Source organism: Jaculus jaculus, chromosome 1 (genome assembly GCF_020740685.1).
Source record: "Jaculus jaculus isolate mJacJac1 chromosome 1, mJacJac1.mat.Y.cur, whole genome shotgun sequence".
NCBI classification, from domain to species: Eukaryota; Metazoa; Chordata; class Mammalia; order Rodentia; family Dipodidae; genus Jaculus; species Jaculus jaculus.
In genome coordinates, this window is record NC_059102.1 from 73,391,895 (window position 1) to 73,463,983 (window position 72,089).

General features: G+C 37.6%; 1 pseudogene; it reads right to left on the minus strand.

Annotated features, from left to right (window-relative positions):
- Window positions 1-21,462: 21,462 nt before the first annotated feature.
- Window positions 21,463-56,070, minus strand: LOC101603858 (annotated as a pseudogene).
- Between the last annotated feature and the right edge of the window lie 16,019 nt (window positions 56,071-72,089).

Consider the following 72,089-nt stretch of genomic DNA (forward strand, 5'->3'; position numbering starts at 1 on the left):
AATAAAATTAATTTAGTGGCCAATAATCTTGAAACTTCAAAGCACATGTAAGGATCAAATGAAATGGAATAAAATCAGAACATATTTTAGACTTTTAAAGAAATTATCAACATCTATATTATGACAAAATAACTACAAACACCATAAACACCCTAAATTGAGGCTGAAACTTTAAGACAAAGACTTAAAATCTTCCTTGTTTATTAGGAAACAGCAATTCTGATTTTTTTTTATTTGAGATAAATATCACAGAGAGTGTCACCAGAGAATAATATGACACTTATTCAGAAGTTCTCAGTATTTTTCTTATCTTTGTTGCTTACAAAGGAAAATGAAGTAGGCTTAAACCAAATAAATCAGTGTCATTTCCTAAAAGTAGCAATGATACATTTTAAACAAGTTTATACAAGATTATATTAACTGATATAGTATGTGTACAACTGTCATATAAACCATATATATATATATACATATACATATATTTATAGTCAGAGTAATTAACATCTTCATTTATGTTTCACTCATAAAAGTATAGTGGAGAGACAATTACATAGAATAATAATTAATGTATCATTCAGTGAGCTGGAGAGCTGGCTTAACAGTTAAGTCATTTGCCTGCAAAACCTAATGACTAGTGTTCAATTACCTAGTACCCCATTTACCAGATGCACATAGTGATACATGTATCTGGAGTTTGTTTGCAGTGGCTAGAGGCTCTGGTGTGATCATTCTCTCTGTCTCTCTTGTCTCTATCTCTCCTTACCAATAAATAAATAAATATGCCATGCAGTTAGAAGGTGAAGAGGAGGTCTATATAAAAAATCTAATTTTGTGTAGATTTCTGGCAAAGGAAAATTTTGTCTAAATAAATGCAGTAGAGACTTCTATTGCTTACATTTATTTACTCCACTTTTCCTGTATATGCACAATGGTCACCTCTCTCTACCACTTTTGGAAATGGACAAATAAGTGTCTAAATAATTATGACCTATACAAATTCTGTCAGTAGAAGGGATGTCTGATGTACCTGGATTGAAGCTTTCATTGACAGTATATAGCCCTTCAGAATTGCCTTCCCCTGTATGAGGAGGCCTATGCTAATATAAGGGACCAAAAAAGTTCTGCCTTGGTAGTCATCTGGACCCACAGTAGATTTTACATAGCAGGAACTAAATCTGTTTGAAACTTCAGACATATTTTTCTCTCTTTAAAAAAAAATTCTTTATTTACATGCAGAGAGAGACAGAAAGAAGAGACTGACAGAGAGAAAGAGACAATGGGCACATCAGAGCCTTTAGCCTCTGCAAAAAAGACCCTCCAGATGCACGCACCACTTTGTGCATCTGTCTTTAGATGGGTACTGGGGAATTGAGCTTGGTCATTAGGCTTTGCACACAAGTACCTTAACTGCTGAGCTACCCTCCAGCCCATGGATATAATTTTCTTATTGGTTTTACTAGTAACATTAATCAACTTACCCTGACTGTTATAATAACAGAGTATTTTTGGGTCTATTCTGTTCTATAGATGATATAGTCACCATTCTGTAGATATAAATGCTGTTCATCAACTATGATTATTAAAATAATTTAATTCACTATTTCCCTTTGTTTCAGTCAGCTCCATGTTCCTGAGATGAACATGGAGGAAGGAATTTATTTCAAACTTACAGATCCAGGGGGAAGTTCCATCAGTGGCAGAAGAAGCTGAATCATGCATCCAGAGAAAAACCATCACCAGCCAGAAACCTCCAAAAGCATCAGAACAAAACTAGCAGCAAACAGCAGGGGTCCCGCTAGAGCTCATACTGCTCCATGTACCTCTGAGCTGGATGTCAGATCCATCATGTGACACCTCCTCCAGCCAGGCAGCTAGAGATCCAAGTTAAAAGCATTAAAACAATTTAAGCCAGGTGTGGTGGCGCATACCTTTAATCCTAGCTCTTGGGAGGCAGAGGTTCTCCATGAGTTCGAGGCCACCCTGAGAATGCAGAGTGAATTCCAGGTCAGTCAGAGCTAGAGTGAGACCATACCTTAATTAAACAAAAGAAAAAAAAAAGACAACTTATTCTATGAGGTACATAACTTTAAACTATCAAATCTTTAGACTGGAAAAATAGTGATTTTGGTATACAAAAATATATAACTGCAAGAAAGAAGTTATTTTCCCCTTCATTCATGAGTGTGCTTGCACGAACTTGTTCAGACACTACCAAATGTTTACAATTTTGAAAATTCATGTTATAGCATATATTAAATATATATATATATATATGTATATATATATATATATATATATATACACATACACATACATGTATATAGTATAATGCCTTTGGCTAATACAAATGTATTTTCTAAGGTAAGAATATAGAGATGACAATATTTAATATTCATTTACGATCCCATATTCTTATAAAAGAATTTGAGTACAAATGAATTATTCTCCAAATTTCCCCACTGATATTATTCCACAGCTAGCCTTGTAGCTCAAACACATCACTAAAATACTAGAATTAAGTCCAGTGGCACAATGACATTGGGTCTGTCTCTTTATGTGTTATTAAACAATGTATTATAGTCAGTGAAACAAGCATCCAGAAAGATATTTGCAATATCTCCATTATTTGGGGCATTGTTAAAATATTTTGTTACATTTCACTATCATTATTATTAGTAAGGTATTGACCATTCCAAATGAACTGTTTGGGGTGAGATAGCCCTGGAAAAGAGAACTTGATAGGGAATGAGAAAGAACTCAAAGGGGAATTTCTCTCATGAGAGAAGAACACTAGAGACTTATAAAATCAGAAGTAGTAATCTCTCATTTTAAGTTGTAGTGTTTCTTCAACTTAAATGATTTGACAGTATCTTAAAAGCTGGCCAGTAAACAGCAGTGATTTATAACAGAGAGGGCTCAATGGATAGAGTTCTAAGTTAAGCATTGGTTCTTTTCCATAAGGTGCAGGATCTTCTCTTACAAACAAAACCAATGTTACTAACCCCTGGTAAGTGATTTTGAATTTGAGTTTTGATTTTTATTCATGTTAAACATCAATTTAGTGGCTATCAAAATGAGCTACCTGGGCCAACAGCAGCAGCAGTATCTGGGAGCTTGTTACAACACAAAATTGGCCTTACCTCAAATATGGAATCAAAAGCTTGGGTGCAAGACAGTCTGTTACAACAGGCTGAGCTGGTTGTTGCAACACATGACAAAGTTTCAAAAATACTGGACAACTGTGTTTTTCTTAGCAGTATCTCCAAATAATCCTTATCCACTTATTGTAAGCTTACCACTTAAGGAAGAGTTATAAAGAAAGCACCGATAAGACTTTTTCTAATGTTGAGAATCTTTATTTTCTGAGTCTCATAAATCAATATCCAATACTAAATTTTAAGATAGTGCTGCTTTTTATGTTTAAGCAATAAATCTTGGGTATATGCAGTTTTTATTGAACATGCCAATGTAATCTTAAGGACAGCACTGAAATGGGGATGCTGTAATTAAGCTTTGATTGATTTCCTTTGGAAGAAAAAGGGAGCAAGAATGTGAGGAAGGAGGTTGCTGTTCAATGAACTGCTCTGTCATCTGCTGCGGTGATTCTTAATTGTGTCTCATTATGGCAAGATGATCATTACTCTACTTGTCTGTCTGATTTAGAGACCACTAAAAGTGTCTTGTAACATGAGGCCATCTCCCTTGCAACAGTCCTTTGGCTCTCACCCTCATTACTCAGAATCTGTCCAATTATTTGTCATTAAAGTAATAAAAAGGACTGCAGCAGAAAATGTGGGTGGTACTGCTGGATGTCTGCCCAAGGAAGAAGAAAATATGCAAACTGTTTTTAAGGCACTGGGAAGGTGACATCGTTAATTAAGTGTTAGGGAATATGCAAATCAGTCCCACTCTCAAGAGACTGTAATAAAACTGAGAAAACATTATTATCACTGAAAGTAAGAGAAGGCTGTGTTACCCATCAGGGAGATTGTCATTTTTAGTAGAAACTCAAGCAAAGACATGAGGGAGCTGGGAAAGAGATGAAGAAGGTGGAGGTGTTCAGGGTCATTGAATGTGTTCAGCCTGTTAAAAGTTCAGAATTAATGTGTCAACAAGGAGGACCAGTGGACTGCAACTCTTAATGAGGGATGTTTGTCTAGTCTCAGGATTCACACACCAAATTTCCTTTGCAAAAATGACTTAGAGCTCACCAGCAGGCAGTGTTTTTATAGGGTAAAGGAAGTGGAGAAAGAGTGAAGGAGAGGCTGGCAGCTGGCATAGTTGGCATCTTGGATGCTGTTTTAAAGATGGTAATGAAGCAAAACACTAAAAGGGATGTGGACACTTGCTTATGTGTTAAACATATTCTGAAGGCAATCATAGATGTCTAGCCTTTTGCTAAAACTGAAATCCATGTCTGAATACTTTTTCTCCCACTCCTCCTCCATTCTGTTAATCTGACCAACTCATTGATTATCTTTGGAAGTGAAAAGTAACTGTGTATTCCTCCTGAAAATTATCCCTGTTTCTTACTCCAGATACAAAATCTGAGGCAAAAAACAGCTCCAAGGCAAGCTCTCTCTCATTCTTCTTTCACCTATAGATTCAATACCTTTCTAGATGGAAATCTTGGAGCCATAGCTAACCCTATGGTTTCTTGGACACTCCTATTTGATCTCATAAAAATAACTTGCCAAATATCATCTTGCAACTGCTACTCAATAAACTATCCCAAAAGTTAGATCCACCAAATGATATTAAATCATTATTATCAAATTTCTACATGGCAACTACACTTACTCATGAACTATTGCATGGAGGTCAGGGTAGGAAACTATAATCAGGCAAGCTAGACTGTCTCATGTATTTGGTTGTCTGCCAATCCTAGTAACAATTCAGTTCTCCTATTTCACTTCATATATCTTATTAGACACTGGGTCCTGAATGTTGGTTCTCTATTGCATTATTCTCTCCTTGGACCTCTTCTTTATTATTTAATTATTAATTAATTAATTACATCAAGTTGGTCATTAATTATTAGAAGGAACATCTCAGGAGGAGTGAAGTCAAAGGTGAACTTAGACAAACTAGGCCATCAGTTCATCAGTTTTCATTGACTAAAATAGTCTGATCAACCCAGATTTAAAGGGAGCAGAAATAACCTTTAATTTTTTTTTTCTTATTTATTAATTAATTAATTAATTTATTTTTGGTTTTTCAAGGTTGGGTTTCACACTAGTCAAGGCTGACCTGGAATTCACCATGCAGCCTCAGGGTGGCCTCAAACTCATGGTTATCCTCCTACCTCTGCCTCCTGAGTGCTGGGATTAAAGGTGTACATCACTACACCTGGCTTTTTTTTTTTCAAATCTTAGTTTATATTATTTATTTATTTATTTATTGAGGTAAGGTTTCACTGTAGCACAGGCTGACCTGTAATTCACTATGTAGTCTCAGGGTGGCCTTAAACTCATAGTGATCCTCCTACCTCTGCCTCCTGAGTGCTTGGATTAAAGGCATGTACCAACATGCCCGGCTAATTTTAAAGAACTTTATGAAGACACTTAAAGCTATCTTTCAAGGCCACTCATTACCTTCCTTCCTCCTTTCTACCACAAGACCTACCATTATGGTAGGACTTGGCTGACTGAGTAACTGATGGCTGAAATCCAGCTCAAACTCCATTAAACAAGTTATTCAATCTAGACTTCAAGTTGCCATTGCATTCATGGCCTCATAGTGACTTCTCTTACCTGTAAAAGGGATAGAACATATTGGGCGGAAGAGGAGGGCAAATAAATAAATAAGCAAACATATCAAGTGGAGGAGGAACTAGTTGGAAGAAGAGAGAGTTTAATGAAAGGGGTATATGGTAGAGGGGATAAAATAATGTAACAGGAATATTACTATCAAAATACATTATTTACATTTATGAAATTTGTCAATAAAAATGTTTTAGGAGACTTTTGGCCAAGATGGCAACCACCTAGCTATGCCGCAGATCCCAGGGAAAGAAAGGCAACACATTAAGTGTTCACTGGGTCTTTTAGGGGAGAGCAATCTCCAATAGATAGCCAGTGGGAGGGCACAGAGAGAGAAAAAATGGGGAATCAATGATTCCCTCATGGGCGGGTCAAGATACAACATCACTTCATGATCAAAACATTGGAGAGAATTGGCATGGTTGGTTCATATTTTAACATAATAAAAGCAATATGCAAAGCTCCTAAGGCCCAAATAATACTTAATGGAGAGAGACTGGAGGAATTCCCATTAATATCAGGAACAAAACACAGTTGTCTACTCTCACCTCTGCTTTTCAATATAGTACTGGAAGTCCTAGCTCAAGAAATAAGACAGGAGAAGGAAATAAAAGGGATGCAATTTGGAAAGGAAGAAGTTAAGTGAGCTTGATTTGCTGATGTCATGATTGTATATGTAAGAGACCCAAGAGACTCCATCCCCAAACTCCTGAAGGTGAAACTCCTATAGCAAAGTAGCAGAATACAAAGTTAATGCACAAAAATCAGTACCCTTTCTATATGCAAATGACAAAGATACAGAGAAAGAAATATGGGACATGATCCCATTTTCAATAGCAACAAAAAAGATAAACTACCTTGGGATAATGTTAGCCAAGAAAGTGAAAGATCTATACAATGAAAACAAAAACACTCAAAAAAGACACTGAGGAGGACTTGAGAAAATGGAAAGACCTCCAATGCTCCTGGATAGGCATAATTAACATTATGAAGATGGCAATCCTACCAAAGGCAATAAATAAATTTAATGCAATTCCAGTTGAAATCCCTACAGTGTTCTTCACAGAAATAGAAAAAATGATCTCAAATTTCATATGGAAAGGCAGAAGGCCTCACATATCCCAATATATCCTCAGCAAAAGAAATACCTCTGGAGGCATCACCATACCTGATCTAAAGCTATATTACAAAGCCATAACAATAAAAAGAGCATGGTATTGGCATAAAAACAGGAGTATAGACCAATGGAATAGACTTAAGGACCCAGATTTTGGGTCAAGCAACTATAGCTACTTGATATTCCACAAAGGCCCAAACAATATAGGTTGGAAAAAAGACAGCATCTTCAACAAATGGTGCTGGACAAACTGAATAACCATGTACAGGAAACTGAAACTTGATCCACACATTTCAACATGCACTACACTGAAGTCCAAATGGATCAAAGACCTCAATATAAGACCATAAACTCGAATACTACTGGAAGAAAATTTAGGAAGTACTTTCCAAGATATAGGAATGGAAAAAGACTTCCTGAACAAAACCCCAGTAGCTCATGATCTTAAACAGTCACTCAACCAATGGGATCATATGAAGCTGAAGAGTTTCTTCACAGACAAGCATACAATAAGCAAAGCCAATAGATTACCCACAGAATGGGAGAAAAAAAATTGCTGCTTATCCAACTGACAGAGGCCTAATCTCTAGAATCTACAAAGAACTCAAAAATCTAAACAGTAAGAAGTCAAACACCCCACTCACAAAATGGGGCAAAGAGCTCAAGAGGCAGTTCACAGAGGAAGAAATACAAATGGCAAACACACTTGAAAATGTTCATCACCCCTAATCATCAGAGAAATGCAAATTAAAACAACTAAGAGATTCTACCTTAACCCTGTAAGGATAGCAAACATCAAAAAATCAAATGAAAACAAATGCTGGTGAGGATGTGGAGAAGTAGGAACACTCATCCACAGTTGGTGGGAATGTAAGATGGTACAACCACTTTGGAAAGCTATATGGAGACTCCTGAAAAAGCTGAGTATAGAGATACCAACAGACCCAGTTATTCCCTTACTGGGCATCTACCCTAAAATCTTCAATCCACAGGCCAGAGACATTTGCTCAACCATGTTTGTAGCAGCTCAATTCATAATAACTAAGAGCTGGAACCAACCCAGATGTCTACCACTACAAAAATGTATAAATAAGATGTGGTATATCTACACAATAGAGTTTTATACAGCAATAAGAAAAAATGACACAATGAAACTTCAGAAAAAAATGGTTGAACATGGAACAGATCATTCTCAGTGAACTTACCCAGTCACAGAACAAATAACTACCACATAGTCTCACTCATCTACAGCATCTAACCTGAGTCTACCCAAGATACCTTACGTACCCAGGAAGCTTCTCATGGACTAGACAATAGGATGGGTGGGGAGGGAGGGGAAGGAAAGGGGAGGTGAGAAACATAAATCTAGACTCAAACGGCTATGGTACCATGAAATTCTGTGTCCCAAAAAGGCATACCAAATGGCTGAACCTTCACCAGGCCCTTAGAGGGAACACCTGACCAACAAGACACTGGAGAGGGTATGATGAAGACTGACCTTAATCTTTTACAGCTTCCCTCCCCCGCTTTCCCTCTCTCTCTTCTCTCTATGTCTTGTATATTAGTTATCATTTTCTTCCTTTTCTTATTGAGCACTGACCTGTAACTCCCAGTACCAGCATGTGGCTATCATCCACAATGAGCTTTTGATCAGAGAGACCTACAAGGTTTCCTAAAAGAAAGACAGATTGCTGTCAGAGTACTTGATGACCCACCAAAGTTAGTGGTAAGACCCTACTGCTGAAGACACCATATGTGGTCGACACATAAAATGGAATGGCATGGCTTGAAGCTGGAAGAGAGTCAGTCCCCAGAGAGTAAGCGTGTCTAGTGCCAGAAGGTTCTACATGGGCAACTGGGGGAAAATGACCAAAATCTGTCCAAGCAACTCATGGTCTAATCTACTTAGCAGCAAATAACCTGTTCTGATGCCCACCCAAGTGCAATACTTGCACACAGCCATGGTGGGAAACCTTGCTCTTGATTTGGCTAACTGATCCCATCAGTGGAACGGGACCCATAGCTGGATCTGGAAAACAAGTCAGAACCATATCCAAACATAAGCCCACTCTCCATTATCAAGCTACCATCAATCATGTGCTACAAGAGGGCCTACACCTATTAAGTTCTCTACTAAAAAACTAAGGGTTATCTCATTTGTCCTGTTACTAACTTACTCTTCATTGGAGGATCTGCTTCTCTTTTTCAGATAGATATAGAACCTAAGGAGAGAGCCACCCATCATACCTCAAAAGGGCTCCAGCTGAAACTAAGAAAAATTGGTGAAACAAGCAAGGGCGCTGTTTTCCTGGTAAAAAGGGACCAGCTTAAGGGTGGAGGAGATCAACACAGAAAAAAATCAACTCTTACCAAATCAGAGATCCAGAGCTCCAGAGGCCCCCAACACCTTATTACTGAAGCAGACCAAAAATGAGCTCAACATGGCTCAGGAAATTTTGCGGAAGAGGGGGTGGAAAGAATGTCAGAGCCACATGTTGGAACATGATATGCAGAGACATTTATCCTGCCCATAACTGTGGACTAACTCCACAATGCATGACCTATATACCTTAACAAGGAGGGGTCAAAGGGAGGGGTAGGTCACAGATGAGCCTAATAATGGTACCAAACTGACTGTATTTGCTGAATATAAAAATAATTAATAAACAATGAAAAAAATTTAAAAATCATAAAAAAAACAAAAGAAGTAAAAAATAAAAAAAAATTTTAAAAACTTTTATTCAGTGGGTCTGGAGGGATGGCTTGGTGTTTAAGGTGTTTGCCTGCAAAGCCAAAGGACCCAGGTTCAATTCCCCAGGACCCACGTTAGCCAGATGCACAGGGGCTCATGTGTCTGGAGTTCGTTTGCAGTTACTGAAGGTCCTGGCACATCCATTCTCAGTCTCTCTCTCTCTCTCTCTCTCTCTGTCTCCCTCCATTTTTCTCTGTCAAATGTGTAAGTAAATAAATAAAAACTATTTTAAAACTTTTACTGAGAGATCCAGCATAATGGATGGCTTTTCACATTTATCCCTAATACCTGTGAGACTACTGTGGGATAAGATGAATGTGAGCTCTTATCTAGAAAGTATACTTTCACCTAATACTTCTAATGCCAATCCCTACCTTCATTTGGGAACTTGAGTACAGACCATGAAACATTGATTCAGAGAAACAGCTTTAGAATGTTGGAGTGGTGATGCGTACCTGTAACCCCAGGGAGACTATGCCACAAAATAAAACAACAAAACTAAAAGAGAAGCCAAAGAAGGAAGAAGAAATGAAAGAAATGGAAGAAAGAGGAAAATAAGGGGGATGTTCCCTACTAGGAAATACTTTAGCTATAAGGAATAAGAAAGAATGAGGCATTTTTTTTTGTGAAGACAAGAACTTCATATTGGAATGAAGATCATCATATATTATAATTTCTGTACTACATTTGCTGTGACCTTTCAACTATCAAATTGCAAGAAGCTAAAAATCAGTCCCAGTTCCTATATTGGTCCATATTTGTCTCCCTAATCTCTCCAGGTGGAAGATTATTACCTTCATATTCTAAATGAATGGAATGTGTGTTGAAATCACAAAGAAGCATATAGCATACAATTAACAGAAATAACTTACATTGTGTAAAATTTTGGCATTTTTCTGTGCTACAATTCACTGAACCAATCACTCTTATAACCAAATAATGTTCATTTAGGAAAATATCATGTGCTTATTGCTATCCTCATTGTCTCTCCTCAGTGCCTAATAGTGACAAGTGCATTCACAAAGTGGGACTGAATGCATCTAATTTCTCACAATAGTTTTTATAATAATTTTTCATGCAAAAAATATTTACTTACTGAGTAGCTTTCCTATGTTATTCTGTGGGAGAATGGGCATGGATGGATGATGAGAGAATTGATCTATTGTTGGCCTCATATTAACACAACATGATATATCATAGCTCCTGATATACCAAATACTGATTATTTTATTGTTAATAATAAGCTGCTAGTTTCAATTTTTTTTGGAAAACCTATGACAAACATGGTGCATGTATTTTTTAAAATTTAATCCTTACCTAAGACCTTCCAGGTAGGTGTCCCTGTATTATAGAAGAAGAATTTGAAGCTGGCGAGAGCACCTACCTTGTCCAATAAACACATAAACAGTGCTCAAATACAATTTCATCTCCAAATGCTATATTCTTACATAATTTTTCCATGAGTTATCTTCTGTCAAATGATACCAGCTGTCCTGGATATGCTTCAGCAGGTTTGAAAACACCATGACCTTAAGGCCAAAGGAGATACCAAGTAACAGTCAGTTATGCCACTCCATACTCATCATAGAAGACATGATGGTATCTGTAAACTCTCATCTAAATTTTACTGACATTCTGTGACTTGGATTTTCAAAACTCAAAAGTACAGAAGATTCTTCTGAGAAACAAATGTCTCAATATTCTTTTCTATGTTAGTAAAGATTGTTTAGACTGTTTAAGCCTCCTTCCACATGTTTCAGCCATGTGTAATATTCTAGAGTGAATACAACTAAAAAAATTATCAATTTTATGCTAATTTAACTAACTTTTAAGGCAACAGAAAATTTACATCATATGTCCGATCTACCAGATGGTCATGACATAAAAAACAGAAATTTTTGCTTTCCTAATTCTTTCTCTCTTGTCTAGTTTATAACTGCTTTCTACTTCCTTCTTTAAAACTTCTTCAAATCTTCTTCAACACTTTAGCTCTTCCCTTAGTTTGACTACCCAGATCAATAAAACAAAATTTCATGTGATAATGGAGTTGGTTAATACAGAACAACCTTGGTTTCTTAAGTCATGTAAGTTAATAACAATCTCAAGCCTTTCCAAAAGAGTATTTGTTGACATTTACCGATGGCATCTCTCTCTCTCTCTCTCTCTCTCTCTCTCTCTCTCTCTCTCACACACACACACACACACACACACACACACAGAGAGAGACTTTTATATAAGTAAAGCTAAATGCAATATATAAGATCAATATTACTATCCTCATTTTTACATAAGAGAGTGTTACAGTCAGGCTAGCATTGGTGGCAAAAGTCACCTGACCAAGAGCCACTTGTGGGGAGATAAAAGGGGGTTAGTTTGGCTTAAAGACTTGAAGGGAATATCCATGATGGCATGATCAGAGGGTGGACATCATCTCCTGGCCAACATCAGATGGACAACAGCAACATGACAGTGTGCCAAACATTGCCAAGAGGAATATGGCTATTATACCCATAATCCCCTTCACCAGCAATATACTACCTCCAGGAGGCTTAATTGTCAAATTGCCACCATCTGGGGACCTAAGCATTGAGAACACCTACATTTATGAGGGACACTGGGATCAAACCAGCACATTCCACTCTTGCCTCCATAAACTGAACTATCTATGATATAAAATACAATGACTTCAGTCTAACTTTAATTCCACAGAGATTTTAACAATCCCAATGATGTTCAAACATTCCCATAGTCCAAAGTCTTTTAACAAAATTGATATCCAAAAGAAGAATCCCCCACAAGAAAAAATGGCACAGAAAAAAATAAAAACATTCACACTGTAAAAGATGGCACTGGGAATAGCAAAGAAGTATTCAAACAATACAAGATTTAAACAGGGCAAACATCCAACTCTATAGCTCCAAGTCCAACAACTCTAGTCAGTGACAAGTCTCCAAGTCCAATAATTCTAACCAGTGACAAGTCACTGGAGTTCCAGTTCTGCCCCTCCAGCTAGGCTACTCACAGTCCCAGAAAACTTTCTCTAGTACCAGAAGCTCCTCTTAGCAGCCATCTCATAGTCCTGGTATCTCTATGGGGTCTCCACTGCAACCCATGGTTCATCATTATGGCTCCATCATGTCTCCACACAGGTAATTCAACAAGCCTCCTTCACACTGCCCGTGGCCATTTGCAAAATTAAAAATCATGTTGCAAATTCAATTACTCTCTCTTTCCTGTATTTGTTATACTCCATAATGCCTGGTAAGCTACCATCTTGTTAATCCATGGGGGAATGAAGCAGATTTTTAAGAACAGGACACTCCTTCAACATTCAGGCCCCTTCCAAAGAGTCTGCATTCTTCTTGTTGTCCCAATGCAGGTCAGCTAGCCTAATCTGAAATGCTGTAATATCTCATACAATTGCAGCTGAACATGCAGAAGTTTTAATCCAAAGATTTTATTTCTGTGCCACATCCCTCTGCTCACACCAGTCCATTTCTATGCAATGAAACCCTGCAAAAGTTCTCAGGACACAGGCATTACAACAAGCCTCTCAAACAAACAGATTCTAGCCCAGTCCTGGCAAAGGTCTTTCTCATGCTCATATGTCAAACCTCATAGTCCATAGTTCTCACTGCATTCAGGTCTTTCAACTCTAACCAGAATAGTCCATTAAGCTGTTCTTACAGCACTACAAGACATCTCTTAGGCCAAGATTTCAAATTCATTCACATTCCTTCTGCAAAGCAGTTCCAAAAGACCAAAAGCCAAAAATCAAGTTTCTAGTGGCAATGACTCCACTTCTCAGTACCAAGTTTACTGTTGCAGTCAGGTTCATATTGGTGGCAGAAAACACCCAACCAAGAGAAGCTTTTGGGAAGAAAAAGAGTTATTTTGGCTTATAGACTTTAGGGGAGGCTCCATGATGGCAAGGGAAAATGATGGCATGAGCAAAGGGTGGACATCACCTCCTAGTCAATATCAGATGGACAACAGCAACAGGAAAGCATGCCAAATACTGGCCAGAGGAAGCTAGCTATAACACCCATAAGCTCCTCCCCCAAAATATACTGCCTCCAGGAAGCTCAGTTATTAAATTGGTACCATCTGGGGACTTAAGCATTCAGAACACCTTAATTAATCCACAACAGATAGTATGAGTACTCTATAACTCAGTAGATCTGTGCATCTACATGCAGTTAAAAAGTTAAAGCACAAAGTTTCTACTTACATAAACTCCTGACTTGTCATAAAACTCCATGTTGGAACTCAAAAACTTTATTGACTCTTTGCATACTTGGTGTACTTAATTTAATTCTGCAGTAGAGCATTGCAATTAGGATACCACTTCAGCAACTCAAGGACAATCTTAAAGTGAGCTAGATAAACTTGGTGAAGACAAAGCCCATCATAAGAATGTGGAGGCCATGATTCCAAATGACTAGATCACTTTTTACATACCAAAATAAAGTGGAAAATGTAGCTCTAATATACAAGGGTGAGTAATGCAAGGTGAAAACATCACTCCTGAGAGTTCTTGGGAGGCCTGCTGACTGTCTTGGATAGCCTAAAGGTTGGGAGGTAGTAGCATTTATTTTCATCACCCACCAGCCAATTGGCTGATCTCGGTGGTACTAATGCCTCAGTCCTAAAACATGAGTAAGTACTAGGATTGAATATATTTCTCATATGCTTCTCCAGGAGTCCAGACACACCAGGGACAATACCAAAAAGAGATGAAGCATATAGCTAAAGATGAGATGCTACAAGAAAGAATTGTCCATAACTCTCAAGGCTGGAACTCAAAGACAGGTCTAGAGGAAGTGGGTTGGGGCCACAACATGTCTACAGAAAGGCAGAGTAGGCAGAGGCATGTCTCTGTCCCCCCTCCCTAACTTAACCCTCACATGACTATGACATCAGTGAAAAGTCAAGTGTTAATATGGCAAGTCCTAAATGTGGAAGCATTTGTCTTGTGTTGTTGCAGTATCTCAGTTACACCAATGAATACAGGTAGGAGAATAGGCAACTCACAACCTATGCAGTTTCTGGATTTGTCCTAACAGTGAGAAGTATTTAATACTCATTGTTAGTTTAGCTGTGCAGAAGCTTAGAAGCAAACTGAAAGGTAAAAAGTATTTTTCTAAGTCTCATAGGTAAATTGTAAATGTAATATAAGTTTGAATTACTTTAAATTTTTCATTTTTCTTCAAATTACCAAGATTTAAAGAATAATCATTATAATATTGAAATCAGGGCACCAAAGTAGTTTTACATGGTAAATGTTCTGAGACATCCAAGCATTTCCATAGTGAGTTTATAAATATATATCTGTAATAATATGAAAAACTCTTATTCATATTATTAGATTCTATAGTTATTTAACTAATTTATTTGAGATGTACATTACTCAGGAAAAAGTTCAAAATTACCCATTAAAGCCTTCCAACAGACATTTCCTAAGGAAATGATCATAAATTCAGACAAAGATTAAGTCACAACAAATAATGCATCGTTGTTTGTAATAGTATATAAAATGAACCAAATGTCCCACAATTGAAGGTTCATTAAATTATAGTACATTCACATAATGGACTATTCTGTGCTCATCATAATTCATGACTTCAAAAATATTTAATGTCCTTGGGAAGTGTTCATGCATAATATTAGGGAAAAGATACACATTTGGAAATGTTATACAGTATGTGACATAAAATATATTAGAATATTAACACTATATCAACATTGTAATAATATACCTGCTAGTAACTAGACTAAGGCTATTTTTTAATGTTATTGCTTGCCTACCTTCTTTCATTTTCCTTCCTTTTCTTCCTCCTCTTTCTTTTAATATATCTTTATTTCTTTCTCCTTTCTTCCTCCCTTCCTTCCTTCCTATATTAGGGTGCTCTTGAGGAACAAAACCTATAGAATGAACTGTATAAAAAAGAGAATTTAGGGCTGGAGAGATGGTTTAGTGGTTAAGCGCTTGCCTGTGAAGCCTAAGGACCCCGGTTCGAGGCTCGGTTCCCCAGGTCCCACGTTAGCCAGATGCACAAGGGGGCGCACGCGTCTGGAGTTCGTTTGCAGAGGCTGGAAGCCCTGGCGCGCCCATTCTCTCTCTCTCCCTCTATCTGTCTTTCTCTCTGTGTCTGTCGCTCTCAAATAAATAAATAAAAATTTTTTTTAAAAAAAGAGAATTTATTGTATTAACTTATGGCAGTTCAATAATAGCAATCTGCAGGCTTGAGAGATAAGAATTCCAGTTGCTGATCAGTCCACATGGCTGGATGCCTCATCAGTTCCTGACCCAGCACTGAAGGCCTGAAAGCTTCCTGGAGAGTATCTGGTGTTTAGGTCATTTTGGAAGGCTGAGGAAACTTGGTCCCAATGCTGACAAAGGGTAGCTGAGTAGGATAGATGCCTGTACAAGTGAAGGCACTTACCAGAAGCAGCACAGGCAGCTCGGTGTCAGTAAGGGGCTCTTTTCTTCCAGAGCTTTCTTACATACAGACCCCCCCCCTCTCCAGGACAGTTGCCCACTCTGGTTGAAGGACTCACTCTGGGGACAGGACTTCCTCCTTCAGTTAATCCTTCCTGGAAGCAGCCTCAGAGACCCAACCAAGAGGAATGTCTGTAGATTCCTAAATAGATCAAGTTGACAACAAAACTTAACCATCACACTTCTTTACTTTCATCTTTCTTTCTCTATCTCTTTCTTTCTTTCTTCCTTCTTTTCTTCCTTCCTTCCTTCCTTCCTTCCTTCCTTCCTTCCTTCCTCCCTCCCTCCCTCCCTCCCTTCCTTCCTTCCTTCCTTCCTTCCTTTCTTTCTGAATCTCATTTATCTCATGTTGTCCTCAAACTTGCTCTGTAGCCAAGAAAGACCTTAACTCCTGCTGCTCTTGCTCACCTTCAAGAATGCTTGGGTTCTAGCATGCGCCACCATACTTGAGCTCAGTTTTTGCTTTCTTTATTTCTGAAATTTGCTATTAAAAATATATTTCCTTTACAATTTTAAAATTACTTGTTTCTAGTCCCATTTTTCAAATATATTTTATATGTAATGAAGAGTTTATTTTGGATATAATCCAGTTGTTTTTGAAGAAATGCCCTGAGATACCTAGAGCCTTTGCTAACAAATTATACAAGTGGTGAATAAGGTTGTTGAGGCAGCATTTAATTAAAGTGCTCAAATATGAATGAAATCATGTTACTGTGCTCTGTGATTAACATCTTCATGGCATTATAATTGTCAATGTGGCCAGGTTGGCTCTCTAGAATGCAAGGAAAGTATTAATGAAGGAAGAAAGTAAGGGAGAGAAAAGGGGAAGGAGGGAGGGAAGGAAGGAGAGAGACAAGGGAAGGTGAGAGAGAAGGAGGGAGGGAAAGAGAGAGACAGAGAGGGAGAGATTTGATAGGCTTTTTTGAGGCTTCTCAGGGAACCAGTCAATGTATTCTATTCTCTTGGCACACAACAGTCACACTGACAATTATAGTGCTTTAATATTCTGGCCTTTTTTTTCTTCTCCTTCCCCAATATCCTGCTGACTCACTCTTATTTCCTCTTAAAGCAAAACAAACACTTGCACTGAAGTAGCTATACACTATGCACTGACAATACTGCCAGAAAATTCCTGTGGCAGAGTGCTGAAAACTGCAGACAAGACAGGAGTGCAGCTGTGGAGTTAGGCTGGACTGGAAGGTGCCATCAAAAGGTTAAAGCTTAATTCGAGAGGCAGTAGAGAAACTTTGCTTAATAGGAAGAAGGATGTGTGTGCAATCATAGAGCAAGAAAGGGGGCAGATTTGAGACAACTTTATTCATTACAGGGCTATGCCTTAAATTCTTCCTAGCACTGTTCTATACTTTGGATGACTTTTATAAATGATAAGAAGGAGTGGGTCAAGAGTATCCAGGAAAAGGGGAGGCAACCAAACTGTGTATGCACTTCAGACCTGCAAAGTAGTCACCATTATATTAGTTATCAGCATAACAGTACTTAGAATTAGATGCCCTAGATTAGGTGAGTCTCTTTGTGTCTGTGAGGGAGTGTACTGATTAGGTTACTTGAGGTGGAAAAACCTACTTTAACTGAAAGTGGCACCATTCCATGGGCTATATCTTGACAATTATTGGTCAAGACAAAGAAGTATTTTCTAAAATAATTTCAACTTCTTTCAATAATAAAACTCTTATTTACTAGGATGATATTAGCAAGACTTTTAAAAAAAATTCAAAACTTTTGTGTGACATGATCCTCTGAGGAGAAAACAATTGTTATTGTCTTTATTACAAATAGGCATGATGACTTACAGGAGACTTGAGATTGGGTCTGTTGATGTTTCCCCATGGGAATGGAGGTGTTCATCAAACCTTCAAGTGAGATCTTGGGAGAACTATCCTGTAGCTTTAGGGGAGACAGAATATGAACAGGTGGAAGATCAAGAAATTGAGAGCTGTTTATACAGCTACAGAGAGGTCATAAATTCTGCTGGGATGAGACCTCTCTATGCCATGACTGGTTTGGGGGTCGTCACACTCCTCCAAGTAACCTCTCACCCATGCTTCACAAGGAAGTTTAATAAACACATTGGTTGGCTGGGTGAAATTCTTGGTTTTGGCCTTTCATCTGTTTTGGATGCCTTGTCTAGGGATGCAAGTACTTGTCAGCTTCTCACCAGAAACGAGTTCATGCAACAAAAGCCAATGTAGAACAATAGCATCAACCCTGCTCTATATGAAGCAATCACCAAAATGCAGCCTTCCTATCCTGATTTCAGGTTGTTTTTGCTTTTTTGTTTTGTTTTGTTTTGTGTTTACTTTTTCAGCAATGCCCAGCAACCTACAGCAATACTTATGATAAGTAAGGAAATCTAATTATGTTCAAATAATCAGAATCTGTAGATTTTGATGAAAAGTAACAGGAAAAAAAAAAAAACTAATCTAATTTCCTAATGTGATACACAGACAAACTTCCTGTGTCAGAGACTCCCTGGTAATCCTGTTGAAAGGCTATGCCTCTTCAATTTGACATTAGTCGAAAGAAGAAGGAAATGATCCTCTGAAAAAAATACAGCCAGCAAGCTGAGCATAAAGCTACCTCCACCTTCACTTGTACATGCTGTTTCCTATTGAAACTGGTCTTGTTCTGATCAGAGATTTATGGGTTTACGAGTTACAGTGTGCAGAGAAAGCACAATAGCTGTTACTATGTGAAAAGCCAATATCCTAGACAAGGTTTAGAGTCACATGAAAAGAAAATTAAACTATGACCCAGAAGAACTTGAGTCCATTAAAAATTACACCAAGAAGTGGTGATCCTGTGATAACAATAATTGAGGACTTAGGTATCAAGAGCAAAGCCTGCCTGTGAAGGGTGGAATGCCCCATGCCACCTGTCAGAACGTATAGGAATCAACCCTATGATCCCTTCCAGATTGTTGCAAGGAAGAATTGATCCATTAGTGTTTAAACAGAAACAACTCTGACTCTGTTAGCATAGCTGACTTTTAAATTATATAAGTTAGGGGATGGTTAATCTTTTATGGGCTCCTTTAGCAGTACAAAGACAACTATAAATACCTTATCCAAATAAGTTTTTTCTTATTTAATAAATTAAACTGCATGTAAAAACCAATGAATAGAACCAAATTTATTAAAATATAACTACCACAGTATTGTATCATTGCTTTGACAGGCTGTCTTCACTTTACTCTTCATCACCTTGCTATTCATCCTCTGAATAAATAGAAACTGGAGGGAACATAAAAATAAACTTTATTTTTTTTCAAGTTGCACATTTTAATTTACAATTTTCACCAATAAAGAAGATTACAAAAAGGGAAGCTTGCTATACAAAATATGGACTTCTTTTCCATTCATAAAGAAAATCCATTGGTGTCTTACTTTGCCAGGTCAAAACTCAAATAGCTTGCTTTGGTAAAGTTATTCCAGACAGACTGCTCATCTAGACGGGGTCAATAAACTTATCAGCTCCCTAACTGTGTTTAAGAGACTCAATGAACATTTGCCTTGAACTAGAACGCTCTAAATAGTGGCACACCTTCAGGAAGTCCAGTGCTCTCCCAGGCAGCCAGGCGTGTGGAGCTCAGGAGAACCTCTAGTCCCTGTGGTACACTTCTCTTCCACACAGGATAAGGATAAGCTGCCACCTGTATGGTGAGGGCACATGCAGGGTAACAGGAAGAATGGCTTCTCGAATTTTACAAGCACATTTTATTTCATCCACAGGTCAACAAAACAGCATTACAGTTTAGAATCAGCCTCTCAACCTAACAGTTTATCATATAAATTAAATATGGAGAAGTACACGCAAACTTCATTAGAAACGAAGAGTTCATTTTCAAATGCCCATTCCATAGTATAACAAACATCACAGTTTTAATAAGTGAGGAAAGAAAAGTCATACTGTTAGGGCACGATTAAAGACCTGACCAAAATTTCAAAACCTTTAGTATATTCTAAGCATTGCAGCCACTTCCCACTGCTCCCAGCAGTCCACGTCCAGACCCAAGTAATTAACTTGATGAGGCACCATACGTAGCCTTCAGAAAACTTTATTTGGTGAAGAGGTGAGTTCTGATGGCAAAAGCCCACCTGTGAAAAGGGAGTTGTGGGCATTCAAGCTGGTCTGATTCACAAAGTGTATACATTCATGACTCAAAATAATAAAGAACTTCAGATATAAATTATTCTAAAGCCATTGCAACCCAAAATTATGTGTGACTCACTCAGATGTGCTTACATTAGCTTCAACAATGATCTATGCATTCAGAGGAGCTGTAATTACCTCACAATTAACAGAAGCACTAAACCAAAAAAGGACAGGGACAAAAAAGAAGAGGAGGAGGAAAAAGAGGGAAAAGGAAAACAGTCTGAAGCTCTACCCTCCAGTAACTCAAGGGTCATATATCCAGAATGAGGCTGAAATGCAGTGAAGCCCAGAGGCCTATTGCAGGGCACCTGTGTAGCCAGTGGGATCTGAAACCTTCTATCACACCACCCCACAAGGGCCCTGGGTGTGTAAAGCCAGTACACCTACAGAGGAAATCAAAGGACAACATTTAAATGTCACCTCCAGGAAGCAACTCCACTGTGATTTTGATCACTTAGCTTTGGGGGGTGGGGTAGCTGCCTAGCAACAACCCTTGAGCCTCACCACCACCAGGTCAGGTCCTCACTGACTCAGTGGTGTTTTCTCATGACAGCATCTGAAGAGGAAGCTAGTGCTTGCAAGTGCTGCCAGGCTGACACAGTCCCAGAGGCCAAGAAAGCTCTTCATCCACTGCTCAGTTCTTCTCCCTACTGTTACAGTTCTGCCGAGAAAGGAGGAAACGACTGAGTGAACAAGTTCTTTGTGACCCAGCTTTGGCAACAGTCAATAAATAAGTTTGTCAAAGGCAGAACTATTTTGTGGGGAGTTACTCTAGTTACACCTTTGGGGCTGGGAAAAGTTGGAGGGAGGCATGTGTGCAAGAAAGAGGCAAGATTCCTTTTGACAGGGTATGGTACCCCTACCTCAGTTGCTCAGCTCATCATTCGGACGAAAAGGGAGAAAAAGAAGACACCAGACCAAGAGTCAGTGTTACGATACTTGTTCTCCACAGCGGTAAGGACTCAATGAGAATCATGAAACTTGAGGAACACTTGTATTTCCCTCAACATTTAAAAAATGTTGTCTTGTTCGGAAAGACTACCTTCAGTGTGGGACAGGTCCAAAAGCAGCAGCAAGACCTCAGTCATTAAGTACACCCAGCACTGGGAGGAACGGACTGCGCAGAGCAGCTGGTGGGCAGGCCAGAGGCCGCTCCTCACTGGTCTCCGAGTAGGAAGCCCTGGCCCCAGTTGCGTCTCCCACCTCCACCATTCTGATCAGCAGCTCGCCTCATGCTAGCAGGGGGCGCACCGAACCCCGACACCCCTCCTCTTCTGCTGGGCAGCCAGCGGTACAAAAACTGAGGCATGGACAGAAAATTCCTTCCTCCCAATTCAACGGGGTATCTGAACATTAGGAAGAAATAAAGACGTCCAACAAGGTTTCCAATTAGCTCATTGATCACCGAGCCTCCGATGATATCGCTGAATCCAAGGATAACCCAGAGTAAATAGCAGGCCTTAAATCACGTTCCAAACCAGAACAATATGATCATGTCTCTGTTGAGCTGCGCCCAGACATGAAGCACTGACATAACCAGAGGGATCATCAGTAACTGCATATCCATTGCTAAGCCAGTGATGATGATGAAAATCCAGTTAAAAAGAAGCATGAATAAATAGTCGGCTAGCCTCCCATCAAAAGCTCCTGTTTCAAGTCGTGTAGAATACCGATATAAGAAGTATAAATTGACCAAATACAGAAATCCAGTTCCCGGACCCACAGGGAAATAAAAGGTGCCAGTGAATGGTCTCCACGTCTGCAAACAATAGAGGAAGGCTTCGGGCCGGAGGAAGAAGTAGGCTGGGTGATGAGACTGAGCTTGCGGACCAGAGGGACCGCGACAGTGGTGGCGAACCAGCAGCGCGTGATGGGCGAGATGCTCCTGAACCAGTCCCCAATGTACGCATCCTCGCCCGTCGGTGCCCGGCTGCACACGGCCGCCCACCTGCCCCTGACAACCCCCGCGCTCCTCGGCCCGCTAGCTCGCTCGCTCGGTCAGCTAGCGGACCGTGCACGGGCGGAAGCCCCTGGAGCTGCCGTGCACAAGGCGGAGACTAAAAATAAACTTTAAAAAAGTACTTTTATTTATTTATTTGAAAGCAGATATGTAGGTAGGTAGGTAGGTAGATAGATAATAGATAGGTGGTTAGATAGATAGATAGATAGATAGATAGATAGATAAATAGATAGATAGATAGATGGATGAAGAGAGACAGAGAGAGAGAGACAGAGAGAGAGAGAGAGAGAGAGAGAATGAGCAATAGCAAACTACTCCAGACACAAGCACCACTTTGCGCATCTGGCTTTACATAAGTACTGGGGAGTTGAAGCCCAGGCCATCAGGTTTTGTTAGCAAGTGCCTTAAGTGCTGAATCATCTCCCTAGTGTATTGATAATCAACTCTCAAAAAATATTCTAAAATTTGTTGCATTCTTGCTTTGAATATGCTATTGAGACATATTCTCTAAATTGATGCACTATATGATGTATAAATTATATTTCAGAGAAGTAAAATGGAAACTAACCCATAATATTGAAAATCAATACAGCATTCCCTCTGTGGAAAGGGCTTTGGTACAGTGAGCTGAGCTCTGTGACAGTGAGGCTTCTCTGAGACATGATGCTCTAGTTCTAAGTCAATATTTAAAAGCCATATGCTTATGTTGTAGGAATTAATCCATCTGTGTACATAAAAGCTTTGCACCTTACAGGGTATATATTTAAATTTTTTTGTTTATTTTTATTTATCTATTTGAGAGTGACAGAGAAAGAGGCAGAGAGAGAGAGAGAGAGAGAGAGAGAGAGAGAGAGAGAGAGAATGGGTGTGCCAGGGCCTCCAGGCACTGCAAACAAACTCCAGACGCATGCGCCCCCTTGTGCATCTGGCTAACATGGGTCCTGAGAAATCGAGCTTAGAACCAGGGTCCTTAGGCTTCACAGGCAAGCACTTAACTGCTAAGCCATCTCTCCAGCCCATACAGGATATATTTTTAAAATAATATATTTTGTCTGTAAAGAATCTAAATGGATGTGGTGTTCCCATCCTAATCTAAAGAATCTGTGTTTTACCATATACGGCAAATGGGAAATTAAAGTGACAGGATCAGGGTGATTAATGAGTTTATCAATTGCAAAGTACAACACTAATCCTGGATAATTCATGTGGCCTAGGTAATCATAAGATACTTACAAGAGAACATGGCAGAAATAATTTTGTAGGATGTGCCCTGATGTGATGACTGCACTATAAATTGCTGTTTCTGAAAGTAGAGGAAAGGATGCAAGTCCAGAAGTATGGCAGAGTACAGAAGCTGGAAGAAACAAGGAAACAGTAGTACCCAGAGCCAACATAATGGGCCCTAAGGAAACCTGTATTAAATATTTGACCTGTAAAAATCTAAGAAAATAAATTTGTGTAGCCTAAGCTACTAAGCTTGGTGTGATGTTTTATAGTAGCCATAGAAAATTAATACACAGGGAGGCCCTAATCTCTGAATAGGTAGAAAGGGAACTGGGAGTTGTATAAGTGCTAAAAGAAATGACAGGCTTTAGGCAACATGAAAAAGTTATTGAGCAGCATCATATCTCTTCAATAGCAGAATAAGTCTGAATATTGGCACAGACCCCACACTGATGATATGGTCTCAAATGTCCCATCTATGTCCCAAGACATCAGACCCAGTAAAGAGGAGAGGTCATGGTTAGTCTGTTCCCAGATGAAACAAATGCTGACAGGTGGCCAGGTTAATAAGGTGTTAAGAATAAATGGGTAAGGGTTGATGATGGCTCAGTGGTAGCGCACTTGCCTAAAAAAAGGGAATATCTGAAAAGTTGTAAAACTGACATATTATGATATATGATTTGGCTATATTCTCTGACTTTGCTCAAAATTTCAAAGCTCAAATACCTGATGTGACTTTTAAGCAGTAGGTACCACCTCCTTATTCACAACTATAAAAATGAAATCAAAGGAAAATTGGAGGGACAAGTTGTTGATATAAGCATACTAAAACATTTATAATATGTAGAAGTAGTGACTTGAGTACAAAATGAGGCTTAAAATATAATAAAAGAACATAGTTACAGCCATTTACTCTGCTTTCACAGTTCTTAGTATATTTACACTATTTTATGAAATCCTAATGTTTAAAAAGTAAATTCTGTACTGGCTCCTTTATATTAAAATAAAGAATATTGAAGGTACCCAACAGCCTAGAATTCCTTTCAGTCACTCTTGCAAAAGGGGACTGAAGAGATGGCTTAGAAGTTAAGATGCTTCTCTGCAAAGCCTAAGGACCCAAGTTTGATTCCCCAGTAGCCACATAAAGCCAGATGCACAAGGTGGTACATGCATCTGGAGTTAGTTTGCAGTGGCTGGAGGTTCTGGTATGCTTATTCTTTCTCTCTTTCTTTACCCCACCCCCCTTCAAATGAGTAAATAAATAAATAAAATTAAAAAAAAGATTGTAAGAGTACATACATGGTGATTCTCCTGGATTTTATTGCCTGACATTTTTATCTCAAAACTAATAAATGATTCTGCATAATAGCATAGTTATTCTTACTGCATGTATGTTCTTCAAGTGAAAATCTTCCTCTACATATTATGAAAGTGTTCTGCTGGTCCAACACATAATATTCACCATAAAGTTAATTCATATATATATACATACATACATACATACATATGGAGTCAAATTTACTCTTTGTGATTACTCTGGCTGTGAACTTGACAGAAGTTAGAACCATGATAACAAATTTCGGCTTGTGTCTTTGAGGGATTTTCTATTTTAGCTTAGTTGAGGTGAGAAAACCCACCATTACTATGGTTCATGTCATTCCATGGGCTGTGATGATGTTCTTTATGAAAAGGAAAACTCTAGCAGCACCTTCATTGCACTCTATTTCCTCCCCTGCTCATGTGACAACAACACCTGCTTCCTCCTCCTATTATGCTTTCCCTACCATGATGGACTTCCCCTCAAAACTGTAAACTAAATTAGACAGACTTCCTTCCACATGCTGCTGGTATTTAGTCCCAGCAATAGGAAGTACACTTCATGCTGCTATATTGAGACTCCATACAAGAAAAATTACATTCATGCTGGCAGATTAGAGCAAAGCTCTAGAACCTTGCTTTTGATCAGTGCCAAATCTCAAAAAGAGAAAGAAAAGAGGACCTCTGTGCTCCTTTTGGAAGTTTGTTAGAGGCTGTTCTTCATTTACCTGGGAGATATAAATTGACTCACTTGTTGTAGTCTCTTATTTCCTATCCTCAAGTTCAACATGAAAAGGAACTTGAGAAGGTTAACTGAAAAAGGTTAACCTACACACAATATGCATTACTCAATGCCCTTTTCTGATTTCAAATTAAGTATATAATTAGTAAAAACGGAAATCCATGCCTTCTGGTGATGAAAAATTAGGAAATCAATGGGTGGTTGCTTCAGTAGAGACACAAGGGAGTTTCGGGTCGTCAGCTGGGGCTGTTAGTCATGATGTGTGAAGTGGTAACCCACACATCATCTGTAGGCCTCAAAACACAAAGCAGATGCCCCACTTCTGGGCTGGCTTCTCTGAATACTTGTAAAGAGAAATGAGAAAATGAAATTGGTCTGTTAACAAGCTAGTGACAATAAAGATGCAATGCAACTGCCTTTAGGATGACTGGAGAACTTGAGAAACAAATGATCTCTATATTTTACAATATTAAAATTCAACAATTTTTAATGATTTTATCCTAACCACTATAGATTATATATTTCTTCCATAGTCTACTATTTTGTATATCAAAAGGCAAGTTTAGGATGTTGTTCTATGGCTTCCTTCTTAGGTGAAAAGGGAAATGCAACAATTTTTTTATACTTAATTTTGTTCTCCTTTGATTTTATGGCCAGTTTGCAAAAACCAGCATCTTTTTAGTGCTCTTTGGGGATAAATGCATTTATTGATGAACACAGTATTCAGTGTTCATAGACTCCTACTTGTTAGGATTTGAATCAACCTTTATGTTTGCATTTCTTTGGGGACACTATTCTTTACTGAGTACTGGTAACCCACAGCTAAATGGAAAAATTTATGTGCTTGATTCATGAATTTATATTCTGTGTTATAAAGTGCTGGGTAGTATATAGTTTTGATGCTACATAAATAACCACTATTGTATGCATTCATTTACGTTTGTAATAGAAGAATTGAAGAATTGTTTTGTTCTGTCCAAACCTCAATTATTGCTTTTAAAGGAATAAACTATTCAATCAGCACCAGTGGAACATCTCCTTCTTCCAAGATAGGTGTAATGTCTCATTTATAAATTGGCACTTTGGAATTATGTTTTATTTTGTGTTTAAAAAAGTTAACCTACAACTTGGCTTCTAGATAACCCTCTTGACCTATATGGGAGAACTCCATCCAGCACAACCTGTAGAAGGAAGGGACCAGTGCTAAATGTAAGACACCATTAGTTGTTTACTGATATGCTATACCCAGGATTATAAGTATAATATGTAAAGCTCATCTACACCTAGATATAACTACATTGACTATAAATACGATGTGAACATCCCTACAACTCAGCTTATATAGCTGTAAGGAACACTACTAGCAAAATGTCCTCTAGGAGGTCTATCAGAAGACAAAACACCTAGTTAAAGTGGAAAGAGATGATGTTAAATCTGGATGAGACATGCAAAACAAAACAAAGAACACACACAAAAAATTATAAATAGCCTACCATGACCTATTTCCAGCCTCCCAAACCCTCCATAACAGTAGCTAAAACCACTTACTTAGGGGAGATGTCAGAGAAAGAATTCTAAAAAAAAAAAAAAAAAAAAAAAAAAAATCAACGGCCAGGCTGGGCATATGGCCGAGTGGTTGAAGACAGTTTCTTTAAAACCTCCTGGTCTGACTTTGTTTCTCCTGAATGTATTTAAATCCAGATGCAAGAGGTACCATGAGTCTCTGTATTTGTTTGAAGCTACAAGAAACCCTGGTACACGCATGTGTGTGCACGCATATATACACGTATAGATAGATGATAGGTAGATGGATGGATGGATGGATGGATGGATAGATAGATAGATACACAGACAGATAGATCGATGGATGGATAGATAAATAGATATTTTAAAGGGTCTGTGACCATATAGAAGCTCAAACAAGCAGAAGATTTAACTAAGGAAATTAAGTCAAAGTTTTGTCAAGACAGTTTCCAAAGTAAATAAAACTGTGATGGAATTTGAAGAGAAAGTATAAAACATGAAATAAAACTTCAACAAAAAAATCAAAAATACTGAAAAAGAACCAAACAAAACTTCTGGAAAAGAAAAAAGAAACTCTCAAATAAAAATGGCAATATACAGTATCACTAATAAACAAAACTATGCAGAAGAACAAGATTCAGATATGGGAGACAAAGTCAAGACAATAATTCATGCAGACATGTGTAAATAAAATCAAATCAAGGAACATGATTATTTCCAAGAAGTCTGGGATATTCAAGAAATCAAACCTTAGTAACTATAGGGTAGAAGAAGGAGCTGAGGTAACACTGAAGGTCTAGGCAATGATATCACAATAGAAACTTCCAAAACTGAGAGAAATCCACATGAAAACACAAAGTATTTAAAACCCCAATTACACATGACCAGAAAAGATAATTGTCAAGATGCCAAAGCACAAAGTAAATAAAAAGAAAGTCATCACATAGAAAAGCAAAACTATCAGAATCACTTCAGATTTTTTTCAGCAACCCTAAAAACATAAAATGACCTATTACAGGCTCTGAAAGTGAACAACTTCCAATTAAAGGTGTTATACTCAGAAATATTATCCTTTTTATGGGGGGGGGGTGTTCAAGGTAAGGTCACACTCTAGCCCAGGCTGACCTGGAATTCACTATGGAGTCTCAGGGTAATCTCAAAGTCACAGCAATCGTCCTACCTCTGCCTCCCGAGTGCTGGGATTAAAGATGTGCGCCACCACGCCCTGCTTTTCAGAAAAAAAAATCTTTTAAATTGATAGGTAAATAAAGATATTCCAAAACAAACACAAATTAAGGCAATTTGTGAAAACCAAATCAGCACTACCGAAAATTCTTAAAGGGATACTATATAGAGTAGGAGGAAAAAACAGCCTCACCCATGAGAATACACAGAAGAAGAGCACCAAGACAGGAACAGGGGAACAAAGACCTGGAAAAGAATCAACCCAGTTTAACAAAGAAATCCAAGAAACCACCAAGACTAATAGGGGAGGATCAAAGAAATACCAACAAGCCAGTCAACCAAACCCAGAAAAATTATAGGAAAAACTATTAAAATTAACTTCAAGATAATGACATCAAATTAAAAAGCGACTAATGGAGAGAAGGAGGGGATATGATGGAGAGCAAAGTTATGAAGGGGAAAATGGGGGAGGGAAATATCATGGTTTGTTGTCTGTAAGTATAGAAGTTGTCAATAAAAATATTAAATAAATAAATAAAATAAATAACTTCAAATGTAAAATTCCTCAGCTCACCAATGTAAAGCTGTAGAAAACTGGATGGATTAAAAAACAAGATGTAGGTCTGGGAAAATAGCTCAGCAGCTAAGAATACATTCCACAAGCATGAGGGCCTGAAACACCCTGAAGCTGCTTGAGTTCAATTACAAGGGACCCAACTAAACACTTTAGTATGTCTGTAACCCAAGTTACTCAGAGAACAGAGACTTCAGAATCACTAGGACTCATGAAATGTGTAGTGTCACATCAGAAAGAGAGACTTAGCCTCAAATAAATATGCCAATGAGTGATAGAGGAAAGACAACAACCAATATTCTCCTCTGATCTGTGTGTAACATCAAGCTCATCATCATATACATGTACATACAACACACACACACACACACACCACCACCACCACCACCACCACCACCACCACCACCACCCATACTACACATACAGAAAAAATAAAAAAGAGCCAACTGTCTGCTGTCTTCAAGAAAAAAACATATAGCTAGTAAAGAGATCTGCAAGCTAGGTGTCAAAATATAGAAATCAATCTATCCAGAAAGTGGAAACACTAAACAAGTAAGCATATACTAGGTGTGATAAATTAGCATTCAAACCAAAGATAATCAAGAGAAACAAAGATGAACATTGCATATTAATAAAGGGAAGAATTCATTAAGAAGGCATAATAAGGACTTCAGGCCAAAATGGCAACTGCCTAACTGCACAGCACATCCCCAGGAAAGGCAAGAAACTAAGGGTTCACTGGGTCTTTTGGGGGAGAGTAATCTCCAATAGATTGCCAGTGGGCCAGCACGGAGGGGATAAAACAGGGAATCATTGATTCCCTCTTGGGCATGCATGTGGGTAGCCCAACCCTCCCCCCAAGCAGCCGCTGTTCCCACTCCCAGCTTCAGAAAACTTCCGCAGGTATTGGAGGAAAACTGTCCCATGCCAACATATTTCCACTTGCCTCACTGCACAGGGGTGATCGTCCTGCTACCCCTGCCCATGAGTGACCTTGGCCAGGATACGCCTGCTGGCCCATTGGAGCTTAGGCTCCCTTGATCAATTTAAATAGCACCTGCTGCCACTCTGATCCTGCTTGTGGAAGTTTAGCCTGCTCTGCCCACTTTCCCACTTACTGGTCCAGCCACCACACATTCATGACTGCAAGCCCAGGACAATATCCAACTCGACAGCTGAGCTCAGACTGTGTCTGTCAATTACTCTAGCTCAGGTGCATCCCTTCCCTGTCTCCCACACCATCAACCACCTTTGCACTTTTGCAGAGGAGCGCAGACTGTTTCCAGGTCACAGGGTTCCTCCACAACAGAGTTTGGGCTGCTTCAGTGTTTACTGCCTCTGTGTCCCTCCTAGCACGAGCACAGACAGTGTTGGCACACTACATGTAAGAGCTCAGGCAACTTTGGCATCCCGGCCAGGCAGGAACTCAGGCGGCTTTGGCAAGCAAGAGCCAAAGCTCAGGCTGCTTGGCAACAGCCTCAGGCTGCTTCAGATTCCCATTGTGCTTGAGCCCAGGCTTATCCACCCACCTATGTGCCTATACACTGCAATGGGCAGACCACAGTGAAAAAGAAATTACATGAGAAATCAAATGTAAGAAAATCCAGTTAGATCACCCAGTCCTATAATGAATATCTCTAATCAAAACATAGAAGAGTCACTAGGATCAGAACACCAAAAGGAAGCTATGAGCAATGCAACCCTGACCAAGCTACTAGTAGAACTTGCAGAAAAGCAACAAAGGACCGAAAATCACGCGGATGCTGCCATCACTAGACTAGACCTAATAGATAAGAAAATGGAAGGAGTTCAAAGACAGTTAAGAGATATGAGGGAGCATGGAAAAAAAGACCTCAAAAATCAGCTGGCGATAGTAAATGAAGACATAAAAAATGCAAGGATGAATTCCAAGAAGCATCAAGAAAATCAGAAAAATGATATGAAAAGGGAGCTTGACAGAGGGATGGAAATCATACATAGAAAAGTAGTAGGAAATGCAAACCTAATTGAACAATTCCAAAATGCTCTAGAAGCTCTCAAGAATAGAGTCAGCCCTGTGAAGGATAGAAACTCTGATCTGGAAGACAAGACAGAAGAAACAGTTTGAGAGTTCAAAAACTTCAGTAAGGTCAAAAGTTCCTGTGAGCAGAACATGAGATACCCTTAAACATCCTAATATCAGGATCACCGGAATACCAGAAGGAGAAGAAATTCAGACCAAATGCACGGAGAACTTATTTAACAACATAATTGAAGAAAACTTCCCACACTCTCAAAAGAGAGGCACATCAAGATAGAAGAAGATAACAGAACTCCAAAGATACTGGACCAAAGGAGAAACTCTCCAAGACATATTGTCATTAAGACTCTAAACACTGACACCAAAGAGAAAATCCTAAAAGCACCTAGGGAAAAACAGCACACCACTTTTAAAGGTAACCCCATCAGAATTACTCCAGACTTCTCAATGGAAACCCTAAAAGCCAGAAGGACCTGGAATGAAACAATGCAAAGTCTAAGAACCTATGGCTTCCAACCCAAACTACTCGACCCAGCAAAAGTATCCCTCATAATAGATGGTGAAAGAAAAACTTTCCATGACAAAATGCAGCTTTACAATTACATGAACACAAAACCAATCCTGCAGAGAGTATTTCAGGACATCTTCAACATAGAAAAAAATGAATAATCAAACTCAAATGCCTGCAAGAAGCATATCACAATAACCAAACTCAAAGTAGGTACAAAAAACTTCACAGTCCATGAAACCACCAAACCACGTATACCATCACAATATGGAAGGGATCAAATCAAGTCTCACAATCATTACCCTAAATATCAATGGCCTTAATTCACCCATCAAGAGAAACAAGGTAACAGGATGGATCAAAAAAATTAGACCCCTCAGTCTGTTGTCTTCAAGAAACCCAACTCACCACTAAAGGCAGATACCTCCTCAGGGTAAAAGGGTGGAAAACAATATTCCAAGCATACGGGAATAAGAAACAAGCAGGTGTAGCTATATTATTGTTGGATAAAATAGACTTCAAACCAAAAATAATCAAAAAAGATAAGGAAGGTCATGTCCTTCTTATCAAGGAAATGATCCATCAAGAGGATATTACAATCATAAATCTGTATGCACCAAACACAGGAGCACCACAGTTCATAAACCAAAACTGATAAAACAGAAATAAGCACAAACACCATCATAGCTGGGGACTTCAATACACCATTATCAATAATAGACAGATCATCCAAACACAAACTCAACAGGGAGGTAAGAGAGCTCAACAAAACCATAGATTACTTAGAACTAATGGACATCTACAGAACTTTCCAACCCAAATCCACAGACTACACATTCTTCTCAGAATCCCATGGAACATTCTCAAAAATAGACCATATACTAGGTCACAAAGACTGCCTCCACATATTTAGGAAGATTGACATATAATTCCTTGAATGATATCAGATCACAATGCTATGTTGGTAGAAATTGACAACAAAAGACCCACCAAGAATCCCAATGGCACCTGGAAACTGAACAGCACACTTTTAGACAATAAATGGATAGTGGATGAAATAAAAAATGAAATTGCAAAATTTATAGAATTGAATGACAATGAGAACACATCGTACCAAAACTTATGGGACAAAATGAAGGCAGTCCTCAGTGGAAAATTCATAGCACTCAAAGCCTTCATAAAAAAGACAGAGAGAGAGAAATGGCTTAATGGTAAGGCACTTAACTGCAAAGCCAAAGGACCCAGGTTCAATTCCCCAGGACCCATGTAAGCCAGATGCACAAGGGAACATAGGCATCTGGGTTCCATTTACAGTGGCTTGAGGCCCTGGTGCGCCCATTCTCTTTCTTTCCCCCTGCCTATTTCTCTCTCTCTCTCTCTCTCTCTCTCTCTCTCTCAAATAAATAATAAAATTATTTTGGGCTGGAGAGATGGCTTAGCAGTTAAGCGCTTGCCTGTGAAGCCTAAGGACCCCGGTTCGAGGCTCGGTTCCCCAGGTCCCACGTTAGCCAGATGCACAAGGGGGCGCACGCGTCTGGAGTTCGTTTGCAGTGGCTGGAAGCCCTGGCGCGCCCATTCTCTCTCTCTCCCTCTGTCTTTCTCTCTGTGTCTGTCACTCTCAAATAAATAAATAAATAAATGAACAAAAATAAATAAATAAAAGACAGAGAGGGGCTGGAGAGATGGCTTAGTGGTTAAATGCTTGCCTGTGAAGCCTAAGGACCCCGGTTCAAGGCTCAGTTCCCCAGGTCCCACGTTAGCCAGATGCACAAGGGGGCGCAGGCGTCTGGAGTTCATTTGCAGAGGCTGGAGGCCCTGGCACTCCCATTCTCTCTCTCTCCCTCTATCTGTCCTTCTCTCTGTGTCTGTCACTCTCAAATAAATAAATAAATAAAATTAAAAAAAAAAAAAGACAAAGAGATCCCAAATCAATAATCTAACCATCCACATAAAGGCACTGGAAGAGCAAGAAAAATCCAAGCCAAAGAGGTCCAGAAGGAAAGAAATAATTAAAATCAGATCAGAAATTAATGAATTGGAAGCTAAGAAAACAACTAAGGCTATTGACAGATGAACAGCTGGTTCTTTGAAAAAGTAAACAAGATTGACAAACCCCTGGCCAATTTGATGAAGCAAACAAACAAACAAAAAAAAGCGATACTTCAAATTAACAAAATTCAAAATGAAAAAGGAGAGATCACAACAGACATAAGTTAAATTGGGAAAATCATCAGGACTTATTTCAAAAACCTCTACTCCACAAAACTGGATAATGTGGAGGAGATGGATAAATTCCTGGATGCATACTATCTATTAAAGCTAAATTCAGAGCAGATTAATCTCCTCAATGAACCCATCACACTCATGGAGATTGAAAACGTAATAAAAACCTCCCCCAAAAGAAGAGTCAAGGACCACATGGCTTCTCAGCTGAATTCTATCAAACCTTCATGGAAGAACTCAAACCAATATTCCTCAAACGATTCTACACAATTGGAGAACAGGGAAAGCTACCCAACTTCTTATACGAAGCTAGCATCACCCAATTTCCAAAACCAGGTAGAGATACCACAAGAAAAGAAAACTACCGGCCTGTTTCCCTGATGAACTTAGATGCAAAGATCTTGAACAAAATCCTCACAAACTGAATCTAACAACACATCAGTAGCATTATCCATCTCTACCAAGTGGGATTCATGCCAGGAACACAGGGGTGGTTCAACATACAGAAATCTGTCAATGGAATACATCACATATACAAGGTTAAACACAAAAACCAATGATCATTTTGATAGATGCAGAAAAGGCCTTTGACAAGATAAAACATCACTTCATGATCAAAACATTGGAGAGAATTGGCATGGCTGTTTCATATTTTAACATAATAAAGGCAATATGCAAAGCTCCTAAGGCCCAAATAATACTTAATGGAGAGAGACTGGAAGAATTCCCATTAAGATAAGGAACAACACAAGGTTGTCCACTCTCACCTGTGATTTTAAATATAGAACTAGAAGTCCTAGTTCAAGCAATAAGAGAGGAGAAGGAAATAAAAGGGATACAATTTGGAAAGGAAGAAGTTAAGTTAGCTCTATTTGCTGATGACATGATTGTATATGTAAGAGACCTGAGGGACTCCATCCCAAAACTCCTGAAGGTGATTAACTCCTATAGCAAAGTAGCAGGATACAAAATCAATGCACAAAAATCAGTAGCCTTTCTACATGCAAATGACAAAGATACAAAGGAAAAAAAGATGGTACATGGTCCCCTTTTCAATAGCAACAAAAAAGATAAAATATCTTGGAATAACATTAACCAAGGAAGTGAAATATCTATACAATGAAAACATAAAAACACACAAAAAAGAAATTGAGGAGGACTTGAGAAAATGGAAAGACCTCCCATTCTCCTGGATAGGCATAATTAACATTGTGAAGATGGCACTCCTACCAAAGGCAATATAAAGATTTAATGAAATTCCAATTAAAATCCATACAGTGTTCTTCACAGAGATAGAAAAAAAAATGATCTCAAATTTCATATGGAAAGGCAGAAGGCCTCATATATCCAAACATATCCTCAGCAAAAGAAATACTTCTGGAGGCATCACCATACCTGATCTTAATCTATATTACAAAGCCATAGTAATAAAAACAGCATGGTACTGGCATAAAAACAGGAGTATAGACCAATGGAATAGACTTGAGGACCTGGACTTTGGGTCAAGCAACTATAGCTACTTGATATTCAACAAAGGTGTGAACAATATAGGCTGGAAAAAAGTCAGATTCTTCAACAAATGGTGCTGGACAAACTGGATAACCATATGCAGGAAACTAAAACCTAATCCACACATTTTGCCATGAACTACACTCAAGTCCAAATGGATCAAAGACCACAAACTCAACTACTACAGGAGGAAAATTTAGGAAGTACTTTCATGATATAGAAATGGAAAAAGACTTCCTGGACAAAACCCCAGTAGCTCACAATCTTAAACAGTCATTCAACCAATGAGATCACATGAAGCTGAAAAGTTTCTTCACAGACTAGCATACAATAAGCAAAGCCAATAAATTACCCACAGAATGGGAGAAAAAATTTGCTGCTTATCCAACTGACAGAGACCTAATCTCTAGAATGTACAAAGAACTCAAAAATCTAAACAGTAAAAAGCCAAACACCCCACTCACAAAATGGGACAAAGAGCTCAAGAGGCAGTTCACAGAGGAAGAAATACAAATGGCAAACACACACTTGAAAATGTTCACCACCCCTAATCATCAGAGAAATGCAAATTAAAACAACTATGAGATTCCACCTTACCCCTGTAAGGATAGCAAACATCAAAAAATCAAATGAAAATAAATGCTGGTGAGGATGTGGAGAAGTAGGAACACTCATCCACAGTTGGTGGGAATGTAAGATGGTACAACCACTTTGGAAAGCAATATGGAGACTCCTGATAAAGCTGAGTATAGAGATACCAACAAACCCAGTTATTCCCTTACTGGGCATCTATCCTAATACCTTCAAACCACAGGCCAGAGAGATTTGCTCAACCATGTTTGTAGCAGCTCAATTCATAATAGTTAAGAGCTGGAATCAACCCAGATGTCCATCACTACAAGAATGGATAACTAAGATGTGGTATATCTACACAATGGATTTCTATACAGCAGTAAGAAAAAATGACACAATAAAATTTGAGGAAAAACGGTTGAACCTGGAACAGATCATTCTCAGTGAAATTACCCAATCACAGAAAGAAAAAAAAAAAATTGCCACATAGTCTCACTCATCTATAACACCTTACCTGAATCCACCCAAGATGCCTACATACCCAGAAAGGTTCTCATGGACTAGACAATAGGATGGGTGGGTAGTGAGGGGAAAGGATTGGGGGTGGGAAACACAAACCTAGTCCCAAACATCAATGGTACCATAAAATTCTAAATCCTAAAAGGCAGACCAAATATCTGAACCTTCACCAGACCCTTAGAGGGAACACCTGGGCCACAAGACACTGGAGAGGGTTTGATGAAAACTGAACTTAATCTTCTACAGCCTCTCTCTCTCTATCTCTCTGTCTATCTCTCTCTCTTCTCTCTATCTCTTTTATTAATTTTTGTTTATTTTAGAGCGACAGACAGAGAGAAAGGGGCAGAGAGAGAGGAGAGTGGGCACGCCAGGGCTTCTAGCCACTGCAAATGAACTCCAGACATGTGCGCCCCCTTATGCATCTGGCTAATGTGGTTCCTGGGGAATCGATCCTCGAACTGGGGTCCTTAGGCTTCACAGGCAAGTGCTTAACTGCTAAGCCATCTCTCCAGCCCTCTCTATCTCTTTTATATCAGTTATCTTTTTCCTCCTTTTCTTAGTGTGCACTGACCTGTAACTCCCAGTACCAGCATGGGGCTATCATCCACAATGAGCTTTTGATCAGAGAGACCTACAAGGTTTCCTAAAAGAAAGATAGATTTCTGTCAGAGTACTTGATGACCCACCAAAGGTTAGTGGTAATACCATACTGCTGAAGACACTTTATGCGGATGACACATAAAATGGAATGGCATGGCTGGAAGCTGGAAGAGAGTCAGTCCCCAGATAGTCAGCATGTCTAGTGCCAGAAGGTTCTATATGGCAACTGGGGGAAAATGACCAATATCTGTCCAAGCAACTCATGGTCTCATCTACATATCAGCAAATAACCTGTTGTGATGCCCACACAAGTGCAATTGTGGCACACAGCCATGGTGGGGAACCAACTGCTCTTGATTCAGCTAACTGATCCCCTCAGTGGTACGTGACTCATAGCTGGAGCTGGAAAACAAGTCAGAACCATGTCCAAACATAAGCCCAGTCTCCACTATCAAGCTACCACCAATTGTGGGCTACAAGAGGGCCTACACCTATTAAATTCTCTATATAAAAAGTAAGGGCTATCTCATTTGCCTCATGCTAACTTAGTCTACATGGGAGAATCTGCTTCTCTTTTTCAGGCAGATGTAGATCCTAAGGAGAGCGCCACCCCATCATACCTCAAAAGGGCCCTGACTGAAACTAAGTACAATTGGCAAAACAAGCAAGGTTGCTGTTTTCTTGGTGAACCAGGTACCAACACAAGGGTGAAGGAGATCAACACAGAGAAAAATCAACCCCTTCCAAATCAGAGATCCAGAGCTCCAGAGGCCCCCAACACCTCATCACTGAGGCAGACCAAAAATGAACCCAACAAAGCTCAGGAAAATTTTCCAGAAGTGGTGGCGGAAAGACTGTCAGAGCCACATGTTGGGTCATGATATGCAGAGACATTTATCCTACCCATAACTGTGGGCTAACTCTAGAATACATCACCCATATAGCTCAACAAAGAGGGATCAACTGGAGGGGTAGGTAATGGATGAGCCTAATAATGGTATCAAATTGACTGTATTTGCTGAGTACAAAGCTAATTAATAAAAAAGAAGGCATAAGAAGAGTAAACATTTATGCACAAATATTAGGATTCCAAACTTCATAACACAAATACTAAAATGCTTAAAAGATCACTTAGGTCCAGACATGACAATATACAGTAAAAGGGAATATTCTGACCAAAGTGATGGAATAAGGTTAGTAGTTCACAAGTAGGAAGTAAACAATGCAGCAAAGTCTCACTCTAGCCCAGGCTGACCTGGAATTCACTGTGTAGTCTCAGGGTTGCCTCTAATTCATGGAAATCCTCCTACCTCAGCCTACTGAGTACTGGGATTAAAGGCATGTGCCACCATGCCTGGCAAAACAACACATTTTCTTCAAAACCTCAGCCTATCATCGATAGGCAATATATTTTCTCTATTGCCTATTGATTGAAGAACTTGGCTGAGTCTTAAATCTGCTTTAGCACTTTAAATATCAAAATCAAACATCATAATTTTGATAATGATAGCAATTATAATTAATAACTAATTTTCATCTTGTATATAAGAGTTTATAGATTAATAAATTCATTAATAAATGTAAGAAATGGTCTAGAGATAATGATCCTGGTAATCCTGTATATATAACCAAAGAAGGGTACATAATGAAAACAACAATGAGAAGAGGTGAAAAGAAATACAACAATTCAAGAACAAAAGAAAGGAAAAATATGATAATGAAATAACGGCCTTGGGAAACTCAAATGGGAAGTAGAAAATCTTGTAGTGAAATTATTGAACACATGGGCAGTAAAATAAAGGGGAAGTGTGAAAAAGCACTAATGTAAATACTGTTGAATGTCCAAATTAACTGCCCAAACAGGCCAGACTAGCCAAATACTTTCCTTACACCTGAAAGCCAGGATTCAAAGAGAAAGGAATGAGAGGGAAAAATAGCCATAGTCTAACATACAGTTAGAGCTATCATTATGGTAAATATGGAAACATCTATGTATACTGGGAATGTGTTCAGTTACTTGGAAAATCAACCCCAGCATCTTAGGTCATTTTCTGATACCTTAACAACAAAGCTGACGCTGGGTTCTATATGAAGAAAGAAGATTCATGTCGCTCACAGCTTTGGAGGTTCAAGTCATGACATCAGCTTCTGCTCAGCTCTACTGAAGGCTTTCTGATGACATCACATTAGGTGCATAGGGGAAATTACACAATAAAACACTAAGCAAAATACTGGAAAGGGCAGCCTTGCTGTTTTGATGTCACATTTTCATAGGGGCTAACTCACTCCTAGGGGCCTCATTTATTCAGTAAAGGCAGCAAAAACCAGTTGGTGAAGACAGAATCCCCAATGACCTAATTACCTGTCATGAGGCTCCACTTCTTAAAAGTGCCAGCACCATATTAGCACACTCTGCAGACCCTTCTAGCTCATGAAACTTTGGGGGGCACACTTTCAGTAGTAAAACTTAGCACACAGGCTATAGTGAATAACTCTTTCTACTCTCCCAAGCCTCAGGTTCTATAAGTACATAAAGATTTTTTTTTTGTTAACTTTTACTGATAATAAATTGCTTTTTCTATAAACATGGAACTCTAAAGTTCAGAATTTGCCAAAATATCTGAATTCTACTTTTTACAAAGAATGTATTACAGGCTGGAGAGATGGCTTAGTGGTTAAATGCTTGCCCATGAAGCCTAAGGACCCCAGTTCGAGGCTTGATTCCCCAGGACCCACGTGAGCCAGATGCACAAGGGGGCACATGCGTCTGGAGTTCGTTTGCAGTGGCTGGAGGATCTGGAGGCCCTGGCGCACCCATTCTCTCTCTCTCTGCCTCTTTCTCTCTCTGTCTGTTGTTTTCAAATAAATAAATAAAAAGCAAAACAAACAACAAAAACAAAAAGAATGTATTGGGCTTAGTGGTTAAAGCACTTGCCAACAAAGCCAAAAGATCCAGTTTTTATTACCCAGTACCCATGTAAAACCAGATACACAAGGTGGTGCATGTGTCTGGAGTATTTTGTCATGGCTAGATGTCCTATAATGAGCCTTCTCTCTCTATCTGTCCCCTATCTCTCTTAAATAAAATAATACATAAATTGAAGCCGGGCGTGGTGGCACACGCATTTAATCCCAGCACTCGGGAGGCAGAGGTAGGAGGATCACCATGAGTTCAAGGCCACCCTGAGACTACATAGTGAATTCCAGGTCAGCCTGGACTAGAGTGAGACCCTACCTTGAAAAACCAAATAATAATAATAATAATAATAATAATAATAATAATACATAAATTGTAAAAAAAAAATATTAAAAATGTGTTGAGTTAAAGGAGAATAAAGATATCAAGGTACAATGAGGACCATATAACTTCAAGTTTGTTATAACTTACCTTCCTTTACCTTACCCACTCACTTACAAACACATTTCAAGACACAAAAAGCAATTTTAGGGAAATTAACCACAAGACATGACAATATACAGTAAAAGGGAATATTCTGACCAAAGTTATGGAGCAAGTTTAGTAGTGTCACAAATAGGAACTAAACAAAGCAAAATCCAGAGAAGAAAGAGAAACAGGAGAAATTTGAGTTTAGGTTTAGTCTCATTGTCATGATTTCTCGATTGAAAAGAAAGTCAAAAAGAGACAGAAGAGAAATAGCGCAGGTAATTCTTTTTTAAAGTATGGAGTCCTAAGCTCATTAGAGTCTTTGTTCTATCCTGTCTCTTCTTCCTGTTTGGTAATAGACTGACTTCTCACCTTAACAGTTTCATTGGTGATCCTTCTTGACCTTTACTTTCAGCCACATTATAGAAATGTCAAAAGCAGGATTTACACAAATAAGATCCTAACTGAGTAAGCTAGGTCTATACCATTTCTGTGATAATAAAACCTGCAAACTCTTAGATGGGGTGTTAATAGCTACAGAGCCACATCACACATTGCAAATGCAAACTCATGGGAGAAGCCAAGGTACCTCACAGAAATAACAAAGGGAGCTTTTATGAATATGATATGTGTCTGGTTAGTGTTAAGGAATGAAAGATCCTATGCCCCTGGCATTCTGGCTAGAGACCACACTCTAGGGATGGACAATATGAAATCAGAACAGGAATCAATGGCAATGGGATCCATCATGTAACTCTAACAGCTAAGATTCTAACCAACACAAATAGGGGCAAGGTTTCAGGCAAAATAAACATACAGTATGGTTTTGCTAAATGTTAACAGTGATTTGTAGATTATCTGTATGGTTAGAACTCATAAGTCATCAGAGGTGGGAGTATGCAGACAAAGGGCTGAAAATGGGAGCTCATTATAGTATATGGATGATGGCATGATGAATATATTCTTTATTGTCAGAGAGAACTAAAGCCCTGCAAGTTCTCAGAGAAAAACTTTTGGTCCTTGTGCTAATAACTAGACTGAGACTAATATATCTGATATATATTTATTTTAGTTTCTCTATATCAGCTCCTTGAGCTACTTGTACCTGAAAGTGTGAAATTTAGAGTTAAACAAGTACAATGTGTAGTTGTATTCTAAGCTTTGGGATCCATGAAATGTGAATACATATTGACAATGAGGGGTTTTTTTGAAGATGGATTAATGTTCATTCCATAGGAACATGTGTACCACTGCTCACTGAATTCCTCAAGTTATTTTAATGTAGCAGAAACGATTGACATGAAGGACTGCAGAGGTACAAATGGGCATGGGGAGAGACAGATGGCAAAGTACCTGGTATGCCATTGCTTCTTCCTCCATATAATGTCACTTTGGATTCAAAAATAGGGAACTGACAGGTGAACTGCTTCTTAGGCCCAAGATATTTAATGTCAGGAGAGAAAATGTTTATAACCAAACTGAAAAGGAAAAGAGGCTTCAAAACACCTGGTAAGGGAGGTTGCACAATCCAGCACTGTGGCCCCTGAGTTGAAAGCCCAACCAAAAGCCAAGAAAAATCCTATTGATCTCAGAGATACCCACATCACTTTCTTTCTCTAAAAACATAATAGAAGTTAAATCCAGAAGGGTAAATCTAAAGCTACTTCAGGTGTTGATCACATCATGTGGGCATAAAGACAAACAACTGATATTGGTGTCAGCCTCTAAAAATGATGAGACATCTGAGGAAATTCTGTATGATTACTTAACATTATGGACATAAATGAATGATCCACAAAATAATTGTCAATGTACCTGTAAAAATTTACTTTTCATTAATGTTCCATGTTTAGCATTAGCTATTGCTCAATCAGCTAAAATATATGGGATGACTGTAAGGAACCTTTATTCTGATAATAGGTAAATATATTGCTAATTTCCAGTTAACTGAATATATTAGTAACTGAACATATTAAAGCTTTTGGAAAACAGTTATACATACACACACACATACACATAGTGTATCATTCAACAAATCTAATAACATCAACATTGAGTTGCTACCTTATTGATTAAAATTTCATAGAAGCAAAAGAGAATTGCAATGGGAAGCTATGCAATAGCATATAAGTAAAGCTTAGAAAAATCAACTTATAAAATCTAATGTGCTGGTGTTGCTGATCTTCCCACTGTTCTTTGTCATGTGATGATGATAAATTAGACAAACAGATGACAAGGCTGAACAAGGCAAAAGATATTCATTTTTTTATAAAGGTAGGAGAGGAGTTGGGCATAATAGTGCACATCTTTAATCCCAACACTCAGGAAGCAGAGATAGGAGGATCACCATGAGTTCAAGGCCAGCTGAGACTGTGAATTCCAGATCAGCCTGAGCTAAAGTGAGACCCTACAGTGAAAAAGAAAAAAATAAGTAGAAGAGTCTCAAAGTGTCAAGACTTAAATACATGCGGCATTTCAGTTAGCATCCAAAGAAGAGTAAGGAAAAGAAGAAATGGAAAATAATATTTCTGGAGTTATAACTCAGAGAACCAGGCAGGTAGGCTTAGCAGTGAGAGTCTGTGAATAGTTAAAAGTGAAGGTTTAAGAACATTGTCTCGTTAAGAGAACAACTATTCTTCCTATCTCATTAGCATGTATGTAGGTGACGGGTGGTCTCATGGCCAGGTGACTCACAAACTCTTTGGATTAACTCTTTTTTTTAAATTATTTATTTATTTGAGAGCGACAGAGACAGAAAGACAGATAGAGGAAGAGAGAGAGAGAGAGAGAGAGAATGGGCGCGCCAGGGCTTCCAGCCTCTGCAAACAAACTCCAGACGTGTGCGCCCCCTTGTGCATCTGGCTAACATGGGACCTGGGGAACCGAGCCTTGAACCGGGGTCCTTAGGCTTCACAGGCAAGCGCTTAACCGCTAAGCCATCTCTCCAGCCCTGGATTAACTCTTGAATGAGTGAACCACCTTATGTTTTGGGTTGCTAAGAATGTCATTTCTTCACCCAGGGACACAGATGAAACTCAAGAAAAATCCTAACACTTTCATCTTGCTATCCTACATATGGTATTTTAAATTCTATGAAAATACAATTGTATTTCTAATATTTACAGGGAGATAGAAATTTAGGTCTATGCTTTAATGACCTCCTAACCCAATATCTGCCTAGACACTTATTGCTGGAGGAAAATCAACATGTAATTTAAAGTATTTACCCTGAAGTTTAATTTTCCTCTCCTCGCTGTGCAAAGTACTACCCTGATTCCTTCATTGCAGAGCATCTCCCACAAGGGGGCACACTCTCCTGTTTTTGTTGTCCATCTGATGTTGGCCAGGAGGTGATTTCCACCCTCCCCTCATGTCATCATTTCCCTCTGCTATCATGGATCTTCCCTTCAAGTCTGTAAGCCAAATAAACCCCTTTTCCCCACAAAAATGGAATATTTCCCATAAGAGACCTGAAAGAAGTGTATGGAAAATGAAACTCATAGATTACCATGGTTTAAATGAATTGTAACCCATAGGCTCATATGTCTTGGATACTTGGTCACCAGCTGCCAAAGAAAGCTACTGGCTTGGTGAGGTCAGATTCTATAAAAGAAGGGTGGGGGGGAGGGTCAATCAAAGTTCAAGATATTCTGAATAAGATATATGAAAATCTACTTTATTGAATAATGGCACACCTAGAAGCCATAGATTTTTACTAGAAAATTTTCAGTGCCAGGGATGGGATACCTTCCAGTGAGTTGTTGGCCAGGGTGGTTCCAGTTGCCTCCAAAACAGGCTATTGCCAAAGCCCTTGGCTTCCCATGAGAAAGAGATGGTAAGACCCTATTGCTGAAAACTTCACATACCTAAGAAACAAAGTCACTGAGAAATCAAGCTGGTGCTGAGCAGAAAACCTTCTCCCTGTAGCCCAGGCAACTGAAAGCTGGAAAAAGCTGCAGTGTATGCAGCCTTATGGGAGACAGAAATCATCAGCAGTGAAAACAGTAGACACTTGAAGCCTCAAGTTTGGCCAGACAGGCCAAATGACTGCAATAGTGGCATGTCTGCTCTGGGGGAAACTAACTGCTCTCTAATTGGACTGAAGGCCTGCTCTATGGGAGGGAAGATATCTCTGGTACTGAAAACCTAATCAAAAGCCTATGGCTGGGGAGGTCATGAGCCTTAGGAGTATAAAGCCTTCTCTTTTCTTTATAAATGCATATATTACTCTCACCAAATTGCCCTGAAAGCACTATATTTAATGTTCATATTTGTATATTAATGCTAATCTCACTTCTGGTTAGAGAAGATGACCACTGGGATGACCCAAAAGGCAACATAGCACTGAGAAGAAGGGTCAGAGGAGTGTCTAGCACTGACAAATCTTTTATCACACCCCCCTAGGCTCAGGGTCCACTGCAGAAGAGGTGGCAGAAAGAATGTAAGAACCAAAGGAAGGGAACCACTCCTTACATACAACTGTCTGCACAGTGACTAGCAATCCCTACACAAGGACCTCATAATAGGAGAAAAAGATAATGACATCAAATTAAAAGAGAGACTAGGGCTGGAGAGATGGCTTAGCGGTTAAGCGCTTGCCTATGAAGCCTAAGGACCCCGGTTCGAGGCTCGGTTCCCCAGGTCCCACGTTAGCCAGATGCACAAGGGGGCGCACGCGTCTGGAGTTCGTTTGCAGAGGCTGGAAGCCCTGGCGCGCACATTCTCTCTCTCTTCCTCTATCTGTCTTTCTCTCTGTGTCTGTCGCTCTCAAATAAATAAATAAAAAATTTTAAAAAAAAAAGCAATAATGAAATAATAGATTGCTTCCCGGCCTTTTTAAAAAATAAATAAATAAATAAATAAAAGAGAGACTAATGGAGAGAGGGAGGGGATATGATGGAGAGCAGAGGTATGAAGGGGAAAGTGGGAGAGGGGAGGGAATTACCATGGTTTCTTGTCTGTAAATATAGAAGTTGTCAGTTATATATATGATCTGAATGTCACATCAGCCCAGCTGATAAAGCAGTGGCAGGGTTTTACAAAGCAGATTAATTTTGAAAGTTCTGTGTGGTGAAAACACTACCAAAGCCTGGGTATAATGGCTCAAACCTGCAACCGAATCATGTGGGAGGTGGCAGCAAAATGATTAGAAGTTCAAGATCATCCTCAGTTATATAGTGAGTGTGAGACCACTCCACATCATATCTTGTCTCAAAAAAATGGGCAAATGAAGCGGTCAAACATAACATCCCATGCCACCAAGAAATACTTTGCAAAAGAAAAGGTCAAACTTCATTGACAGCATATTTTCAGAAATTGCTTCAAACCCTTGTCAGCAACCACCTGATCAGTTTGCAGCTATTAATATCCAGGCAAGATTCCCTCCCCAACAAGCAAAAAATATCATAGATCCCTGAGGGCTCAGGTGACCATTAGCAATTATTAGAAATAAACTCTTTTAAAATATGGAAGAAAAAAAAAGGCTGCTGGCTTGGGATGAATTCTTCTCAGATAGAAGCAGCACATCTAGAGGGGCTCAGTTGTTTAAGATTTTGGAGTCTAGAGGAATCCATCATGAGTCCCATGGCCTGGATGTGGTTCTGTAGTATATGATTTTTTTTTTTTTTGTCCTGCTGCTTTTCTATCTTGCATTGATCCAATCTTTCCTCACTATGCTCCAATCTCTGCTTGTAGAATGGGAGTGTTTATTCTGCACCATTATGGTATGGAAGAATGTAACTTATAATTTAATTTTACAGGGCTCACAGAGTTGGAATTCATTAACTGTGGGGATTTAAAAAACTAGATTAAATATATTTTGCATCACGAGATAGTAATGAGTCTATGTAGGGTGGTGCAGAATACAGTTTAAATATAAAATGTCCCTCATAACCTTGTATGCTTTTGACAAAGACTTATACTTAATTCCTTTCTGAGGTGGAGCCATGCTGGAAGTGGTGTGTCACAGCACAGTAGGCCTTGGGACTTAGTAACCTAGCGCCATTTGCCAGTGCTAAAAAGCTGTCTCTTTTTCTCTTCTCCATGTTGGCACATAAATATTACCCCAGCTATCATTTCTTACCATGCATTTCCCACCATGATGAAATTCTCCCTCAAAAGTATAAGCTGAAATATGCCCTTTCCTTCCATAAGCTGTTTCTGGTCAGGTATTTTGTCCCAACAATGAGAAATTAATTGATAAAATGAGTCAAGAGCACGTTTCACATATTTTATGTATTATATTATAAAATCACAGAAAGAAACAAGGCAGACATAGGCAGAATGGTCAAAGAAATAGATAAGAGAACAAATGAAATATGAGCATGAAATAATGGTTTAATTTCTAATTATCTGTGTTCACTTCTGACCCTGCTGTCCTCATCAGTCTTGGTGTTTGAGAGATGTATGTTATCTCTCCTCTCTTCAAGAAGACCTGCCTCAGCCACTAGCAGCCAAGCCCACAAGCAGAAAGTGACTTTATAATTTTAATAATCCCTTGGTCCCATCTTCAATGAAGTCTGTATGCACTCTGTTTTGTCCTTAATTATACTTGCCTGAGGCATTCTATTAATTTATTTTCTGTATCTTTTCAACTCCTCAGAGTCACATTCACAAGGCCAATCCATTCTGATGATTTCATATTTTTAATGAAACTGGAAATTTGTGCTTCATTTAGAATAATGCTTTTCAAAACATAAACCTGTATGTGACTCACTTAAATCTGAATTCTTCTGCCTGTGGTTGATCACTTCTTTGTACTTCTAAAATAATTCATATTCCTTACAAAACATACCCTGTATTAGATCAATCCCCCTAACATTATATGTATATATTTTCTATTTCCTAATCAACTATTTCTGTACTCATAATCACACATATCTGATGATAAGCATTGTGTACTAATAGAGTCTCTATTGCAATGCAAAAATATGCCCATATTCTTAGAAACAGTATTGATATACCTTTTTCTATATCATCTTTTATTCAAGTCTGGCATTTTCTTCCAGTTAATGACTACTTTTTTCAGGCTAAATAGTATCTAAATGTTTACTTATTTTATCTTTTCCAATGATTTATGGAGATAAAATGAATAGCTTTTGGGTGAAAAATTGTATTTTAGCATTCTTCAGTACAGTAAAATAAGTACTGGATATTAGTTGGTAATGTTACAAAATAGTAAGACAACAGAGCTATCAGGAACCAAAGTGATCTAATGTTTTAAGAATGTAAATTTTTAATGCTTGAGTAATAACATAAAAACATTACCAAAAAATTCCATTAACACATATGTTTTAGTATACAAAAACTAAATCATCTGAGTAAAAATAAGAATCTTACTAATGTATACAATAAAATTTGGGGCTGGAGAGATGGCTTAGCAATTAAGGCAGTTGCCTGCAAAGCCTAAGGACCCAGGTTTGATTCCACAGTACCCATGTAAGCCAGATGCACAGGGTGGCACATGCACCTGGAGTTTGTTTATGGTGGCTAGAGGTTCCCATTCTCTCTCTCTCTCTCTCTCTCTCTCTCTCTCTCTCTCTCACTCTCCATCTCTCTCTCTTAAATAAATAAATATTTTTTAAAAGTTAACACTTTATAAAAATCAAACTTTGAAAAATATGTACAATGATAAAAAATATGTAGGAAAAATAATCCACTACCCATATAACAAAAGGCATCCAAATTTAAAAGAAAGCATTACCTATTCCCCAAATCTTTGTAAAACATTGACTAATTAAAACTCAAGATTTAGTAGGAACAGGTACAATGGAGAATGGAACAGTAATGTGAATATAAAATATTACAACTTCAAAAAGGACAGTTTTCAAAATAATTTGAGTTTCCCTATCAGATGTCCAGGGCATGGACTGGAAATCTACTGCAGATGCTTATACAGTGAAAAAATCTAGAATCATTCCACTCTATATAAAGAGGGGATCACAGAAAGAGTCAGTGGTAAAAACTTATAGAGCAATATTTTTGAACACCGAAAAGAATGATTCACAGCTATATTCATTAACATGGGGAAAAGTAACAAATAACATGATTTTTTTTTAATTTTTTATTTATTTATTTGAGAGCGACAGACACAGAGAGAAAGACAGATAGAGGGAGAGAGAGAGAATGGGCGCGCCAGGGCTTCCAGCCTCTGCAAACGAACTCCAGACGCGTGCGCCCCCTTGTGCATCTAGCTAAGTGGGACCTGGGGAACGAGCCTCGAACCGGCTTATTAAAAATTATGTTATTTGGGGGCTGGGAAGATGGCTTAGCGGTTAAGCGCTTGCCTGTGAAGCCCAAGGACCCCGGTTCGAGGCTCGGTTCCCCAGGTCCCACGTTAGCCAGATGCACAAGGGGGCGCACGCGTCTGGAGTTCGTTTGCAGAGGCTGGAAGCCCTGGCGCGCCCATTCTCTCTCTCTCCCTCTACCTGTCTTTCTCTCTGTGTCTGTCGCTCTCAAATAAATAAATAAATAGAAAATTTAAAAAAAAAAAAAAAAAATTATGTTATTTGGGCTGGAGAGATGGCTTAGCGGTTAAGCGCTTGCCTGTGAAGCCTAAGAATCCTGGTTCAAGGCTCGATTCCCCAGGACTCATATTAGCCAGATGCACAAGGTGGCACATGCATTTGGAGCTTGTTTGCAGTGGCTAGAGGCCTGGTGTGCCCATTCTCTCTCTCTCTCTCTCTCTCTCTCTCTCTCTCTCTCTCTCTCTCTCTCTCTCTCTCTCTCTCTGTCACTCTCAAATAAATAATAAAAAATAAACAAAAATTTTAGCCGGGTGTGGTGGCCATGCCTTTAATCCCAGCACTTGGGAGGCAGAGGTAGGGGAATCGCTGTAAGTTTGAGGCTACCCTGAGACTACATAGTAAAATCCAGGTCTGCCTGGGCTGGAGTGAGACCTACCTCAAAAAACCAAAAAAAAAAAAAAAAAAAAAGCCAGGTGTGGTGGTGCACGCCTTTAATCCCAGCACTCGGGAGACAGAGGTAGGAGAAGTGCCATGAGTTCGAAGCCACCCTGAGACTCCACGGTGAATTCCAGGTCACCCTGGGCTAGAGTGAGACCCTACCACGAAAAACCAAAAAAAAAAAAAAAAGAAAAAAAATTTTTAAAAGGTGGTTTCATAGCTATATGAAGGAATAAATCCATTTTTGTGAAGTTCTATTTTGGAAACAAAATAATCTGAAGGTAAAATATAAAAATTTTCAAAATATGTGGTATTACTGAAAAGAAAAAGTAAAATTGGGAGCTGGGTAGACTTCCCAGAGGTTAAAGAACATCTGGGATTGATTTCCCACTACCCATGTAAAGTCATATTCACAAAGTTGAACATACCATTGGAGCTTCTTTGCAATGGCAAGTGGATCTGGCACTCCCATTCTTTTTCATATCCATGTTCATTATCTCCCTCTCTCCTTGCAAGTAAATAAATAAAAATATTAAAAATATAATTGACATATTATTGGCTGGACACAACTGATTTTCCTTTTCTTCACTTTTATTTATTTATTTATTTATTTATTTATTTATTTATTTATTTATTTGACAGAGAGAGAGAGAGAGAGAGAGAGAGAGAGAGAGAGAATGGGTGCACCAGGGCCTCCAGTCACTGGAAACAAACTCCAGATGCATGCGCCCCTCGTGCATTTGGCTTGTGTGGGTCCTGGAGAATCGAGCCTGGGTCCTTTGGCATTGCCGGCAAATGCCTTAACCCCTAAGCCATCCCTCCAGCCCTGATTTGCTTTTTCTTATGAAAATGTTACCTAATATTAATTGTTCTATAAACATTTCAAGTATATTACATGGTTCAATAGTTTAATAGGATAGGCAGAACCAATAAAGAAAGGCAGTAAGAACAAAATATTCACTGTAGGCTTGGTTGATGACAGGAAAAATGATCAGAAGAAATTTGAAAGTTTCAATAAAATTTAAAGTAAGACATGACATGCTGATGCAATTAAGAACATGCTACCTTGAAATGTGCCTACTTGGTGAACTGCTTATTTTGAACCAATATTCTAGAAACTTATTACAGAGAGATATTGTTCTTCAATTTTACTATAAATGCTCTTGTGGCTTCCTTGCAGGCAGGTAAAACATAATCCACATCAAAAGAGACTGAAAATTGGAACACAAATAGACCTAAATAAATTTATTCCTCAAATGTTGACACTCTCATGAAGGATCCCATGTACATTTAAAACTCAAGAAATTTTGTATGTGTCTTCTGTTCGGCTGTCTTGTATCAACTTGGTCCTTAGATATAGCTGAAGATCCCATTTAAGAACTCAGGTAGAGTTAATTTTTTTGTTTGTTTGTTTGTTTTTCGAGGTAGGGTCTCACTCTAGCTCAGGCTGACCTGGAATTCACTGTGCATTCTCAGGATGGCCTTGAACTCACAGTGATCCTCCTACCTCTGCCTCCCCAGTGCTGAGATTAAAGGTGTGCGCCACCACGCCTGGCTCAGGTAGAGTTAAAAACTGCATAGCCCTCACCATACCCCAAATTAGTTCAACCATTGATATAACAAGCTAAATAATAGAGAAAACATCAACTTATTTTGTAACTTTTCATATACATATATATATACATATATATATATATACATACATATATATATATACATACATATATATATATATACATATATATGTGTGTATGTGTGTATATATATATATGTATATATATATATATATATATATATATATATATATATATATATACACAATCATTGGAAAGAAAAGATGTATAATTTAATTATGTCAACATGAAGCTCTTGAAAATGGCCTCTGTCATCTTTTTCCTACAAATCAGTTCTAGCTCATTATAAAAATATCTATCCTAACTAAAAATAAAATCTAAAAAAAAAATAAAAAATAAAAAAATAAAAATAAAATCTGCCAGACCAGTCCCTTTCTACACTCATAACCAATCATCCACAGACTTTCCTCCACACATCATTTAGTAGAATTCTGAACTACTTGCAGTGAAAGGCCCCTTGCAAAGAAAAGAAGAGCTTCTAGATCTTCAAAAAATATCCTGAGATTTAAAAGACATTACCTTTAAGTAAGATGCGGTACTGGACATAATAATTTCTACATAGTTCAATCTTACAAGCCAAGGTTTCTGAGAATTCATTAGAAGTAATTCAAGTCTATTAAACTAGTAGGCTCCTCATGGAATAGTAGGGCTCTAATAAGTATGAAATGCATGCAAAACCCATTCATCTTCAACAACCCTTCTTTTGCCTGCAGAGAGGAGAACCTGGTAAATTGACTGTCAAAGCAGACAGCTATCGCTGAGGCAGGAAAGGCTAGGAGTTCCCTCAAGGAGGGCACACTAGAACTTTGGAGGGAAACTTTGGCAAGTACTTGAAGCAAAAGCAACAGTGTTCTCTGCCCTGCTCTCCTTTCCGCCCACCCAAAGTACACACACTTCAGTTGTATTGTGCATCAGACTTCCTGATTTGTACTTGATTCAAAGTGTGAAGGGAAATTGTCAGGAAAGGAATTGGACCAAAAGATTTGTGGTTGTTTTCAGTTGAAAACAAAATGTTATATAGCATACCCTATGAATTATCTGATTTTGAAGGGACTCTGGATCTTCCTATTTTAAAATATGGCTTCACAACTCTGCACATTTGTAGATAACTGAATGCTAAGAATTTGGCTTTTTTCCACACAGGTGCAGATTCTGTCAAGTAGAGGGACACTTGGTCACCCACACACTCAGAACTCATTACTATATTTTATTTCAACTATTAAATCCTTAAATTAGTTGTAGCATCTAACTGGTTTTCTCATAAATTGATTAATGTTAATTTTCTATGACAATCATGAGTTAAGGCTTTAAAATTTCCCTTTAAAGAAAAAAAAAAAAGAAAAAAACATTGCATCATGTCCAGAACCACTTAATTTCACAGATGAGGAAACTAGGGTCTAGAGAAGTGAAGTGCTGAGCCCACGTATCAGCTAAACTTTTTTACCTACTAAGTGAATGTATACTGTTGTGTGCCATACATGGTGTATTGAGATGACAAGATCATCTATCATCTGTGATGCCTACATGACTCGCACATGAAGGGCCAAAGTGGATGATTCTGCAGTCACATGTACTTCCAGGCATGTGATTTAGACATGTTACAATTTCTTTGCCTGGCTTTATTGTCTGAAAATTTAAAATATAAATCATACTTACCTCTTAGGACTAATATAGCTTTTAATTATATCATGATCATTAAGTTCTTATGATAATGCCTATTAAATAGTAATGTTCTGTAACTGTTATATGTTTTTCACAAAATGTAGATACACATCTTAGTTTTTTCTTTTTTTTGTTTGTTTACTATAATAGAATGCTCTATACTTGGTGATTCATAGGGAAAATAAGCACATTTTAGTCTCCCAATTTTGCAGGCTTGAGAGTCTAAGAGCATGATGACAGCATCTATTTTGCTTCTGTTGAGAAACTTAAGCTATATCATTATATGCTAGAAGAACAGAAGGGGTCACATGATGACAAAGGGCATGATGCCTTTTTAAGAATGCCCAATTCACTTCTTTTATAACCCAATCTTGGAGTAACTAACCCTCTCCCATTATAATAAACACACTCCTTTGAGAGAACAGCATTAATCCCTTCATAAGGCAGATCCCAGAGGAATCAAACACCACCTCTGGATGGTTCTACCACTTTTTACCGTGGTCATAGTGAGAAGCAAATTTCAACATGACTTTCTGAAGGGACGAACCATACTCAAAGCAATCCTGCGATGTGCTATAATTAGAAGCTGTTGAGGCATCAGCTACTTCCTCTGGGTAAGTTTCTGCCTTAACACCTCTCAATGACCTTCCATGCTAATTAAACTACATGTGAGAGTAAAGAACACTGGTACTTAACTGAAATAAAAAGCAATTAAGTGGAAACCATTGGAGATGATTGCATGTTAATAAGAAATCTTAATCAATGTGTATACCTAGGAGACCAATAAAAGCACCTTTGAAGAATTAGCATTTCTAGTCAAACAAAATACAACTTTCTTATTTTCTAAGATGTATACAAGCTTATAAAAGCCCATGGTTTGTTTCACAGACAGAAAAAAAAAATCTTCTGCTTCTTTCTTTGTAGTTTTCTTAAAATAATGAGATGTGCCTGAAGCAAAGTTTACTTTCACTAATATATTAATTGGAAGTGCTCTAGATTATCCACCAGTCTAGGCTGGGCTTTTATTATCTTTATAATTCTTAGAAGTACATTAGTAATTATTATTAGGAGTACAGAGGTAATATAGATCCAATTCAGACAGTTATATAAGGAACTAGCTAGTAAAGTATGTTCTATGCATGTTTCTATTCATAAGAGTAGGGCATAGGTTTTATATGCTGACAGACTTGCTACAAAACAAATTTTAAAAAATGAACCAAGACCACAAAATAGCTATTATTTATCTCTTTAACAAAGATTCTGACACTAGATAATACTCTAAAATGAAACTATTAGTACAATGCAGATACATAAAGCGTCTAAATACAAGTAAGATGAATTTAAATCTAAAATGATGATGTTAATTTAAATTACTTATTAAATCCATGAATTAATTAAATAAATATATATTACATTCTAATTATCTGCCAAGAAATACACTGTTCTTTCACTTTCTGATCAAGTGCGTGAGCAGGCACTGCTGTCCTTACTTTATTTTTGAAAAAAGTAGAGTCATAACTAAAGAGGTTGCCCTGTGTTCCCCCAAGACAGAGGCAAATATGTCTGATTATGAAATTATAACAATTTATGAATGTTCAACATCCCTAACCATTCGAGAAATGCAAATAAAAAACAACTATGAGATTCCAGTTTACCCCAGTAAGGATAGAAAACATTAATAAATCAAATAAAAACAAATATTGGTGAGGCTGTGGATAAATAGGAACACTCATTCTCCATTGATGGAAATGTAAGCTGGTACAATCACTGTAGAAATAAATTTGGAATCTCCTGAAAAGGAATATAGAGTTACCAGAAGACACATTTATTCCCTTACTGGACATTTACCCTAAAAGCTCCACATTTCAGGTCAGAAATATTTGCTTAACCATGTTTATAGATGCTCAATTTATAACACTGAAATCTGAAATCTGAAAACTGGAATCAACCCAGGTACCCATGGATAACCAAGATGTGGTATATTTATATGATGGAGTTCTACTCATCAGTAAGAAAAAAAAAAAATAACACATTGAAATTTGTAGAAAAATGGTCAAACTTGGAACATATCATTTTAAGTGAACTCACACAATCAGAGAAAGACAAGCATCACATGATTTCACTCATTTGCAGTTCCTAACCTGGATCAGCCCAAATTGCTGACATAACTGAATAGCACCTTGAGGCTTAAACAATAGGGAGGGTAGGGCTTGCGGGAAGGAAAAGGGTGGGAGAGGACACAAAATGTGAATCCAAATTGAACTTCTATTATAAAATCCTATATCCTGGAAGTCAGACTAAAAGGTAGTACCCTCAAGTGAAATTTAGAGGGAGCACCTGAATTGAAGGACCCTGGAGAGAGTGAGGTAAATCCTAACCTCAAATGTCTCCTCTTTCTCTTCTTCTCTGGCTTTTTCTTTTTTCTTTCCCTTTGGGCTAGCCTGTAATTCCCTATACCAGGATGTGGTCTACATCCGCAATGAGCTGTTGATCAGAGAGACCTACTAGATCTTCCAAAACAAGCAAGGCAGACTTCTGGCAGAGCATTAGATTACCCACCAGAGGTTAATGGTAAGACCCTACTGCTGAAGACACCAAATGCTGTCACCATGGGCCATGGAGAGACCTGGTTGGTATCCAGATGAGAGCCAATCCTCAGATAATTAACACATCTAATGCTGGAAGGTGCTACATGAGCTGCCAGGGAAAGTGGCCAACATCTATCCAAGCAATTCAAAGTCTAAGTGACTCAGAAGCAAACAACCTGACCTGGTGCTCACACAATAGTGGCACACAGCCATGGTGGGTAACCAACTGCTCTTGTATTGACTATCAGATCAGCTCAGTGGAAAGGAAACCATATCTGGAACTGGGAGAGAAGTCAGAATCATATCCAGATGATTTTGCTTTCCATTGTCAAGCTCCCACTAACCTTAGACTATAAAAGTGTCTATACCGTTTTAATTCTCTCTAAATTAATAATGTTTATCCCATTTAACTGGCACTGACTTCATTCTCCATTTGAGAATCTGCTTCTCTTTTTCAGATGGTAACTAGACTTCAGGAGATAAAAGACCCAGCACACTCCACCCCAGCCCCAGCTGACAAATTGGGGAAATGAACAAGGTTGCTGATGTCTTAGTTAAGCTGTTATCAGAACAAGGATGATGGAGAAAGATACTGAGGACAATCAACACCTACCAAACCAGACATCTAGATGCTCCTCAGCACCCATCACTGAAGTAGATTTAAAATGCTCCCAGCATGGCTCAGGGAATTTTGTGGAAGAGGGGGCAGAATGATTGTTAGAACCACAAGTTGGGACATTTTGCACAGAGACATCGCTTCTCCCTCATAATGCATGACCCACAATCCCCATGGGGTTGACCTTCCTTCCCCAGTGAGGAAGGCCTCTTCAGGAAAAGGACAGGGATGGTACCAACATGTAATGTTTACATACAAAATATGTCCTTTGTGAGTTTGTATTCATGTATGTCTGTGTACACTATTATGCTAGAAAGTGTGCCATTGTATCAAATAAAATATCTAGGAGTTTCAGAAACTTTGTATTTCCTTTAGTAGGTGATTAATATAATATTTATTGTTTCTAATAGTTCATATTTTTCAGTCATGGTACCTAAATGTCCCATAGTTGCTGTTAACTGCGCTAAACTGAGGGATAAGTTGACATTGCCCAAACATGCTCGTTATCACTTCATTGAAATTTTTTGTGCTGCCAGGGCTACATGGGGTAAGTTTTAATTAAATTTAGAATGTGGTATTATTTTATGCTATTGCACTGAAATAAAAAGTTAGTGTTTGCAGAAAAATGCACTGAAATTCAGTATAAATTTTACACGAAATAAATTGCAGACCTATTGCATTGTTTTCAATTCTTCTTTGCCAAAATGTACAAAGGAGCAATGTTTTAGGAGCTGTACTGATGGATCAGTAGTTAACAGCACTTGCCTGCAAAGCCTGATGGCCCAGGTTTGACTCACCAGTACACACAGATGCAGTGACAAGGAGCTTGGAACACCCCTAATCATATTCTCTCTGTTTGCCTCTATGTGTCTTTCCCTCCATGTCTGTCTCTATCTCTCTTGAGTAAATAATTAAAATAGTAAAAATGTTATAGTACTTGAGAAAGTGAGTTACCACCACAAAGATAAAGTTATGTTATATTTATATATGCAATTGCCTATTATATTCTATGCAACACACATGAGGGCAAGAGACATTGACAAAATGGACAAAAGAAATTTCAAATCAATTGGAGAAAACATAGTTATCAATGGAGAATTGAGTCATATGCAATTCAATTAACAGTTCTTGTTTTCTTTTTACTAGAAAGTAAAGGAATAATATGTCATGAAACTCAGTGTTACCTGAAATCTAATAAAGTCTGACATTTATGAAAGTGACAAACAGAAATGCATGCCTGTTTCTATTAAACCAAGATGAATGATTTGTAGAGAGTAGGACTTTGATATCCTAAGGAAGACTTTAAATAAAAGTAAAAGCTGGTCTTTTAAAGGTAAATTGGACTTTAAATGTTTGGGTAAAGGTAAAGTCTTTGTAGGCAGAATTGGGATAATAAGCAGATATTTAGAATAATATAAAATCTGATATAAACACTGTTTAAACACAGAGCTGGTTGTAATAAAAATAAAATTTTGGGAGCTATTACAACCCTAGATCTAGAGTGTACTGGTGGGTTAGCTTAGAAGTTTAAATCATATTCTATAGCTAATATAGATATTACCCTTGTTTCTCCTCAACTTTGGAAGAATATATTATAGAGTTTGAATTTTTCTTTTAAAAAAATTGTAATTTGTTTAATACCAAGATCCTTCATTGCTATTGAATTGTCTCATGGCCATTGCTGCTACAGAAAAGTTTGCACCACATTCTTATTGGCCCATTAACAGCATTGCACTTTTTTTTTCCTGTTTGCTATTTGCTGATTTTTAGAAATATCAACTGAAGTTTGTAATCCATTTTGGAAAATTGTTCATCATCCCCTTTATGTACATTACTGGTGCCACAATGCTCTCTTTTCATTCTAATTACATGGATGGTGAACTTTTCATTTTGTACTACAGGTATGTGATAACCACTTTATTTTCTCTTCTTCTACAATTAAGTTTAAATCTGTTGCCTTGACCTATCTTTGAGTTTACTCCTCTTTCTTCTCATGTATTTATTCTGATGTGAAATCCATTCATTGAGTTCTTAATTACTGATGTGATATTTATCAATTCAATGATTGTTTTTTAAAAATGTTTTTATTTATCTATTTATTTGAGAGAGAGAGAGAAAAAGAGGCAGATAAAGAGAAAGAATGGGAGCTCAAGGCCCTCTAGCCACTGAAAATTCTAAACACATGTGCCACCTTGTGTACCTGGCTTACATGGGTAGTAGGAAATTGAACCTCACTCCTTAGGCTTTGTAGGCAAGCACTGTAACCACTAAGCCATCTCTCTAGCCAATCAACGATTCAGATTTGAATACTTTAAATTGACTACAACTTATCAGTAAAAGTATTCATCTTCCTCTCTATTTTCATGAGCATACTAACCACAATTCTTCTAAAGGAATTGATAATTCTACTATCTAACTCATCTGTAATATTGTTTACAATGTCTGTCAGCTTTCCTGTGGTCTTAGCATGTATGAGGCCTTGGGTTCAGTCTTCAGCACTGAAAAAGATTGAGAAGGAAAGGAAATAAAGACAGAATGAAAAGAGGGAAGAGAGAGGACAGGGAGAGAGAGAGGGAAAGAGAGAGAGAGGTCATTTGGAATGACTTTCCATTTCACATTGTTATCACAACATAGCCAGGGAGGCCAACCTATACATAACTATAATCCCAGAACTCAATAAGATTTTAAGATTAGTCAGGATGATTGTGAACTCAAAGCAAGCCTATACTAAATAGGAGGCCCTATGTCAAGAAATATATTTATAATAAACCACACAAAAAAATATTTAACTGGGTTCATGCTAATACCAGCATGTGAGGGGTTGAGGTGGGAAGATTGCCATGAATTCCAGGACACTCTGAGTCACCTGCCTCAATAAAAATAAAGTAAAAGAAAAATACCAAAAGACAAAAATTCTAAGGCTGGGTGTTTCGTAAGTAAAAATTATTTCATTAATACAAACTTTGAAAGTGTACAATTGGATGGTCCTGAGTTAGGCCTGTGGTAAGGGCCCTTTTGTTCATTCACAACATAGCTGTTGGTGAACAGCATCAATGCCGGAAAGGCTGGGTGGCTAGAAATCCAGGGAGCTGGAAGAGCCTTGTTGCTCTTTTTATGACAGCCTAGTCTTACAAGAACTAATCAAAGCCTAATAAGAACTGTATCAGTCCTTTCAAAGATCAGTGTACCTAATGACTTCAGTATCTTGTATTCTTAAAGATTATATAAGGTTTTAATAACATCACCACACTTCTACCATATGTATCTTAGACAGACACACTAAAACATAGTAAGGAGGACCTTCTTACATTGTAATATGAAAAATTCAAGGCAGTATATATATGCTCAGGTCTCCCTTACACTTCTCATAAGCCACTTATTTCATTACAGGAGGCTTATCCTCATGTTCTTGCCGAATGCTACTTACTTCTAAAAGTCTTACTTTCAAACACCTTCAAATTATGAATTTGGGCAATCTACAAACACATAAACTTTCCAAACTGTAGCAGGGGGCATTGTGATTACCATTCCCAAATATCAACTCATCTAATCATGAAATATATATTACTTTGTAAATGATGAAAGTAAGGTACAAATAGTTTGTGGGATTTTCCCATGATTAGGTACCCATTAAGTATTGGAGATAATGCTAGAAACTAGGAAGTTTGCTTCTCAAACCACTGCCTTTGAACTCCCCTCACAGTATTCCTTCCTTCTTGTGGTATTTCTCCAGTGCTCCAGGAAAACTAATATTACTGTCTATACTCTACAACTGAGGGAACACTAAGTAATTTATTCAACTGATTGTGGCTAATTCTACATCTTTGCTTCCTTCCCGCACTGCTGCCTCATTTAAAAATAGACCTAATTGTAGATATCTACACAGTGAACAAATAAGCCTGCTGAATTCATGGTTTTCTCATTACAGGTTGTAATTATGACAAACTAGAGGTATGGTTCTGAGATAGGGGATACATATGTGATCTGGAATAATTATGTAAATATTAATAAATAAATAAATACTTAACATTTTCAGATGTAAGAACTATACCTCACATTTTGCTTGTCATTCTCCTGCTCCTCAATATTTACAAAGAAGAAAGAGACATGTATTTTCAACAATATTCTTTGTTCTCATGGATTTTGATTATTCATCCCTCTGAATGATCCAGTGTCAGCATATACAGTCATACACTCTAAATTTAGCAACTAGGAAAAAATTATTTTTCATCTCAGTAACCTGAGTTTTTTATCTCAAATAAATCACTCCTTACACATAACTCATATTTCTAAATGACCTTTTTTTTTCTAAATGACTTTTTAAAGTAGGTGTTAAACAGACAATTCTAAAAATCATACATGACTTTAAGGCTTTTAACAAAACAAGTTAAAGCTTGACATTTTAATTTGTTACTGCGATGCTTTCTGTAACTGTAACCGTTCTTTCCTTTTAGCACTTTATATGCAGTAATTTTTCACATGCAATAAAATTTACACTTTTAAAAGAGATCAACTATTAGCAGCATGCATAAGAGCAATGTAAATATAAAACTCTTCTTGAAGTGCTATGCTTAACTTCACTAATTTTCACATTTTTAAAAAAATATTGGTGCCTTGAAACATAAAAGAAGCTAGATAAATTTAATTTTCATAAATAATATATTAATAACCCATTTATAATTTTGTCACTATACTGAGAAATGTGAAAAATAGCATTCTCGTTTTATATATATATATATATGTTTTTTATGGCATATATATATATATATATATATATATATATATATATATATGCCATAAAAATGAAATAAGAGAATTAACAATATGATCCCAGTTGCCACAAATGATGAACTTCAAAATTTCCACTGCAAAGAGATAATGAAATGTGTAGTCAATATTTATATAATATCAGATTAAAATGATTTTCACTTTAATCTAGGCACTGCTATATGTATTAATGAAGGAAGTATAATCACAAGTAAGACTGAAAAGCATAACATCACAACAATGTATAGTTAATATAAAAGGGCTTTGCACTTTATTTGAACATAATTTCAGTAAAAATCTAAACTTTGTGCATCCATCATATTACAACTAAATAATGAATTCATGCTGAAAATCCAACTAGAGGTAACTAGATGCACTTGGCACTTATTTTCCCAGATTATTGCTCAGGTCACTGCATAAGAAAGGAAAGCATTCATAGTTTATAAGGGGAATATATCATGGTAGATAATTCAGAGCAGGAGCAGTAACCAGTATCACATTGTCATATCAACATAGAGGAAGCAGAGAGACGGCAAGTGGGCTCGGCTGTACACCTCATCAGTGCCCTAGTGATAAACTTCCTCTAAGGCTCCATCTCCTAAAGGTTCTACCACCTTCACAAACAGTGCTACCAACTAAAGATTAACTATTCAAACACATGAATCTAAGAGAAATATCTTACATTCAAACCACCACACTTTGGTCTTAAGAAATTATTATCAAATTAAGTTATTTTAAAAGGTTCTCCCTTTGATCTGTCCATCTGTGCCCAGTACTCTCATGTCTGGAAAAGAGGAATAAAGCACAGGATGTAGCAATGCAAATACATTTGAAGCAAGATATGCTACTGTTCAAATGCCAGCAGATGCTTTGTAACTTGCAAAATGTATCTCATATAAGCATTGATGTTTCAGTAATGCACATTTGTAACACAGCAACTAGAAACACTTCTTGTGCATGTATGCTTACTCTGAGTCAAGAGTCCAAACAGGTCACTGAGGAAATTTGGAAAAGAGCATAGATTAAGATTAGTCAGCATTTCTGAGCATCATTTACCAATATTGGTCATCTGTGCTATTGAGGCCAAAAGTACACCAAGGCACAGGAAACCTAATCATTGCTTTTACTAGGTGGATTACATATAAAGATTAACTTTAGGACAAATTTCAAATAAGGAATTTGGCATCTCACAGCAATAATCTCAGAAAAATTATTTGTAAGGCTCAGAAGAAATATTTCCACAATTCCTTCCCCTAGTTCATTACCATATGTTATTCTTATATTTAATTCCCACAGTACATTCCCACAATACATACCAGCAAATGAAAGTGTATATTAAATATGATGATGATGTTTTACCTTAACATTTTGTATCACATGCTTCTTTGTCTTTAATTTTATTATTTTTATTTTGTTTTTTCGAGGTAGGGCCTCATTCTAGCCCAGGCTGACCTGGAATTCACTATGTATTATCAGGGTAGCCTTGAACTCACAGTGATCCTCCTACCTCTGCCTCCCAAGTGCTGGGATTAAAGATATGTACCATCATACCCAGCTCTTTGTCTTTAATTTTAGTAAGACTGTTTGGGAAAATTGATAATGCTTATGGCAGTCACATAAATTTCCATTTGATAAAACTTAATTGACTATGCATAAGATATGAGTTTGACATTCAGTAAATCCCCAGAATCTAAAAGAGAATAAAATGATCTGGCTGGTTTATTTCTTTTTCTCAAAACTGCCAAAGCTAACTTCATCCCAAATGACTCAAATGTCTTTGTATCAGTATATCTGATTCATAAACAATCTCAAAACTTTATGCTTCAAATTAATAAAGTACTTCCATAACACTCTTACTTCCCTGGCAATCTTTGCTATTTAAGAAAACAAGGTATTGAATATATATACAAAAATAAGCATTTATAAAGGGCTTCAGTTTAACCACTATTGACATACTTGGCCATGTTATTTCAAAATGGTCTCTGGATATGCATGCATTCAGAACAAACTGGTAACAAAATTTGAATATTTCTGGTAGCTACTGATAGAAATATAGGGGCTAGAGATATTTCACAGCAGTTAAAGATACCTCCTTGCAAGGCCTGTCAGCCCAGGTTTATATCCCCAGTGCCTACGGACATATATATGTATTTAGAATTAGGTTGCAATAGTGGGAGACCTTGGTGTATTTATTCTCTCTCTCTCTTCCTCTCTCTTTGTGGGTGTATGTCTGCATACAAATAAATGATAAGATAAAAAAGGAAATAGACAATAACATTTTTTCTTCCTTTATAGAACATGAAGTCTTTACCAAGCCTTTACATAGTCACAGATGAGATCCCAATCCCGAATTTGGGTGAGAAGTGATCTTCTCTGAGGGAGAGCAATATCCAGCAAAGACACATGCAACTTCATGGGGTTGGTAGTAAAAAGATGCTGCAGACAGTGTCCATAATGCCGTGAATTTTCTGCCACCAAGGAGCATCACCAAATGGCTACTGGGATATAAGATGTAACTATTTATGCAAAAGAACATGGTATGAATTGAACTGGTTTATAAGACCCCTTGTGTCATCTCTTGTTAAAAGCAAACTTTTTCTTTTTTTTAGGCACTAGAGGTGTCCAAGCTTCATACTCAAGTGTCCTTGAGTGTTGTAAACTAATAAAAAGTGACATCTACAAACAGCAACATGCTAGATTACTTTGTGCTGTAATTTCATCTGTGAAGACATTTCTTTCCCAATTCACTTGTTTGTTTGGCTTTTTTGTTAATGAGCTGGTCTAGAAACATCCTACTTCTTCAGAGTTCAAATTATTAACCTAATTTCCCTTGTGCAAGCTCTTTTCTCATTATTGACTTCCTTAATACTGATTATTCTTGTGAATTAATACAGAAATCACAAGTGCTTGATATTAGTGCTCCCCTCCCCCACGGATTTCTCTGCAGCTGGTATAGTATATGCTGTATGGTTTTCTTAAATTATATTTACAGGGTCTCCAACTGGATTGTTTTAGCCTTTTGCTTGAGGAAATAAAAGAAATATTCTGGAATTATTTATTGCATAACAAACTAAAAGGAGCAATTCTCAATACAAAATCTTGATTTTTCCATAAATTCATGTTTTCCATTGATTATTAATTCATATATGTTACATGGTATATGTTCCATGCTAAAAGATTAAGCTTAGTATTTATTAACTATAAATTAAACAATTTTTAAAAATAATTATTTAAAACATACAGAGAGCTGGAGAGTTGGCTTAGCAGTTAAGGCACTTACTTGTAAAGCCAAGGACCCACATAAGCCAGATGCACAAATGCAGCATACATCTGGAAAGTGTTTACAATAGCTAAAGGCCCTATTGTGCTCATTCTCTCTCTTTGTCTCTGTCTCTCTCTTACTTAGATAAATAAATACAATGTACACATTTAAAATAACTTTAAATAAAATGGTAAGCTATTTCTTAATTTTCGAAGCTCAACCAGTTGGTAAATTTCTTTGAATAATGCTGGAAAGTAATTTTTCAAACCATAATATTGTAGTATCCATTTTTGTCTTAGTTCAGGGACTCTCATGAGGCTATAAAACCTCATTAGCTTACAAAGAGGCACCAATTCTGGAGGTTCACTAATAAAATAAAAGTCTCTTGTGTTTAACTAGCAAATTATACTGATAATTGGTTCTTTGTAAATTTCATTTTGATAAACTTTGTCCAGTTTATTTGATATAAAGGGGTATATCTCTCTATATAAATGCATTATGTAAATATATGTATATACAATAATTAAATATAATATCATATAACATATGTTTAGCATATATTAATTACTTTGGTCTTTCTTTTTTTTAAATAAAATATTTAAGAATATTACTAACATTTCATTATAAACATATCAATTTAAAATTAATGTTGTATTTTAGGATTAATGACCTGTTCAGCACTATTTGGCTTTAAAGCCTAGGCACAAATATCAAAGTAACAATTTTGGACAGTAAAATATGCTCCCAAGGAAGTAACCCAGTCAAATTTGTGGATATAAGAACTTTTATCAAGAGTTCGGGTTTTAAGGAGTTTCTTCTCAGCTGGAGAGAAGGACTTCTAGGAGTCTTCCTTCTATCATACTAAAGCAGCAGCCTGGCATGCTAAACATAATGTTAAGTAACTCTACATAGACACAAGAAAGAACTCTGGATGTAGTTTTGGTACATGGAGTAAATTGAATCCAATATGTTGAGAACACAATTTTTGAGAAGTTAACTTTTATAATGGTTAGAGTGACTTATGCTATTTGTAATGAATGCAGAAAAGGCCTCTGGGCTCCCTGTTTGAAAGTCATAAAGATAGTTGAGGGGGGAAAACTGCTCACTAGTGCCCTTTTCAGAAGTGATAATGAAAAATTGAGGGAAAACCATGAAGAATAATGGAGTGTGAAACCACTCAGTGTCAGGCAGCAGGCTGGGTTATAGCTTAAGAACATCTGATACCCTTCAAATAGAAAAGCAGCAATATCTGACCAGTGGAATTTCAAAACTGCTCAAAACCCGAATCTACTTTGTGCTTCCCAGTCAGCTAAGTGGACCTGGCTAAAATTTCCAAAACCCAAGACTGGGCTCCTACCAACATGCTCTCTGTAAATGCACAAGAACTATGCATGTGCAGTAAGAGGAACCACATACTAGTCCCTAAAACATTTCAATAAGTTACAGTGATAACAATTTTTCAAAGTTTGTCTTCTAACCACAATAATATTAAGCCCAAAAAATCTCTAACATGGTATGTATAACTTTCAACATATCATGGAATTGAAAAATAGATTACAATCTTATATCAAAGAAGAAATTATAAATATTTTACAAAGAAATAAAAATAATGCATAGCAAAATTATGGCATCTAGCTAACACTCCATGTAGAAGGACATTTATAATCTTGGAAGACTGTGTTAGACCTGTAGACTGAGGGAGCTCTGAACTGTGGACTCTGCAGTCATGGATAATTTCTAACCCAGGAGAACCTGTAGTCCTTGGAACATCTAACACAGGAAACTTGACTACCTGGGAGTCCTCTAATGTGGAGATCAACCAATCCTAGAGAAGTCTAAATTGAAGATCTTGCATTCCCGAGGACCTTTGATCCAGAGACCCTGAAGTTATGGGAGACCTCTAGCCCAGAATTCTTATAGTCAATAGTGTGAATCATCTGCATTTCAGGAGGCTTCTGACATAGGACACCTGCATTCTTTTTTTTTTCTCTTAAGCTTTTTTTTCCTAATTTTTTTTTTTTTAAATTTTTACAGAGAGAAAGACTCATCTTTTAAACAAGCAAACAAGCAAGCAAACAGATACTGGATTCTGCCCATGTCTGACTCAGAATCTCTAGTAGGCTCACACCCTTTTGAAGTGTTACAATTTAAAAGTATTCACTGTGAAGCAAAGAGATCGCACAATCAATCTAGGATTTTATACCTTCCCCCAGTTGTGTGGTTTATCTTACACTTCATTTCACAGGCAGTTCTGCATCACTCACCTTCACTGTCATCTAAAGATACATGCATTTTTAGAGTTCCTCTGGCTAGAGATATCTGACTAAGAGACCAGAGAGACCCCCAACTAAGGGACTCAGCATTCATTGGGTGTCCTCTAACCAGCAAACCTGAATTTCTGAGGAACCTCTAGCCTGGAAAACCTCTACCTCAGGACACCTGCAATTCTTTATGACAGTTTTTCCTGCCCCAAAATTCTCTCTGTGTTCCTTTCTCTGTAAATTCAAATCAAATAACCTAGATTTGCACTGAATGTGGGGAAAAGAATGTTTCCAGGTTGAGGACACAAGGAAGAGTAGGCTAAAATTTTACAGGAGTGGAGAATAATATTTTTTAAAAGGAAAAGTATGAACTCTGGATTGAGTTTAAACAATAAAAGGCTTCATATCTTAAATAGCTCCAGGTAAGGTTTATTTAACTAAATTCTGGATTTGACCCTCCTAATTCCTCCCCCCACCACATTCATTATAATTCCCATTACTGAAAACTTTCATGAATAGCTATGTAAATTTTTGTAAGGCTGAAGAAGTGATCTTGGGGAAGATGAAAGCCCAAAGGCACAAAGGAAAAGTCCCTTACTTCTGAAGTTTATCTTGCATCTGCTGAGGTCAATTTAGATCTGATAGGGCGCACTGGGTGACAGTAATATCATAGTAGTCAGTGAACCTGAAAGGACAGTAGAATGATTGGGCAGAAGTGGAAGCATGGGAGGGAAGTGACAGAATGCAGAGAGTAAAAAGAAGAAAGAGGGAAGAGGATCCTCAGGCAATCAAGTCAAAGATAACAAATCATATTTCCCACCCTTTCTCACTAAGGTAGGGAATGTATTTGATGGTGAGGTGACCTTCTTGAAGTCCGATTTTCTAATCCAATATGTTATTGTGTCCTTTGTTTAGGAAATTGAGACCGCTAATGTTCAGAGTTACTACAGAAAAGTATGAATTAATCCCTGTCATATTGATTATTTTGTTGCGTTTGGTTTTTGTAGTCTTCATTGTCTAATCACTGTTGTAACAATGATTATTTTCCCCATTATTCCAAGATCTTCTTAATGTGTTTACCCTTCTATTCAATATGAAATATCCTATCCAGAAACCTCTGTAGAGCTGGATTAATGGTCATAAATTCCCTTTTTCTTTTTTCTGAGGTAAGTTCTTGCTTTAGCACAGGCTGACCTGGAACTCATTATGTAGTCTCAGGCTGGACTTGAACTACCAGTAATCCTTTATCTCTATGTCTAGAGTTCTGGGATTAAAGGCATGCTCCACCATGCCCAGCGGTCATAAATTTCCTTAGTATGTTTCATCCCGGAAAGCTATTTTGCCTCTATTATAGAAGATAATTTTGCTGAATGCAGTATTTTAGGTTGGCAGCTATGGTCTTTCAGTACTTGAAACACATCATTACAATCCCTTTTAGCTTTTAGAGTTGCCATTGAAAAATCTATGGTTATTCTGATGGGCCTGACTTTATATATTACTTGATGTGTTTCTCTTGTATCATAAGGTATCTTTACTTTGTTCTAAGTATTTAGTGTTTTGATTATATTATATGGGTAATTTCTTTCTTCTTATTTAATTTTTTTGTATGCCTGGGTATCTGTATGGGCATTACCTTCTCTCGATTTGGGAAATTTTCTTATATAACTTAACTAAAAAATATTGTCTATGACATTGGCCTGAAGTTCTTCTTTTTTAATTCCCATTGTTTAAACATTTGGTCTATCATGTTGTCCCAAATCTCTCTCATGTCCCATTCATTTTTTTTTTTATCATTGGTTTTGACTAATGGATCCAATTCTTCTACATTGTCTTCAAGACATAATATTCTGATTTCCATTTAATACATTCTATTTGTGTAGCTTTCCATTGGACTTTTTGTTTGACTTACTGTATTTATCATTTCCAACTTCAGTTAAGTTTGGTTTTTCTTCAAGATTTCTAACTCCTTATTGCATTTCATTTTCACATTCTGATGCTGATTTCCTGTAGCGGTTTTTTTTTGTGTGTGTGTGTTCTCTTTGGATTCATTTAGGCATTCATTTGTCTCCTCTTAATTTACTCAGTATTGCATTCATGTATTTATCTGTTAAAGCATGACTCCAAATCAGGAGCATAGGTAACATGTTCATGTGGGAATTTGTTACTAATGTATATGCTCAGGTCAAAATCCAGACCAACTAAGGGAGAAACTCTGTGGTGTGGTTCAGCAAACTTATTCATTTCATTTTACTTTGTTTTGGCATAAACCACAGAGGTTTGTTATCTTACATTTCTGTACTGTGGTGTGGGTTACCAGCAAATAGAATCCATGGCAGCATAGATGCTTTTCTTCCTGGAGCCTCTAGGGTGAGTCCTACCATCCTTTATCTATTTTGGGGAGGCCTCCTGAATTCTTGTGCTCATGGATTCTTTCTCCATCTTCATGGCCAGCAACACCAGGCCAGTTCTTCCTATACCTCATCACTCAGATCAGTCTGTCATTCTCATACATTTTAAGAACTGTTGGGCTTAACAAGATCTAGAGAATCTAGGATGGTGTCTCTATTTTTTTTTTTCTCTACTCTTAAAAAAGCAACAAGAAACTTTATTGGAGAGCAGCTTTGTTTTTTTCCAGATTTTATTTATTTACTTTTATTTTTAAATTTTCTTTTATTAATTTGGACAAACTCTGTATGGAAACAACACATGTTGGTACCATCTTTTCCCTCATCCCTGCCGTTTTTGTGAAGGGACTCTCCTCTTTAGGGTTTCAGAATATCCCCGTGGGGATTGTGGTTATGATGTCTCTATTTTAACAACAAATGATTAGGAATCTTAATTCCATTACAACCTGGCTCCACCTTTGTCATGTGTATCAACATATTCATAGATTCCAAGCATTTTGGACTTGGATAGTTTCAGCAACAATTTTCATAAACTTTACAGGTGCTAGTAGATGCAACAAAGTTTGAAAGTCAGTGCTTCAGGCCCTAACCTTTGGCAAGAGTGTGTTGCCCAAACCACAGTAGTAGGGTGCTGGGTCCCAGATTATGGAAGAATTAAACTATTGCCAAAAGATTAGGTATAAATGATAACTTTACCAGGTTAAATCATGACCACCAGACTCTGAAATGAACTTTCCAAGGTACTGAAGCATATCATCTCCAGAAATATAATAATTAAGAATCTGGATGACAGTCACAAATTGATATAATCTATAAGAACCTATTAAGCCAGGCTTCTCAAGAGCCACCCCCTCAAAGGTACCTTTTGCAGGTTAACAATTAGGCTGAAAAGAAAAGAAGCTAGCTCTCCTATCTAATCTTCCTGATCAGGAAGTCATGTCTCATATTCACCTCCTACATCTCTGACCCAAAGCTTCAAAACTACAATAAAAGGCCCTGAATGCAGCATTTGTATGTGTCTTTATTTCTTTTCCTACAGCAAATAACAGAATTTGAGCATTGGGCAAGCAGCTTGATACTATCGACAACACTCATTGCCAAACATATCATGCATATTTGCTTAGGAAGAATTTTCTCTTTCTTTCTTTCCACAAACTTGAATCTGACCTTATACTCACCATGATATTTAGTTGGTGCTGAGTGAATTTTTCCTCTCTTCTTTCTTTTTAATATTTAGGGGACATAAGAATGCATTAAGAGTTACAGGAGAGCAAAAAGGTTAGTGAAACCAAATTATACCAAGGAACAAGTAGAAATAAGATGTTTCCTTAAAACAACACATTGTTATTATGGATTAAAATGTATTCACCACAGGACTCATTATACATCACAAATGAATGGTTGATACTTAGATTTTGGATATGATGATAATGGAATAAATACTTTGCTACATAAAAGTAAAGTGTTTTATGGGTAAATTTTGACTCGAAAGCAGTAAACTCAACAAATTTTGATTACTAGGATTGTGAAGGGTACTTAAAAGAAATAAGGAATTGATAACAAGAAAATTTTTAAACATCCAGTTTTTTTGATTTGGGGTGTTTTTTTGACAGTATGTCTGAGCCACAAAGCTTCTTAGGTGTAAGAAAGTGGTGACAGAAGGAAAATGTGTGCAGGTGAAGCAGGACAGGAGCAATAGCAATCTTAGGGAATTATTAGGATGGGGTTGACAAACTCCAGGCCCAATGAAAGTGCTTAATGAGTTCATCCAATTACAACTTCAAGAAAAGCTCCATATTCCTTCTCAGTCATTTGAAGTTCCTCTTTTGTACATATCGGAATAGTGCAGAATGTCAATATCTTTGTAACAGTACCTATATATTTCTTTTTGCTCATGAATCAAACAAAAGAGTACACACTTAAAATAGTTAAAAAATTATAATACAACTATGTTAATTAATGATGTGTAGGAATTATACTGTGAGTGCAAGACACATAAAAACATATACAATGTGCATGCCTCATGACTGAAATTCAGCAGTGCATGAATCCCACTGCATGCACAAAGTAGATTGCCTTCATTTGCTCACTTTAACTACTAGAGTACATATAACTCACTCTGAAGCTCCTCTGAAAGAGAAAGGAGGATAGATTAACCTTTCAGCACCACACCTGGTCCCTAGATTTCCCAACATGTTAATGAATTTCCTGAGATGGGAGCTTCAGAGCTGCTGGCAGTACATTAATCTGAGCGAGCACGAAACTATACATCCTCCACACTCAAAGGTGAGTGAACCAATTTATACAATGTTAAATCAAATCCAAACCATTCCCTAAAGACAGCATCAACCTGCAAAACCCAAAGACATCTGTGAAAGTTACCAGGCCAGCTCATTCAAAGTCACTGCCAAGTGTCTAACTTCATTCAGTTCTATATCTGTCCAGAAAATAATATATGTGACCCTGTATATTTCTTAAATGTATTCAGGAATAAAGATACCGGTCAACAGACATATAAAAATAACAAGCTACCCCCTCAAATACACTCAGACACTTAGTATTTATGAACAGATGCATAGTTTTGAAAGGAAAGAATTGGCTGGCAATTGAGAGGGGCATTTTTTCTAAGCTATTTCCTTATTATAGTAATAACATACTGAAATTACTTTAAAAGCAATTTTAGGAAGAGATTATTTCACTGGTGAAGTTACAAAACAAGTATTAAAACAGGGCTGTATAAATGATAAGCAGATAAAGAGGAAGAGTGGGGACATAGAGAGGAATGTCATTCCAAAATGCATTTCACTGAATTTAAATGTGTAAGGCCAAGTACAATGTGATAAAATATGTGCTATGTTGTCAAAGAGTCAGGCTGAGGGACTGGCTGACAAGTCATCTAGACAAGATATAGAAAACTCAAAAGATACCTTCCAGTTCTAAAACAGAAAGGATGGCAAAATACTTAGCACGTAACGTTCAGAAATGAATATATATAGCAAAGAAAAGGAAAGACGACACAGATGGTCCAGAGAAGGATGTACCCTTTCATGAAGAACTGGACAGCAAGCCTGATACCACACAAACAAACTCAGGTAAGAACTTGACCCTCTGTTTTCAGTAATACCAATACTCAATCTCGCTGCCTTAGTAGGAGCAGGGGAGGAAGTTTCTTCTTATCTTATCTCCTGTCCTCAAACAAGGCTACATACCTAGCAAAGAATAAGGCTGGATGAAAGGTGCAGAATGAATCAACATGACAGCTGCCTAGCATACTACAAAATGACGTGAGATTTGATCATATCCTGAATTTTAATTTCATATTTCCTCTGGCTTCCATTCTACATTGTTTAGTCACATGTTCCCTAAAAGATTCTACCCTGTGCTACTTAGAGAAGCCTATTAAAATATTCTAAAAATCCAACAGACTGTCAAAAATTACCTAAATCTGAACAGCACTAGACTGTAATACTTCCAATAGGAGGTTCTAACAACTTACTTTCAAAAAAATATATCTAGGGCTGGGAGATGGCTTAGCAGTTAAGGCACTTGCCTGTGAAGCCTGAGTACCCAGGTTAAATTCCCCAGAATCCACATAAGCCAGATACACAAGGTGGTACATGTGTCTGGAGTTCATTTGCAATGGCTAGAGGCCCTGGTGTACCCATTCTTTGTCTCTCTTTCTTTCTCTCTATTTCTCTCTCTCAATAAATAAATAAGTAACATATTTTTAAAATCTACAAACTTTTACACCTTAACCAGAAGTTTATGAAATTCACTTTCTTCCCTTTCTTTATCTAAAGTTATTCTAATTTCATTTTATCA